This window comes from Miscanthus floridulus, chromosome 2 (genome assembly GCF_019320115.1).
Source record: "Miscanthus floridulus cultivar M001 chromosome 2, ASM1932011v1, whole genome shotgun sequence".
NCBI lineage: Eukaryota > Viridiplantae > Streptophyta > Magnoliopsida > Poales > Poaceae > Miscanthus > Miscanthus floridulus.
The window spans coordinates 81,260,202-81,332,290 of NC_089581.1; the positions used below are offsets into that span (position 1 = coordinate 81,260,202).

General features: G+C 43.1%; 1 pseudogene; it reads right to left on the reverse strand.

Annotated features, from left to right (window-relative positions):
• Positions 1-19,891: 19,891 nt before the first annotated feature.
• LOC136536756 (uncharacterized) lies at positions 19,892-23,667 on the reverse strand (annotated as a pseudogene).
• Positions 23,668-72,089: the final 48,422 nt, after the last annotated feature.

Consider the following 72,089-nt stretch of genomic DNA (forward strand, 5'->3'; position numbering starts at 1 on the left):
ACCAAAAATCATGATATTTAGATTTTTGAAAATCTTAAGAAAGGTAATACAACTCATGTATTGTCATAAAGTCATGATTCATAACTTAACTGATCCAATTAATTCAAACACGCATACCTATTCAGAATAGGAGCAAAGCAACACATGGCATTTGTTATTTTTATAACTCTTAAACCATCAAACCTAAACTCCTGAAATTTTTACCATACATCAACCATCACCTTATTAGCACTCTATAAAAATTTCACATTTATTTGAGCACAACAACTGCAGTTATAAAAAAAGACAAATAAGACTAGCATTCAAACCCTAACTGCACATATCCATTTTTACAGCTAAACCTTTAAACTAAAACATGTCATATTATAGATCTAGTGCATAGAGAATTTCACAAGGATTCCAAAAAGTCCTCATTTGCTATTTTACGATTTTTCTATAAATTCTTATGGATTTTCCAAATTTCAGCTAATTTCCTGCAAATAGGTCCTTATTGGCACTATTCATCTGAGTCTACAGGTTGCAGTTAGGCCCTTCCCTTTGTCGAATTCTTGCACGGGGTCCCTGACGTGAACTTGAAATAGAGGACGCCGGGGAATCGGCTGGTGGCGGTCGGAGAAGGGCCGGCGGCGGTGGGGGAATGGTGGGGAAGCACCAGGAGCCTCGCGCGCACACGTTGGGCTACCCAGCTTGGCCCGAGATGGTCTGTGGCGGTGCAACCACTACAGCAGCGGCGGCGACGGCAGCTGTCCCGATGGCCGGGTTGCTCCGGTGGTTTCTGGCTCCACGGTGGTGCGCCGGTCATAGAGGAGGAAGAGGCGGAGCTATTGGTTCACGCGGTGGGTCATGAGGGCTCGGAAGCCAGGGAACGGCGAGCTTGGCCTGCCAGCCATGGTGGACGCACTCTCAGGCGTGGAGTGGAGCGAGGTAGAGCGAGAGAGGGAGTGGGAAAGTAGCTCGGCGGGTCGCTCTGGTGCTCCACTATGCCAAGTGAGGCACGGGGCACGCGGCAGAGAGCAGGGGCGAGCTCACGCATGGCTGCCACGCTCACGGACACGCATCGCCCATAGAGGCAATTCAGCGAACAGGTGGCATGCGCCGGAGTGGAGAGGTGGGACGCTGTTTTGGGCCAGCTCGGGTCTGAATTGGTCCATGGGCCTAAAATGAAGTTTGGTCTACACCTGATGCTCTCCAACTTTGCTTAAGGGTTCAGGGTCATTAGGGTTATGGTTTAGCAGATAACTTGCTCCTAACTTTGGTTTGTCAGCGTCACGACAGTGATTAGGAAAAACTCATAATTAACCATCAACACAAAGCCAAATGGATTCCAACTTTTTGTAGACTCTTCTCCATAATATATGCTACAACTTTTATTTTGGGTCCAACTCAAGTTCTTTAACGAAATTTGGGGAACACAGAATGCCAATGTCGACATCGGTGAATTTTTGGATTCCAAACACTGTCGGGTTGATTTTAGCTTTTCTATTATACTTTGAGCCTTGTTTTGATCCATTTTGAAACCGAATCATGACTTGGTCTTTTAACAAAGTTTGTTATAATCAAACTTTTATTCAACTTTCATTTTTGGTCAAACCTCATATCTGGTTTAGAAGTCAACTTTATTTCTCGGTCAACGCAAAGCCCTTTTTGCTATAGAATCTAGGGTTTCCATTATTTTCGGATATTTTCTCCACCTTTGCTCAACACGAACCCTTCATAACTTTTGTTGTAGATTTCAATTAGAGTCATTTGGGCAAGATTTCAAGGTTTGGTTGGCGATCGAGAATTCCATTCACTTTATAAAATAATTCAAGCAAGGACATAACTTATCATTTCATGTGACTTCTTGATTCCAAACTTCACAAAACTTTTCCATGGATCAATATAGATGGATATTGATGTGAGACACATGAAAGAAGTACATTCAACATTACTCAAGCATACTTTTTGGAAAGGGCAACATGTAAGCAATGGTGCATGGTCCAAGTTTAAGTGGTGGCTCATTTTCATATGTTTGACCTAACATCTCCATCACCACTTAACATGTCATGGTTGAGCTCAAACCCATTGCTTAACTAGTGACAAACACCTAGGGTGTTACAACCCTCCCCCTTAAAGGAATCGCGTCCCGAGATTCAGGACGAAAGACTTTTGTGGAAGAGAGACATGTTACCAGTTTCCAATATCAGTGATAGCTTTAGGCTACATAGCTTCAAGCATTAGAGGGATCAAATTGGTTGAGACAACTTTCTATACTTGGTCTTTGTAGTAATTTTTTTTGTCAAAATGATTTCGTTGATTGGCTTCCATAAAGCATTGTTACATTGGGAGGAATCCAAGATAACACTGTCCTACGTACTTTGTCCTCGATGTACGAAGAGTGATTCAAGCATAGACTAAATACTTGTAACATTTACTTCCCTAGTGGATATAGCACAGAACTTATGGACTTTGCACTAGATCGTAGTCGGTTGACAGATATTCCTTGCAATGGTGCTATATTTGCTCCCAAGGTTTGAAAAGCAGTTCTCTACTAAAGTGGCTTGAGCACAACTTCTCGTAAAGGATGTGATCATAGATGGGGTAAATATCCTTTGAGGGTATGAGAAGCTAGTTAACCAATATCCAAACTGGTTGTAGCGGTGCAATCACTCAGATGTCAACTGATGGAAAGCTACATAATGTTCCATGTGTGCAGTGCTCTTTCTCTGATAACAACACTGTATTATCTGAGTCTGTTGAGTGAAGATGAATGTGATAGCTGACTCTGACTACCTAGCAATTTCGATTATCATTAGCTAAGGGAACCTTAGAATCTAAGTGGACATAGGAATCTGGGTTAAATTTGATGCAACCTCTTGGGTAAACTACATGGAAGGCACCAAATGACAAGGCAGCATTGGAAAACATTGCCAAGGACGATGGATAGCGAGGCCTAGAGTACAATAAAAGTTGCAAGTATTTCCTCAACCTAGGGAAATAGTCCACTACCATGCATTTTGACTATGATTCTCCTTCATGGTATAGTTGCTCAGTAAGTTGTGTTGACTTGCACTATATCAAAACTATCTTTGTGGAACTACTTTTGACATTGGGGCTTCATTTCTAATGTCAGTCAATCTCTCCAAATCACAATTTGAAATCTATTGTTTGACGCCTTTCAAATTGCTTCCGATTTGCAAGGGCACAAATTGACTCATAGAACACTTCGATTGCTCGAACATTGTTGATAGAAGAGGCCAAGAACAAGGTACAAATGGGTCCAAGGAGTCTTCTTTAGGGCATCTAAAGGATTATCTAGCAACAATTATTTACCGCATTACATACATTGGCATCAATTGCAAACACAACTTTCGAATGCGAAGGATGATCGCAGTCACAAAGAAATTACAGATTTTGTACTCTTCGGTTTTATGTTCATATTTCACAAACTATTGCTCCATTGTGCATGAATTTTGGTACAAATATAGATCCATGAGTCCCCTAACTGCTCACCAAAACTCAGCTCAAACAGACACTGTTTGAGTATCCAAACAATGTGGCTACCAAAACTGCTCTGTTCTGAAATGACAGCAAACCGAGCTGACAAGACATCTCTCAAATCTGATATTTTACTCAACCAATACTCAAACCAACTTAAGACTTTGAAGGGTCCTAAGCAAGGAATGAGATCACCAAGTTTGGGGTCAATCCAACTTCGTTTGAGTCACTAATCACCGGCTTGAAGATAACCGGTTTAGTGCCATAAAATCTGGACAGATTTCCACAGGTGCAGCAAGGCTTTTTGCTCCCAGTTGGGAAACCCCTTTAGTCCTGGTTTCCCAACCGGGAGCACCAATCCGGGACTAAAGGTACCCTCCTTTAGGCCCAGCTTGACGCCCAGGACTAAAGGGGGACCTTTAGTCCCGGTTGGAAACACCAATTGGGAGTAAAGGGGGCCTCCAGGCCTGGCCAGGGACCGCCATGGGGCAGGACATTGAGTCCCGGTTGGTGTTACCAACCGGGACTAAATGTCCCTCTCTTTTTTCCTTTTTCTTGTTTCTATTTTTGGTTTCTTTTTTCATTTAATGATTAGTTTTGATATTAAAATACATTTTTGAATATGCTGCTAATAGTAATATATATGTGTACTTCGCACGCGTAAGTTTTTGTTCGAACTTTGTACATAAATAACAAACGAATATACGCGTACATGCATATATATATGATGATCATATATATACACACGTTATTTTATGTACATATAATATGTGCATACATATATATATATATTACAAAGGTTTGATATATAAATTGTTTATGTCCTTAGCAATTCACTCCTCTAGATTTGGCATCCACGTTTTGTTCGGGTCATTATTGTAGAACTCGCCGTTGGGGTTGATGACCTGGTCATTTAGAAATCCTACTATAGTCTCTCAAATTGCTTTAAGTTGGTCAAGTCGTATGACTCTTTCCCTCAACCATTCAGTCTTCAATAAAAGTTAAAGGAAAAAGTATTAATATATATATATATGTATGTGTATTGCTCATGTAATTACTTATACAAATGAGAGCAATAAAGAAATTGTAAATATATGATCGAAATAATATAAAGGAAAAAGTATTTATATACGTACTTTGAGTTGCTCTTCAGGAGTTCTCTTTGAGTACGCCATGATGAACTCGCAAATATAGTATCCGCAGTAGTTGTTACCCTGCTCATGCCTTAGAACCCACTTTTATGACAAAAAAATCAATTAGGGTGAGTTGAAATCTAAGTCATATATGTACAATAAGTCATAAACAAAATAAATCTAAGTCACATATAAACAAGTCATATATATAAACAATTCATATATGTAAACAAGTCATATATGTACAATAAGTCATATACAAAATAAATCTAAGTCACATATATAAACAAGTCATATAAACAAGTCATATATATAAACAATTCATATATGTAAACAATCATATATGTCAACAAGTCATATATGTAAACAAGTCATATATGTAAACAAGTCATATAAACAAGTCATATATATAAACAATTCATATATGTAAACAAGTCATATAAATGACGAATTCGCCCTAGCGAGAACGACGAATTCGCCCTAGCGAGAATGACAATTCACTCTAGTGAGAACGACAGGGTGAATTCATCGTTCTCACTAGGGTGAATTCGTCGTTCTCGCTAGGGCAAATTCGTCATTCTCGCTAGGGCGAATCATCGTTCTTGCTAGGGTGAATCGTCGTTCTTGCTAGGGTATACAACAACGGGGCGGCGTTGCTCCGCATATACAACAACGGGGCGGCGTTGCTCCGCATATACAACAACGGGGTGACATTGCTCTGCATACAACACAACGAGGCGGCGTTGCTCCGCATACAACACAATGAGGCGGCATTGCTCCGCGTACAACACAACAAAGTGGCGTTGCTCCGCATACAACACAACGACGGTGTTGCTCCGCATACAACACAACGAGGCGTTCCTCTGCATATATCACATACAAACACATATCGACGTACGTAGGGGTCGGCGGGGATGATCGACGTACATAGCGGTCGGCAGTGATGGGCGTCCGGAGGCGGTGATGACGAGGGCAGTGTCGGTGGCTGGGTCGGGTGGCGTCGGTGGCGGCGCGAGCATCGTGGCCGGCCAGGCCAGGGTGGAGTCATCAGGGCCATGCGCGCGGCGTCAGTGGCGGCGTGGCGTCGGGCGCCAGGGGCGGTGTGGCGTCAGGGGCAGCATGGCATCGGGCGTCAGGGGCGGCGTGCATCAGGAGCGGCATCAGGGGCGGCGTGGCGTTGGGCCGGGCCGTAGTGTGGCATCGGGGCCAAGCGTCGGGGCGGTGGGGCATCGAGGCGCTGGGCCAGGGTGGTCGGGGGGCGGCGTGTCGGCGAGCGCGCTTAGTCGGGGCGTGTGACGTCAGGGCGGTGGGGCGTCGATGTGCATGCGGACGCTCGTGAGGTGCGGCATCGACAGCGGATTGGACGAGCAGTGGCGGGTCTGTTAGGGCTTGGCTCAGTAGTGGTGAGGAGGAAGAAGAGGGGCCGAGGCGGGCGTAGAGGCTATATAAGGGAGAGGACCTTTAGTCCCGGGTGCCACCACCAGCCGGGACTAAAGGCCCTTTAGTCCCGGGCCCTGTTAACGCCCGGGACTAAAGGTTGCACCTTTAGACCCGACTGGTGGTGGCGCCCGAGACTAAAGGTAACCTTTAGTCCCAGCTGGTGGTGGCGCCCAGGACTAAAGGTTTTTGGCGGGCAGCCAAACTGCAGTTTCGCTGCCCGCCAATTCATTAGGATTTTAATATATTGCTTTTTACACAAATAATAAAAGGATATTTAATTGCACAGAAAATTAAATAAAAGACATAAAAATATTTTTAAAAAATATAGATTCTATTTTGCTTTATTGCACATAGGAAAATTATGTGACCTAAAGTTTTAATTTTTTTAACAAGTTTTAAAACACAATATAGTGTTTAAATTACTATTTCGATAATGCAAAAATATAGTGTTTAATTAAATTCAGAAAAACTCTTGTGTTTTGACTGGAAATTTGTTTTCACATCATTTGAACGTGATATAATCCCACCATCAAACATAAATTTGTTTTCACATCATTTCAACGTGACATAATCCCAACATCAAACATAAATTTGTTTCCACATCATTTCAACATGACATAATTCAACATCAATCATAAATTCATAATTATTATATAATATCTCTAATACACACTATTGAACATCAATATATATCAAGCGGGCACAGTAGTGAACTTCTTCTTGACGTATGTCCCTTGGTTATGATCGCGCCATAACCATGGAGTGTCCTCATCGTTTAGCTGGATGCTAGGGTCTTTGTTCATTGTGAAGGGTGAAATTCGGTCATCCTTTTCATAATCTTCTGACATGTCTAACTTGTCTTCGATTCCGACGATGTTTCTTTTTCTTGAAAGAACTATGTGGCGCTTTGGCTCATCATTGATTGGGTGGTTGTCATTTTTCCCTCTCTTCAGTTTTGTAGACATGTCCTTGACATAGAACACCTGAGTCACATCCTTCGCAAGGACAAACGGTTTGCCTTTGTACCCAATATTGTTGAGGTCCACTATTGTCATTCCATACTAGTTGTCGACTGCTACGCCGCCTCTAGTCGTCTTTACCCACTGGCACTTGAACAAAGGTACCTTAAAATGAGATGCATAGTCTAGTTCCCATATCTCCTCTATGTGGCCATAGTATGTTTGCTTGTTCCCACTAGGGTCGGTGGCATCTATGCGGACACCACTGTTATGGTTGGTGCTCCTTTTATCTTGTGCTACTGTGTAAAATGTATTCCCATTTATCTCGTACCCTTTGTATGTGAGGATATGCCACGATGGCTGCCTAGCCAACAAATACAGCTCCTCATCAATACTCTCATCACCCTGACTATAACAGAACTGACCAATTATACGAAATTAAGTAAGAAAATCATCCGCCAGCGCAGACGATTTAGCAAACTTAAGCCCGTATAACCCGGTAGTCCGTGAAATCACTAAGGATTTCAAACCAACTTACATACCAGCCAAGATCGTAGTAAGTTTAGCGGTCACCATCACATATTACATAAAAGTTTGTATCTCAGATACATCAGAGTTTAAACATAGTTATTACAAAACGAGTTCAAATAAAAGTAGCAGAAGCCATTTGTTCAAAACCACACACACTCACACGGAGTTCAAATACAGTGCCAGCTAATGATCATCTCCAACAAAAGCATTAGACGAGACGTAAGGAATGACCATGCCCATGGTCCTAAGCATCACCCATCGCAGGATAAAGGCAATTGATACAGTAGCCTAATACATCTGCCCATCTGCAACAAGTGGGAATAAAACCCTGAGTACGAGAAGGTACTCAGCTAGACTTATCCTGACATAACCAAAAATAAGTGACACCAAGGATTATGAAGGCTTTATAGTAGGGTAGCTGACTCATTTGCAAAAAGAAGCATTTTTAGCATTTCAAGAACCTTTCCAAAAGCATTATTGTCAAGTTAATTATTATTAACCTGTCAACTAGATTTGCACCTATACTAGAGCAAACATGTGATTAAGCCAATAATGATAACCAATGATCATTAACAACTTGCATATTGTCATATTCATTATAACTGTCCAAGTGTTCCATCAACATTACTACGATGAAGTAACTCAAGTCAAGTGCTCACTATCCAGGAGCAATGGCGATTCGAATCGATTCCTAACCAGCTGGTGATTTATTCCTTATACAAACCTCACTCACTTGCTAAAGTGAGGTATTGATCACCAAGTCAACTATCCAGGTATCTCGAGTTTGCCAGGAACCACATGTACCTAGGGGCTGACCGACTGCACTTTGGTCTTATCATCTTGCCCCCGTGTCCTACCACACCTGCTCCGGCACAGTGTGCTGCGGGCAATCTACTCAGCCTGAATAATCTCCCAGCTTCACGGTCGGAAGGTACTTTATTCGGCTAGCTAAATGTAAGGCATGCATTCAACATGACTCGAGGCCCAACAACGGTCGGTCCTTATTCGACACAGACGGAAAGCACTACAGTTCAAAACTCTATAAGTCTCTGTCCGATCTCAACTTCATCTAACACTTAGTTATACCATGACTACATAGTTATCCAAGTAGATCTAGGTAACCACCTATAGCTCACAGGTGACAGAAAATCACCCGACGTCTACTGGTCTAAGTCAGCTAAGCATTAACTCGACTGCGGATAGCAGGGTAACAAGGATGTAGTATAACAAAGGTAGACAAGGTATAATGCAGCAACGGTTGCAAACAACTCCTGAACGTAATGCATCAATTAAAGTAAAGCATTGAATTAATAATTGCAAACCGGGGAGAAAATGCTCCGGGGCTTGCCTCTCTCGAAGGAGCTCAGGGCGGTGATCGGGGCACTCCAGAAGTTCGTCAACGTCCTCCTCGTCGGCTTCGGGCACTTCCTGCCGTTGCACCTCGAGATGCTCCTCGAGCTCCTCAGGTATGATGACTGGGTTCTCGGTTTGCGATCTTGTATGATGCAATGTGCGTAAGTGCTTATGCCATCGGTGCATCAGATGAGATGAATACACTTGAATGCAAGGTAGTCAACATCATGCAAGAACATATACTACAAGCACATGTCATCTACTGCATTCTCTTCTACTACTAATATGTTAAGTCAACACATCTTATTAAATGCTTCAAAGATACACCAAAGCTTCACTAATTTCTTAATCACACATAAAGCAACACTTAATTAAACCCTAATTAATAATAGGTTTGAATAGTAACATCTATTTTTATTGCTTAGAAAAATCTTAGAAAATTACCATAGCACTAGTACTACCCTAAGTAGTCTACCATCAGATTTTCATGGTATTTGAATGAGTGGATTAGCCTACACAAATATAACAAGCTATGGCATGTTTATGAACCTAAAATACTTTGTACTGTGAAAAGTGTCAAACAATAGAGGAAATATTTTTCTATGTTCTACATAGCAAATAATCACTGTACAAAAATTATCACATGCATGTTTTATACAAATTTTGCTCTCTAGCAAAAATAACAAAAATCAGCCATTAAAGGCACTTAGAACTACACCTCATAATTTTTCTATAGTACATGCATGACACATATTTTTCCTAGGAAGTACATTACATAAGAAGATTAACAAACTTGGAATCATATTTTTCTGAAGCTTATAGGTTTTTCTCCACAATTTTCAAGTTATCAGCAATATCAAGGATTAAATAAAGCTCTACAGAAAAGTATCTCAAAAATGACATGCAATATTTTTATCATGTAGATCTGGTGACAAGGAACCTAGCAAAATTTGTTTCAATAGATTTGGAGCAAATTTTAGTATACAAACATTTTCCAAATCATTTCTCTTTCCAAATAATAAAAGAAAAACTGAAAACGAAAACTTCCTATTACTACTCCGTGGAAACCAACTAGCCCATGGCTCGGCTCTGGCTCGGGGCTTCGGTCCAAGCCAGCCTAGCCCAGCTCGGCCAAGGCAAGGAGCCACGCCGGCGTCGAGACGCCACAGCGGCGCGGACTCTGCCAGCGGGCCGGCGGTCGTTGCCGGCCGGGTCAGGGCAAGCGAGCGAGCGCGCGGGGTTCGCAAGGAGGTGGCGAACCCAAGCAGGCAACTAGGAAAGGGTGGAGGAGGGGGAAGAAGATGTGTTCCACGATGGTCGAGCACGGCGGCGCCATGACTGATGGCGGCGAAGCTCACAAAATCTCTACCTTGGCTTCCAAAAGGCGTCACAGCTGTGAGCACCAGGTGTCGGAGAGCGAGGAGAGCAGGTGCGCTTGATTACGGGCAGTGGTGGAGGATGGGCGGCGAATTTCACCGGCGGGGGCTGCGGTGGCGAGAGAGCAGAGCACGTGCGGGTGGAGCAAAGAGGCAGCGTGGGAGAATGGAGTGGCGAGCGCAGCGGCTTCGGTAGATGAAGGCGGGCGCGTGGGAGTGGAGGCAGGCCGTGGCTGCCGCGCGGCGAGCATCGCCAGCGCATGGCCGCCACGTGGCGGTCGTGCCCTGGCGCAGCGCTGGGGCAGGCCGGACGTGGCGCTAGGTTGGGCCGAACGCGGGGTGCGCGAGTGGCGGGCGCTGCTGCAGGCCAGGCCGGCTTCGGCCGTGGGCCGAGAAGCGAGGTGGCGGCCCGTGAAAGGAGAAAAGCATTTTTTTCAATTTTTGATTTTCAAGGAAATTTCAAACATCAGTTTTCAAATACCCTTTTTAGCAAGAAAATGACTTCTTTTGAAAATGGCCCAAAAATAAAAGTTGTTTAAAATTTAATCCTCAACAACTTTGATTTTATGACCAAAGTCCAATTCTTGCTAGATTTTGAATTATAAAATTAAAGTCAATTTTAACTCAAAACCCTAATTTTGGAGAATTATTTTAAAAGCAAAATTTGGCAATAATTTGAATACAAACTTTGCTCCAAAAATTGTGCTAAATAATTCTAGATGATTTACAATGATAGTCAAACATGTTTTACTAACCTAGCAAGCATAATTAGGGCAAAAACAACTCTAAACAAGTGTATGCAACATTCATGTTTCACGAGCATGTTTCGTATGTTTTGAAACAGGGTTTCAGTTATTATTTACATGATTAGGCATGTATGATTAGGATGCTTGATGATGCATGATATGCATGATTTGCAGTGCCTAAATGCTGGCATAACACCAGGGTGTTACAGCCCTCCCCCCTTATAAAAATCTTGTCCCGAGATTTGGGTTACGAACCATTTATTATAAAAATCTTCATAAGCTTTTTGTAGATATTCTCCCGTTTCCCAAGTTGCATCTCCCTCATCATGATGATTCCACTGTATCTTGTATGTTTTCACCACACTATTCTGAGTAGCACGTTCTTTAGTGTCTAACACGCGGACCGGATGCTCACGATACACCAAGTCTGATTTGAGTTGGATGCCTCGAGGTTCTATTCTTTCCTTCAGGAACATGCAAACACTTCTTGAGATGTGATACATGAAAAACTGGGAAGACGATACTCATTGTCTTAGGTAACTCTAACTTATAAGCTACTAGACCTCTTTTTTCCAAGATCTTGTATGGTCCTACGAATCTAGCGGCAAGTTTTCTTCGGACTCCAAACCTTTTCTTCTTCATTGGCGTGACCTTCAGATAAACATAGTCACCAATTTCAAACACTAAGGGGTCTTCCTTCTTCTGTCTGCATAACTTTTCTGACACGATTGGGCCGCCTTCATATTTTGCTGAATAATATGAACTTTCTTCTCAGCTTCTTCTACAAAGTCAATGCCATAATACCTTCTATCTCCTGGCTCGACCCAATTTAATGGTGTTCTACATTTTCTGCCATACAAAGCTTCGAATGGAGCCATTTTGATGCTTTCTTGATAACTATTATTGTAAGAAAACCCAGCTAATGGTAACCATGACTCCCATGATCCCTTAGAAGACAATACGTAGGCTCTTAACATATCCTCCAAAATAGCATTCACTCGTTCAGTCTGACCATCTGTCTGAGGATGATAAGCGGTAGTAAATCAAACTAGTTCCTAAGCCTTTGTGTAAATGTTCCCAAAAGTGAGCCATGAACTGTGACCCTCTATCAGATACTATAGTCTTTGGTATACCATGCAACCTTACAATTTCTGCGATATACTTCTTGGCATATTGAGGTGGTTGATATTCTGTCTTGACAGGCAAGAAATGAGCGGTCTTAGTAAGACGGTCCACAATCACCCAAATCGAATCATATCCTTTTTGAGTAGTGGGCAAACCCGAAATAAAATCCATACTTATATCATCCCACTTCCAACTAGGGACTGACAAGGGTTGCAACAAACCGACAGGTTTCATATGAATGGCTTTCACTCTACAACATGTGTCACATCTGGCAACATATGCTGTAATTTCTTTCTTCATTTTGGTCCACCAATAACGAGGTCTTAGTTCTTGATACATCTTACTACTTCTCGGATGGATAGATAGCTTAGAAAGGTGAGCTTCATCCATGAGTTTATTCCTAAGCTCTCGATCCTTGGGATCCACAAGACGGTCGTCAAACCACAACACGCCCTGTTCATCCACTTTAAAGTGCTGAGACGGCTTTTCTTTTATTTTCTCTTTGATGTGGAATATTCCCTTGTCAGTTTTCTGGCCTTCTATTATCGTACTCTCCAAAGAGCAACTAATCTAAATACTATGTAACACAGCAGGATGCATCAGATCGAACCCATCTTCAAGTAATGGCTGCGCATTCAAGTAATGTGACTTTCTGCTCAAAGCATCTGCCACTACATTGGCCTTTCCAGGATGATATTGCACATTCAAGTTGTAATCCTTGATCAATTCCAACCATCTTCGCTGTCTCATGTTTAGCTCTGGTTGGGTAAAGATATACTTGAGACTCTTGTGATCTGTGAAAATGTTACACACATTACCAAGTAGATAATGTCTCCAAATTTTCAAGGCATGCACAACTGCAGCAAGTTCAAGATCATGTGTTGGATAGTTGACCTCGTGCTTTCTCAATTGACATGAGGCATAAGTAATGACTCTCCTTTCTTGCATAAGAACACAGCCCAATCCAGTTTTTGATGTGTCGCAAAACACATCAAATGGTTTCTTGATATCTGGTTGTGCTAGAACAGGAGCAGTGGTCATCATTTTCCACAAAGTGTGGAAAGCTGCTTCACACTCCTCTGTCCACACAAACTTGTGATCCTTCTGTAGCAGACTTGTCATCGGTTTGGCAATCTTCGAGAAGTCTGGTATAAAGCGACGGTAGTAACCGGCTAGTCCTAAGAAACTTTTAATCTCAGGAACTATGGTCGGTGCCTTCCAATCCATAACCTCTTGCACCTTACTTGGATCGACTGAAACTCCATTTTCTGACAGAATGTGACCAAGGAAAGGAACTTTCTTCAGCCAGAATTCGCATTTGCTAAACTTAGCATACAGTTGATGATCTCTAAGTCTGGTAAAGACAATTCTCAGATGCTCTTCATGATCCTTCTCGTTCTTCGGAGTACACCAGAATGTCATCGATGAACACCACCACTGAACTTATCCAATTCTGGCATGAAAACTGTATTCATCAAAAACATAAAGTATGCAGGAGCATTTGTCAAGCCAAAGGACATGACAAGATACTCATACAACCCGTATCTGGTGGAAAAAGCAGTTTTTAGTATATCTTGTGGCCTAATCTTGATCTGATGATAACCGGATCTCAAATCTATTTTTGAGAACACCTTAGCCTTGGCCAACTGGTCAAACAGAACATCAATATGAGGCAAGGGATACTTATTCTTGATGGTTATAGCGTTAAGTGGCCTGTAATCTACGCACATTCTCAACGTGACCTCTTTCTTCTTCTTCACAAACAAGGCGGGACATCCCCATTCAGACTTGCTTGGCCGGATAAACCCCTTTTTCGATAAATCTTCTAGTTGCTTCTTCAGCTCAGCTAATTCATCTAGGAGGCATCCGATAGGGTCTCCTTGAAATCAGAGCTATTCTGGGGATTAACTCAATTCCAAACTCAATATCCCTATCCGGTGGAAGACCAGGTAGCTCATCTGGGAATACATCTAGAAATTCACACACTATCAGAATCTGATGAATAGGAATGACTGTCGTAGCACATGTCACACTTATAAGGTCTGTTCTCTGAGGCAATGGTACTTGGAAAGTACCCTCACCCAGGGGATCCTTAAGGGTAAGTACTCGACTTCCAAGTATCTATGACTGCTCCCCAATCCTTCATCCAATTCATACCTTATAATGACATCCAAAACTAGTCTAGGCATAACTATCAAGTTCACTCGAAACTTCCTAGCTACCTAATTCAAGGGTTGCCCCTCGAACCATCCGATTGGTCAAAACATCAGCCCCTACTGAACTTATACGGTAACCATAACCCAATTCTGTGCATATTTGTTCATGTTTCTGTGCAAATGCTTGACTCATAAAAGAATGCGATGATCCAGAATCAAATAGAACAACTACAGGGTTTTCATTGACAGGAAACTTACCAGCGGTTACGGGCTCTCCCTCAGGAATTTCATCCACAGTCGTACTATGCACCCTAGCATTATAAGTCGGTTGCTTCTTCTTGGGTGGATAAGGACAAAACCTTGAGAAGTGGTCGGGTTGGTCACAATTGTAGCAGGGTCCCCTCACTGTCCCAACAGATCCCATAGCTCCCTTGGAACTGCCTTGTATCGCAGTTGCGGCTGCCTTGTTAGACTGTACTGCCATCTTGTAAGGCTTATGGGGTCCACAAAAATTCTGACTTCTCTGCTGACGTGGCCTGAACCTAGCGCCAGGTGCAGATGGATGATAGGGAGGACAACCTCCCATAGGTGCTCTTGCTTGGGACGGACCACCTTCAAGGGCTCTCTTGCGAGTCTTGGCTGCAGTGCTGGCGTTGTTGTTTTTTTCCTACTTCAGACAATCGCTGAAGAAGTCATTGAATCTGACGCGGTTGTTGGTACCCACATGCTTCATCATTTTTGGATTGAGTCCCCTCTTGAATCTAGGCTATTCTCTTAGCATCAGGTGTCAACCATGTCAGGGAGCATAACGACACAAGTTGTTGAAGGCATGCAAATATTGCGTCACTGGTCTTAGTGCCCTGATTCAACGCCAAGAACTCTCCCAACTTCATCTCGGTCAGCCCAGGTGCAATATAAACTCCACGGAAGGCCTCAGCGAACTCTCTCCATGAAATCTGAGCATTTGGAGGGAAGGTGGTGCGATGGTGCTTCCACCACATTCCCGCTGGTCCTTGCAACTGATGTGCAACATACTCTGTTTTCAATACCTCAGTCATCCTCAACACACAGAATTTATCTTCCATAGTGTTGATCCATTCCTCAGCATCGAGTGGCTCTGTCGCTTCCTTGAATATTGGCGGTCTAGTGTCCATAAACTCTTTGAAGCTGCTATATTAGTTCACTCCAATGCCACCACCCTGATTGTTACTGTGCTAAACGTTGTTGGCGATGGTACGCAGAAAATCCTCCATGTTCTTCTGGGATTGTTCCATGTTGCGCTGACTCCCGAGCAACTGTGCGAGGAACATCTCGGGGGTAAACGGGGGAGGAGGTGGCAAATGTGGTTCATGGGGAGGCTCATTGTTGTTGCCGTGGTTTCCACCACCACCACCGGTCCCCGCACCGTTAGCACCGGTCTCAGCGGCCTCATATGTGGTACGGCGAGTGTTTGTCATCTGCATATTTCAGCAACAAGTAATGATTGAGTGAAGCTATAATAATTGTGAGTGAAGGAAAAATTATGCCGTACTAAATTTACTGGAGAGAATAAATTCATACAATAAAATAGAGGCACAACAATCGCATCCCAATTAAAACAACATCACTTAATCAAATTACTTCAACAGCAAACATCAGCGTCCATACAACCAAATTGCCAGCATACATACACTGGACTTTTATGCGTTCAGATATCGCATTCTTAATCAAGTTCCAACCACATGCCAAGTCTCATAAGTTCGAAGCAAAATACATTAGGTTACATGCCAACAAAAGAAAGGTCATCGCGACTAGGACCTAGATACTAGCGCAAGGCCACTAGTCCTACTCCTCGGGGCCATCAGTCGGGATCGAAGACGTCACCATCGCCCCTAGGTGAAACTATAGGATTGTCCTCATTGTCAGTCGTCGATGTCCATGCCAGCTGGCGCCTAGAGGAGCATATGGGCCAACCCCATTGTAGAGCGCAGTGAAACTCCTCGTGTAGGTTGCCGTTGTACTCCTCTAGCTCATCGACCCTCTGTAGCAGAAGGTCCCTCTCGTCCTAGGCTTCATTCCTTTCCTTGAACCAACTGTCCAATCATGCGGTCTACATTGTTGTTGGCTTGAGTCAACAGTATGCACCCGCTGCATAGCTCTATCACCTCTCTCAACCGCCTGGTTCCGCTGTAAGTTCATATTCAGCCAACTGCTCCTGCAAACTAGCTATCGCATGTGCCTGTCTCTTCTTCTACTTTCTCCCCTTGAGCTTATCCTGACCATGTAAGCCAGTCAAAGTCCAGTAGGTACTCTCGAGGCCCTCATACGCTCTGATGGCGGCGAACATAGCACTCATAGCATGATTGTTGCTAGCCTATCCCTCAGCTGGACCTCTGACCAAGGCACTTCCCTGAGGCTGAACCCAAATGGCATCACGAGGATCATCCCTAGGAAAAGTGCCAGCTAGAGCTACTGCAAGCTCACTGGGAAATCTGCTCATGACATCCTTGATGACACGGAAGGCTGCTCCCTCTGCACCCTCAGTAGGAGTGCGACCCTCAAACTCCAAGTGCCAACCATCCCAATTTGGAGCATCACCAAGAGCAGGAACCGTGATCTCTACCACTGCAAGTCCATCCTCTACTAACTGGCTCTCATTCCAAGAGTACACCGGCTCTTGACCCTCTGGGTACCCCACATCATGGAGCACTCTCCAAAGCAAGGTCGGCATGCCAAACTCGCTCAAGAAGGTGTCCGTGGTGTGGTGCTCCCTTAGGGCCAACAGACGTCGAGGTGCTCTTCCTCCGGTGGACTTACGGGCGGTCTGCTTCATGCGGGCCATCTGTAGCAAAAGTTCTTTTATTACCCCATGGAAACACATTTTTGATGATACAACTTTTATCAAAATGAGATAATCAATTTATAAGGGGAGGAATGCATGACATGAATGAAATGCACAAGTAATATGATGTATGTACGTGCCGTACGTTCTCACAAACTTATGAAATAAATAATTTCTAGCGATGAATTCGGTGGCATACCACGATCTCTCAAATACGTAGCTAATACGTTCTACACGATAGCGTTATTATGTACCTGCAGAAGATTCATTTCAGCCCAATTCCCAATGAATGCATAAAAGCAGTAAATTTTATCTACACGCTCTACACGAATCCCTAGATACGTGTACAACGGTAGTAACTACCCGAACCATCGTCCTATTGACGGCATTGCCTCAACAGATGGAATACCCACACATGAGATGCCTTTGTAAAACATGCGTAGAACATGTAATTACTCCAGCATCATATAAGCATTCACCCTAGATCGGCGGTGTATCCGATCATGCTCTCACAACTCACACTTACTGAGGCATAGAGGCAATTGATCCATACACTACCACTCAAACAAGTGGCACTCATATAATAGCACGCCGTATGAGCGATGAAAGAGAAATATGATGCAAGAACCCCAAGTCAGTACTTAATTAAGCCACCTAGAGTCCTTAACTAGGCATAAAGGATATGACCACTGGCACACTTTTTAGTTTGAAAATCACGTTCTTCAAATGCCTTTTTGTTTTAAATACACTTGTGAACAGTAACATGTTAAACCATGCTCTGATGCCAGCTGTAACAGAACCGACCAATTATACGAAATTAAGTAAGAAAATCATCCGCCAGCGTAGACGATTTAGCAAACTTAAGCCCGTATAACCCGGTAGTCTGTGAAATCACAAAGGATTTCAAACCAACTTACATACCAGCCAAGATCGTAATAAGTTTAGCGGTCACCATCACATATTACATAAAAGTTTGCATCTTAGATACATCAGAGTTTAAACATAGTTATTACAAAACGAGTTCAAATAGAAGTAGCGGAAGCCATTTGTTTCAAAACTACACACACTCACACTGGAGTTCAAATATAGTACCAGCTAATGATCATCTCCAACAAAAGCATCAGACGAGATGTAAGGAATGACCATGCCCATGGTCCTAAGCATCACCCATCGCAGGATAAAGGCAAGTTGATACAGTAGCCGTAATACATCTGCCCATCTGCAACAAGTGGGAATAAAACCCTGAGTATGAGAAGGTACTCAGCTAGACTTACCCGACTATAACCAAAAATAAGTGACACCAAGGATTATGAAGGCTTTATAGTAGGGTAGCTGACTCATTTGCAAAAAGAAGCATTTTTAGCATTTGCAAGAACCTTTCCAAAAGCATTATTGTCAAGTTAATTATTATTAACCTGTCGACTAGATTTGCACCTATACTAGAGCAAACATGTGATTAAGCCAATAATGATAACCAATGATCATTAACAACTTCCATATTGTCATATTCATTATAACTGTCCAAGTGTTCCATCAAATACTACTGATGAAGTAACTTAAGTCAAGTGCTCACTATCCAGGAGCGATGGCGATTCGAATCGAATTCCTAACCAGCTGGTGATTTATTCCTTACACAAACCTCACTCACCCGCTAAAGTGAGGTATTGATCACCGAGTCAACTATCCAGGTATCTTGAGTTTGCTAGGAACCACATGTACCCAGGGGGCCGACCGACTGCACTTTGGTCTTATCATCTCGCCCCCGTGTCCTACCACACCTGCTCCGGCATAGTGCGCTGTGGGCAATTTACTCGGCCCGAATAATCTCCCAGCTTCGTGGTCGGAAAGTACTTTATCCGGCCAGCTAAATGTAAGGCATGCGTTCAACATGACTCGAGGCCCAACAACGGTTGGTCCTTAATCAACACAGACGGAAAGCACTACAGTTCAAAACTCTGTAAGTCTCCGTTCGGTCTCAACTTCATTTAACACTTAGTTATACCATGACTACATAGTTATCCAAGCAGATCCAGGTAACCACCTATAGCTCGCAGGTGACAAGAAATCACCTGACTTCTACCGGTCTAAGCCAGCTAAGCATTAACTCGACTGTGGATACCAGGGTAACAAGGATGTAGTATAACAAAGGTAGACAAGGTATAATGCAGCAACTGTTGCAAACAACTCCTGAACATAATGCATCAATTAAAGTAAAGAATTGAATTAATAATTGCAAACCAGGGAGGAAATGCTCCGGGGCTTGCCTCTCTCGAAGGAGCTCGGGCGGTGATCAGAGCACTCCGGAAGTTCCTCAATGTCCTCCTCGTCGGCTTCGGGCACTTCCTGTGGCTACACCTCGAGATGCTCCTCAGGTATGACGACTAGGTTCTCGGTTTGTGATCCTGTATGATGCAATGTGCGTAAGTGCTTATGCCATCGGTGCATCGGATGAGATGAATACAATGGATATGCTTGAATGCAAGGTAGTCCACATCATGCAAGAACATATACTATAAGCACATGTCATCTACTGCATTCTCTTCTACTACTAATATGTTAAGTCAACACATCTTATTAAATGCTTCAAAGATACACCAAAGCTTCACTAATTTCTTAATCACATATAAAGCAACACTTAATTAAACCCTAATTAATAATAGGTTTGAATAGTAACATCTATTTTTATTGCTTAGAAAAATCTTAGAAAATTACCATAGCATAGTACAACCCTAAGTAGGCTACCATCAGATTTTCATGGTATTTGAATGAGTGGATTAGCCTACACAAAAATAACAAGCTATGACATGTTTATGAACCTGAAAATACTTTGTACTATGAAAAGTGTCAAACAATAGAGGAAATATTTTTCCTATGTTCTACACAGCAAATAATCACTGTACAAAAATTATCACATGCATGTTTTATACAAATTTTGCTCTCTAGCAAAAATAACAAAAATCAGCCATTAAAGGCACTTGAACTACACCTCATAATTTTTCTACAGTACATGCATGACACATATTTTTCCTAGGAAGTACATTACATAAGAAGATTAACAAACTTGGAATCATATTTTTCTGAAGCCTATAGGTTTTTTTTCCACAATTTTCAAGTTATCAGCAATATCAAGGATTAAATAAAGCTCTATAGAAAAGTATCTCAAAAATGACATGCAATATTTTTATCATGTAGATCTGGTGACAAGGAACCTAGCAAAATTTGTTTCAATAGATTTGGAGCAAATTTGAGTATACAAACATTTTCCAAATCATTTCTCTTTCCAAATAATAAAAAGAAAAGCTAAAAACAAAAACTTCCTATTACTACTAGGCTGGCCCGTGGAAACCAACTGGCCCACGGCCACACTCGGCCTGCTCAGACCGAGTGAAGGGGAGTGCGGTGGCCTGGCTCGGGGCTTTGGCCCAAGCCAACCTGGCCCAGCTCGGCCGAGGCAAGGAGCCACGCCGGCGTCGAGACGCCACGGCGGCGCGGACTCTGCCAGCGGGCCAGCGGTCGTTGCCGACCGGGTCAAGGCAAGCGGGTGAGCGCGCAGGGTTCGCAAGGAGGTGGCGAACCTGAGCAGGCAACTAGGAAGGGTGGAGGAGGGGGAAGAAGACATGTTCCACGATGGTCGAGCACGGCGGCGCCATGACTGACGGTGACGAAGCTCGCAAAATGCTCTACCTTGGCTCAAAAGGCATCACAGCCGTGAGCACCAGGTGCCAGAGAGCGAGGCGGAGCCAGGTGTGCTTGATTGTGGGCAGTGGTGGAGGATGGGTGGCAAATTTCATTGGCGGGGGCTGCGGTGGCGCTTGGTGGCGAGAGAGCAGAGCGCGTGCGGGCAGAGCAAAGAGGCAGCGCAGGGAGAATGGAGTGGTGAGCGCAGCGGCTTCGGTAGATGAAGGCGGGCTGCGTGGGAGCAGGAGGCAGGCCATGGCTACCGCGCGGCGAGCGTCGCCGGCTGCATGGCCGCCACAGCGGCGGTCACGCCCTGGCGTGGTCGGGACGCGACACTCGGGAACGGTCGTGGCGCAGCGTTGGGGCAGGCCAGACGCGGCGCTGGGCTAGGCCGAATGCAGGGCACATGAGTGGTGGGCACTGCTACAGGCCAGGCCAGCTTCGGCCGTGGGCCGAGAAGCGAGGCGGCGGCCCGTGAAAGGAGAAAAGCATTTTTTCAATTTTTGATTTTCAAGGAAATTTCAAACATCAGTTTTCAAATACCCTTTTTAGCAAGAAATGACTTCTTTTGAAAATGGCCCAAAGATAAAAGTTGTTTAAAATTTAATCCTCTACATCTTTGATTTTATGACCAAAGTCCAATTCTTGCTAGATTTTGAATTATAAAATTAAAGTTAATTTTAACTCAAAACCCTAATTTTGGAGAATTATTTTTAAAGCAAAATTTGGCAATAATTTGAATACAAACTTTGCTCCAAAAATTGTGCTAAATAATTGTAGATAATTTACAATGATAGCCAAACATGTTTTACTAACTTAGCAAGCATAATTAGGGCAAAAACAACTCTAAACAAGTGTATGCAACATTCATGTTTCACGAGCATGTTTCATATGTTTCGAAACAGGGTTTCAGTTATTATTTACATGATTAGGCATGTATGATTAGGATGCTTGATGATGCATGATATGCATGATTTGCAGTGCCTAAATGCTGGCATAACACCAGGGTGTTACACTGACATTCTTTTCGCAACCAGTCACTGAAAGTTTCCATTTGCTGACGCATAATCCATGCTTTAGACTTCCCTGAGAACTCAGATCGGAGGAGGTTCTTGTGTGTCTCGATATACAGATCTACCAAGAAGGAGTTCTGTAGAACTGTGTAGTGTGCTTTATTGAAATAATCATCACCCTTACCAATATATGTTTTCTTCCCTAGTGTCCCCTTTCCACTTAGTCTCCCCTCGTGTCACGATTCAGGAACACCAATCAGGTTAATATAGGGAATGAAGTCAACATAGAACTCAATGACCTCCTCTGTTCCATAGCCCTTGGCAATGCTTCCTTTTGGCCGAGCATAGTTGTGAACATATTTCTTCAGGATTCCCATAAACCACTCAAAGGGAAACATGTTGTGTAGGAACACAGGACCGAGAATAGTAATCTCCTTGACCAGATGAACTAGGAGGTGTGTCATGATATCAAAGAAGGAAGGAGGGAACACCAACTCAAAGCTGACAAGACATTGAACCACATCATTCTATAGTTACACTAGATCCGTTGGATCGATTGCCTTATGAGAAATTGCATTGAGGAATGCACATAGCTTCACGATGGCTAGATGTACATTTGGTGGTAGAATTCCTCTTAATGCAACTAGAAGCAATTGAGTCATGAGCACATGGCAGTCATGGGACTTTAAGTGTCCAAATTTCTTCTCTAGCACATTTATTATACCGTTTATATTCGAGGAGAATCTAGATGGAACCTTAATGCTATCGAGGCATTCAAACAAGCTGTCCTTCTCTTCTTTGCTAAGAGTGTAGCTGGCAGGACTTAAGTACTGGTGTCCATCATCTGTCTTCTCTGGATGTAGGTTGTCTCATTCTTTCAAACACCGCAGGTCCTGTCATGCTTCAATTGTGTCCTTAGGCTTCCCATACACGCCCATGAAGCCTAGCAGGTTCACACAAAGATTCTTCGTCAGGTGCATCACGTCGATCATGCTGTGGACCTCTAGGACTTGCCAATAGGGTAGCTCCCAAAATATGGACTTCTTCTTCCACATGGGTGCATGACCGTTGGTGTCCTTCGAAACAGGTTGGCTGCTAGGTCCCTTTCCAAATATTACTTTCACATCATTGACCATATCGAGGACGTCCTCACCAGTTTGGTTGCGAGGCTTGGTCTGGTGGTCTGCCTTACCTTTAAAATGCTTGCCTTTCTTTCTTATGGGGTGATTTGCAGGAAGAAATTGTCGATGCCCAAGGTACACGACCTTGTGACACTTTTTCAAGAATATACCTTTCATGTCACTGAAACAGTACGTGCATGCATTGTATCCCTTGTTTGATTGTCCTGAAAGATTACTTAGAGCTGACCAATCATTGATTGTTATGAACAACAATGCTCGCAGGTCAAAGTGCTCCTGCTTGTGCTCATCGCACACGCGTACACCTAGCTTGTTCCACAAAAGTAGAAGTTCTTCAACTAGTGGCCTCAAGTACACATCGATGTCGTTGCCAGGTTGCTTTGGGCCTTGGATGAGCACCGGCATCATAATAAACTTACGCTTCATGCATAACCAGGGAGGAAGGTTGTATATACATAGAGTAATAGGCCAAGTGCTGTGACTACTGCTCTGCTCCCCAAAAGGATTCATACCATTCGTACTTAAAGTAAACCTTAAGTTTCTTGCGTCACTTGCAAACTCGGAGAATTCTCTATCGATTGCTCTCCACTAGGACCCATCAGCAGGGTGTCTCAACATATTGTCTACCTTACAGTCTTCTTTGTGCCATCACAACAACTTTGCATGGTCTCTGTTTCTAAAAAGACGTTTCAAGTGTGGTATTATAGGAGCATACCACATAACCTTGGCAGGGATTTTCTTCTTGGGACGTTCGCCCTCAACATCACCAGGGTCATCTCGCCTGATCTTATACCGCGACGCGTGACATACAAGGCATGCATCCAACTTCTCGTACTCCATGCCATGGTAGATGATGCAGTCATTAGGACATGCATGTATCTTCTAGATTTCTAATCCTAAAGGGCAGACTATCTGTTTTGCTTCATACGTAGTGCTAGGCAATTCGTTATCCTTCGGATGCCTCTTCTTTTGGATTTTTAGTAACTCCGCGAATCCCTTATCAGATACACCATTCTTTGCCTTCCATTGCAGCAATTCCAATGTGGTACCTAACTTTTTCTGCCCCACATCACAAGTTGGGTATAGCAATTTCTTGTGATCCTCTAGCATGCGGTCGAACTTGATCTTCTCCTTTTCACTTTCACATTCTCTTTGTGCGTCATGAATGGCCTGACCAAGATCATCAGTGGGCTCCTCCTCTACCCCTACCTCTTCTTCAGCGGGCTTCTCCTCTGCCCCCACCTCTTCTTCAGTGGGCTTCTCCTTTGCCCCCACCTCTTCTTTAGCTTCTCCCATTGCAGTATCATTGAAGGCACCATATTCAGCAAAAATGTCATCATTGCCCCATTGTTCTTCTTCACCTTCTTCCATTACAACTCCGGTTTCTCCATGCTTCGTCCAACAAATATAGTTTGGCATGAAACCCAACTTGAACAAGTGTGAATGAAGAGTCTTTGAGTTAGCATATTCCATCATATTCTTACATACGGCACATGGGCAGCACATGAAACCATCGTGTTTGTTTGCCTCGGCCGCACGTAACAAAGAATGCACGCCGTCCATGAACTCTTGAGAGCGACGATCAGCATTGTACATCCAATGCCGACTCATCTGCATTACATGACATAAATACCGTATTAAAACCTAGAACATAATTAGTTAATTATACAACATGCATACCACCACAAAAGCTATAAATTTAAGAAAGCCTCACTACAATATAGACAATCCCAACTACCACTAAAAACACTAAAGCTAAAATGCACTTCAGCAGCACAAGGATTTCGCGACCAATCCCAACTAAAACAGATAGATCCCCCGTTTGTTCAACATCTTTGGGCTTCTTCGGCTGGATCACTGCCTCATTAGCCGCCATATCTGCCTGTTGTGCAAGATATTTTTGCACTGAGTTCAACATACTCTTCCTCTCAGTAGAAGCCTGAACATCCAGTGCCATCCCACTAAAATTAAAATAGAAAATTAGAACTTTAATCACAACCATCATGAAAATAGGTATAAACTAACCATAGTCATTAAATACGATAAAATAACTCACATTGCGATCCGGACACTTGTAGAAAATGCGACCCTTGTTGGGACCCTCCTTCTTCACTCGGTACTCCATCACAATCTTCATCTCATCACAACACTTGCCGCATGCAATGAGTGGGAGGCCTGGCCTAAGTCGCTTTGGAAACCCATGAGAGGCCGAGGACCCGAAAGCAGTTGCCAGCTACTCTCTATACTCATTTTTTAATACACTATAAATTTCTCATTTTATAAACAAATAAAATTAAAAAAACTCTAAAATTTCTCTATATCTCTAAACAATGAAGTGCTGCTATGCATGCTACAAATGAACGGTGAATACTAGTTTTTAATAGCTACTTTAACCTTCCTTCATGTAAATATGCAAGCTTGAAGTGATTTTGAGCTCAAATTGCTTACAAATGAAAAAAAAACCACAATAAAGAACCATATATATATAGTGAACAAAATGAGATAAGACAATGGTGAAATATGAGAGTATGAAGTTGGTAACCTTTAGAACCGAAGAATCGATGGAGGAATCAAAGAAATCGATGGAGGAATCGAAGAATGGATGGAGAAAGAGCAAGAACACTGCTTAAATTTGAACTGAAGCTCTTGGGCAGGCTCGGGGAGGAAGAAGACGGTCAGTAGGATTTATAGGGGGGACCTTTAGTCTCGATTGGTGGATCCAACCGGGACTAAAGGTCACTTTCCAGTCCCGGGCCACGCCACTAGCCGGGACAAGAGCTTTACTCCTGGTTGGAGCCACCAACTGGGAGTAAAAGTCGACCTTTAGTCCCGGTTGGTGGCTCCAACTGGGACTAAAGGTCCCCTGCCACAATGGCCTGGCGCAGGAGCCGTTGGGCAGGGACCTTTAGTCCCGGTTGGAGCCACCAACCAGGACTAAAGGTCTCTCTAGTCCTAGGCGCAATATTTCCTGGGACTACAGCCTGGTTTGGCTCTTGGATCAAAGGTCTGTTCTCTACTAGTGTTCATGTTCTCCCTTTTCTTTGCTTCACACGTTGAGGTGTGTGTTTTGCACTCTCTAACCTTTCTCATAGCAGCAACAACCTTTCCCTAGCTGAGGATGGAGGCTAGAGTTTTCCTCACATGCTTCTCTGGTAACACTTCAACCATCGTTCTAGACACCAACTTGACTATGCACAAGCATTGGACTTGTGGGCTATTTTCACAGGGCACAAAGCATTATTCCACATGTAGGGCATTCCTACATAGACAAGGAACCATTTCTGAATATTCTCTGGCACTTGGTCCAATAGAACCTTGAACAAATCCGTTTGTGGTTCCTAGGGGCACAATGATGCTGATCGAAACTAGGCACATGCTTTCTCTAGTTCTTCACTTAGCTGATACAACATCTTGCATTGCTGAACGTCCTTGCTGTTTCTTTGCTTAACATCGTTCTGTGAGACATAGTCTTCATAGCTACCAATAAGTCACTACCTAGCTAGAGATTAACCTTACTATGGGTAACTAATCAGTTGTCTCTCAACACTCAAAGTTCCAAATTCTTACTCTTAACCACAACAATAATTGCAATCGAGGCACAAACAGACGGTCGCCATCGAGGTCTGCAGATAAGGAGTCACACTAGAGATGGTTGATTTCAACTGTATGACCATCATGCACCTACAGATCAAGAACTTGAACGGGAGGTTCATGAGCACCCGGTGACCTGTTACACCACATGATATCGCCATCCATTATCATTAGATTGATAAGTTGTCCAACATTAAGTGTTGGGTACCTTTCTGATCCAACATGGATGACATAAGTTGCTCATCAGACGATCGATGTCATTACAGGGACAGTTAGGTAGAGTCGCTTGTTTACCACCTCTTGCAGTCTGTTAATGTTTATGCTGGTGATCTGTTCTTCAAAGGTTATCTTCTAGACGACATCAGGAGGAAGCTCTACTACATATGGTCCTAATAGATTGATCTTCTGATAAGATATGGGGAGATAACCAAGAAAGGATCACAAGAAAATATCACATCGGTTGTCATTTCATAATGGATCATGACTAGCAACCCTGTTACCAACGCGTGCCGAGCAGCACAACCTTATGTGCACGCCCATAGGAGGCTCTCGGTTTCATCGCGGCACCATAGAATATTAATCATAACACCATTATTGAACTAACAACCAGAGTAAAAATTCTAGTGGCACCAATTAGATTGTAAGAACAAGCATTGTGCAAAAGAGGGATAGCAAACAAGGATAGTCACAAGGTTAGGAATCAACAAGGAGGTGATCTGAAGATCAAAACATAGCGCAAGAGAACATAGCTTAATTGCCAAAGACAACTGAGCAGGGGACTTCTTGCTTAATTTCCATATACGTCTCGTGTCCACCAAAGTGATTACCAGATAAAGATTAACTTAAGATTTGGTCTTGTCGAGCAGCAACATGAGATCAAGACTGATAAACATTCAGAGACTTGAAAGAGTTGGAGACAAAATACACTGAGATTTGAGGGACAAAGCCAATGCACTGACTAGGGATTGAGTTGATAAGGCAATGACATGATCTATGAGGGAAAGGTTCCAAAGCCAGGATAGATAGCGATTAGCGTTGCACCAGATCATCTGTAAAAGAAGGAGCAATGAGATCTAACAAGGATTTTTTAGCAGGGTCCTCCTACACAGGAGCGGGACATCCATGACACATGCAAGCATTCAAGGGAACTAAGCTTGGGCCTACGGTTCAAGCAAGGCATAGATACACAAACGTTCAAGGGCTAGTGACCACGTCTACAGGCTCAGGCTCCCAAGAGAGAACCTAATTGGAGACGACAACCGTGCGATTACGTAACTTGAGCGTTGTTCTAGGATAAAGCTATTTGACACTCATATGCTTACCGAGGACAAACGAGGTGACAACTATGGCACTAATTAGATAACAAGCATACATACCACATCATAGTTTCAAGCAAGCATTTGAGAGATTCAATCAAATTACCTTAAGCACAAATACTAAGCACAAGGCTCACACACATAACAAGCATTTACCAGACAAGATTTAACTATAAGCTTGGCCCAAAACCAAAGCAAGCTAAAGCATCCACTTAGTATATGCACAGAAAACTAAACAGTAATACAGTAGGCACATGTTTCAAGCATAACTGAAGTTGTAGGCATCAAACAAAGATGATCCTAGACTTTAGGTAAAGCTTATTAAGTTGTCTATAACTTTCTTATTAACATATTAAGATGATCCTACAGCTAACAAGACCAAACAAGACAAAGAAGACATCTCTGCCCAGATTTGGACAGATTCTGTCATTCCATTTTGCAAGCTCATAACTGGAGATTTTGATCACCAAAAGCAGTGCTATTAGACATTTTGGAAAGCTTAGAAAAATTACTATACTTCTTCTACTAATTCCAAGAAATAATTCTATATGCACACAGGTAAAACAAACCAAATATTCAGATCTGTTCAGAACATAAGCAAAACGTGACAACAAACTTCTAAAATTCATAACTCCTAAACCATAAGGCCTGGGGTCATGAAATTTTAGGACAAGCAAGATACGAAAGTTATCTACGACTTTGGTATTCTCCATAACTATAGAAAACACCGTTATGACCACGAAAACATCACTACTACAGAAACTGTTCTAGCAGCCAACGTCCCACAAGCAAAACAAAACTTGCCTTTGTTCTACTTAACAAGAGAGCACACAAACATGTTATTCTAGCAGCTCTAAACATTGTTACCTTAGACCAAGCAATAAATTAATTTTAGTCATAAGAATCACAAGTACTTAAGTGAGGCCTAAAGCATTTGCAAAAGATTGTAAGAGCAACATACCCACCACTTGGCTAAACTAGAGGACATTTATAGGTTTAAGCATGTAACCACAATTATTTCTAGCAAGGCTAAGCACACACTTTTCTCAAGCACTTCTTATTCAAGCAACATGGAACAAGGCATTCTTGTTTAACTCCACACAAGGAAGATAGTGCAACACATCGATCACAAGTTACTTAGTACTAGAACAAAGGGAGGGAAGCATATTTATGCACAAGCACAATCATGATGCATGCTCGTCCTATTTGTCCTCACGAAATTGCCAGCCTAAGGTGGCAATCGCGTTCTATGTCAGTGGCATAACACGTACTCTCTCGATATATAGCTAGTCGTCAGCTACATTCAATCTACGCATTCGTGGTTAGCATACCTGCAGGACAAATTCATTGCAGCCCATCCCTACAAGAAATAAATAAGCACACAATGAAAGCAGTAAACTAAGATACTCTCCATATATACATCCCCAGATGTATATACTTCGGTATCCATAGCTACCCAACAGATATACCCACAATTAAGTACCTTTATATATACATCGGTGTAACATGTAAATATTCCAGTAACCACGACTAACTCTCCCCTAGACTGACAGTTGGATGGTCATGCTCTCACAACTCCCACTTACCTGGGTGTAGAGGCAATTGATCCATACATTACCATTCAAGTGAATGGCATCCCATACAATAGCACGCCGTATGGACGACGAAAGTAAAACCCTCATGTTAGTACTTAGATAGCCACCTAATAGTCCTTAACTGGGCATAAAGGAGGATGTCGCTAGCATAGTTTTGCAAATAAGTTTTGACAAATTTGCCTGTAGCTAAAGTTTTAGTTAAAATCGGCTTTTTAAAACAAAAACTTGGCTTTTAAAATGACATACATGATAAAATTATGCTTAATCTTGCTCTGATGTCAGCTATAACAGAACCGCCCAATTTATACAAGATCAAGTACTGGCTGTCCCCGCTAACCCATTGACACGCACATACTTTCACTTATATAAACCCGGTAGTCCACCAAGTGTCCCGAAAGACCTCGGTAAATCAACATCACAACCTAAGATCGCATGATTAAGCAAATACACATCACATACGCAGAGTTGCAGCAAAAATAATATTACAAATGGGTTCACAAATAATAGTACAAGTTTGGGTTTCAAAACTGATTATTGAAAACAACATAGCTTTCAAATGATTACATTAATATAAGTGCTAAATACATTGCTAGCATAAGTGACATCATCAGACAAAAGCATATAGATGAGAAGTAACTATAGAATCACCGAGCCCATCGGTGGTTAGCCACCATCTTCAACAGGCCGAGAACTTCACCTGCAACAAGGTGGGATAAACCCTGAGTACTTGAATGTACTCAGCCAGACTTACCCATCAGAAACCAAAACAAATGACACCAAGGATTATGCAAGGCTTTATCGGTGGATCTAGCTGGACAACCTTTTTGCATAAACGCTTGAGTAACCATTAGCATTATTCACCTGTACTAGCAGTGACTTTTAGCCATTACCTACCATCTATATTAGCACCTGTACTAATCAATTACTTGATTAAGTTGCAAAAAATAATAACCATATCAGGTATTTCATGGCTCATCATTATCTTCATCATCCTTTAACCATATCTTTAAATTTAGTGAATCTACATTGCCGCTGCTCAGTCAAGTTCTCACTATCCAGGAGAGACGGCGATTTGAATCGATTCCTATCCAGCTGGAGGGGTATTCCTAATAAAAACCTTGCTTAAACAAGTCACCTTTGGTACAATTTAGGAGTCGCGAGTCCGATCAGTGCCGCAAAATCAGAGAACCACTCTACCATGAGTGCTCGGTGACTTAACCCGCCCTTGGGCTTACGCCAATGGCTCTCCGCACATCCTTACTTCCATCCAGATTGCGAACCCCTGCTCACGTCCTCGGCCTAAATTGAGTTACTAGGCTTTGCGGTCGGAACGAGTTATCCGGCCAGCTAAATGTTAGGTTGCCTTCAACATGACATAAGGATGTATAGTGTATCGGTCCTTAAACGACACAGACGGGGATAGATTCACACCCAAGACCTACATGCCTTGTTGCTGCACTACCAGTCATCCCGTCCAGGTCTCTTTTTATTATTAACACATGGTTCTTTTTCATGATAGCAAATATAGCCAACCGTGACCAGAGCTCATCCTACATCTGCAGGTGACAGGAAATCACCCGACTTCTACCAGGTCTAAGCATAGCTAAGCATCATTCGATCCTACACTTAATTAGGATTCACAGGATTTTATCTGGACAAGATAAGGATATAATGCAACAATTGGTTCCAACCAATTCCTATACTTAATGCATCATCAACAATAAAAGATACTCAAGATATTTATAAAAACATGGGAGGCTTAGAATGCTCCGGGGCTTGCCTAGGATCCGACACAAGTTAGTTCAGTTAGCTTGCACCGTCTTGGTGACATCTCCGGTCCTAGCACTTGCTTAGTCCTTCCATCTTCGGGATAGATCCACCAAACCTAATCTTCGAGTTCGGCTCCACATCACATCCTTCACGTGGTTCATCTAGCGTACCTAAATGAGATGCAAGATGCATGTGTATGAATGTGATGAATGGTAATACAATTTGCATCATATAAGCATTCAAGACAAACACAAGATTATGCACGACATAGAGACCAATAGATATTTAACTAACATCACACACTAACTATAGAGAGCAAGCACATCAAGCATGACACAAGTTTAACAAGGTCACAAGTATCATAACTTGACCATCAACAAGGGCATAAGCCACACTTAGCAACACATGGAGTAAACAACCACAACTAGCATATGTCTATTTCTGGACTGGAAACAACAGCTTCATGTTTGGATCATAACTAGAGTTATACAAACCCAATAGCCATGAAACAAGACATTCTGGAAATCTTATGAAATTTTCTACAATTCATATTTAAACCTCTCAGCATGATTCCAAAGTTAACAAGGTCAAACTAGCACATTTATCAAATCTAGTCCAGAAATTCCAGAGAGCTACAATTTCTGAAGACCAACTTAGAACAGTCATAACTCACAAACTATTTGGCCACATGCCATGAAAATTTAACCCAAGCTATTTAGGTGAGTTATCTACAACTTTATTATTATCATCTTAAGATGATTGTTCATATAACAAGGTCAATTAATCCAATGAATGCATCTCTGTCTAAAACATGGATAGAAAATGACATGCCACTTTAAACAGCTATAACTGAAGTTATACATGTCCAATAAATGTGGTTCTGGACTTTTTAGAAATATTAACAAATTATAAACAACTTTGGTAGAAACACCTAAAGCTAATTCTAGCATTAAGAAGGCCCCACAGTGCTAACAAAGAAACCCTGTCTGGGTTTGGGCAGAAACAGCCACAGACATTTAAGCAACTATAACTCAAGATCTACTTATCCAAAAATCATGATATTTAGCTTTTTGAAAATCTTAAGAAAAGTACTACAACTCATGTATTGTCATCAAGTCATGATTCATAACTTAACTGATCCAATTAATTCAAACACGCAGACCTATTCAGAATAGGAGCAAAGCAACACATGACATTTGTTATTTTTATAACTCTTAAACCATCAAACCTAAACTCCTGAAATGTTTACCATACATCAACCATCACCTTATTAGCACTCCATAAAAATTTCACATTTATTTGAGCACAACAACTGCAGTTATGAAAAAAGACAAGTAAGACTAGCATTCAAACCCTAACTGCACAAATCCATTTTTACAGCTAATACTTAAAACTAAAACATGCCATATTATAGATCTAGTGCATAGAGAATTTCACAAGGATTCCAAAAAGTCCTCATTTGCTATTTTACAATTTTTCTTTGAATTCTTATGGATTTTCCAAATTTCAGCTAATTTCCTGCAAATAGGTCCTTATCGGCACTATTCATCTGAGTCTACAGGTTGCAGTTAGGCCCATTCCCTTTGTCGAATTCTTGCACGGGGTCCCTGACATGAACTTGAAACAGAGGACGCCGGGGAATCGGCCGATGGCGGCCGGAGAAGTGCCAGCGGCGGGGGGGGGGGGAATGGTGAGGAAGCACCAGGAGCCTCGCGCGCACACGCTGGGCTACCCAACTCGGCCCGAGATGGTCTGTGGCGGTGCGACCACTGCAGCAGCGGCGGCGACGGCAGTTGTCCCGACGGCCAGGCTGCACTGGTGGTTTTCGGCTCCGTGGTGGTGTGCCGATCGTAGAGGAGGAAGAGGCAGAGCTGTTGGTTCACGTGGTGGGTCATGATGGGGCTCGAAAGCCAGGGAACGGCGGCGACGGCGAGCTCGGCCCGCCGGCCATGGCGGACGCACTCTCAGGCGCGGAGCAGAGCGAGGTAGAGCAAGGAGGAGCGAGAGAGGGAGTGGGAAAGTAGCTCGGCGGGTCACTCTAGTGCTCCACTACGCTGAGTGAGGCGTGGGGCACGCGGCAGAGAGCAGGGGCGAGCTCACGCATGGCTGCCACGCTCACGGACACGCGTCGCCCATAGAGGCAATTCAGCGAACAGGTGGTGTGTGCCGGAGTGGGGAAGGTGGGATGCCATTTTGGGCCGGCTCAGGTCTGAATTGGTCCATGGTCCTAAAATGAAGTTTGGTCTACACCTGATGCTCTCCAACTTTGCTTAAGGGTTCAGGGTCATTAGGGTTATGGTTTAGCAGATAACTTGCTCCTAACTTTGGTTTGTCAGCAGTGACGACTGGTGATTAGGAAAAACTCAGAATTAACCATCAACACGAAGCCAAATGGGTTCCAACTTTTTGCAGACTCTTCTCCATAATATATGCTACAACTTTTATTTTGGGTCCAACTCAAGTTGTTTAACAAAATTTGGGGAACACGGAATGCCAATGTCGACATCGGTGAATTTCCAGATTCCAAACACTGTCGGGTTGATTTTAGCTTTTCTATTATACTTTGAGCCTTGTTTTGATCCATTTTGAAACCGAATCATGACTTGGTCTTTTAATAAAGTTTGTTATAATCAAACTTTTATTCAACTTTCATTTTGGTCAAACCTCATATCTAGGTTCAGAAGTCAACTTTATTTCTCGGTCAACGCAAAGCCCTTTTTGCTATAGAATCTAGGGTTTCCATTATTTTCGGATATTTTCTCCACCTTTGCTCAACATGAACCCTTCATAACTTTTGTTGTAGAGTTCAATTAGAGTCATTTGGGCAAGGTTTCAAGGTTTGGTTGACGATCAAGAATTCCATTCACTTTATAAAATAATTCAAGCAAGGACATAACTTGTCATTTCATGTGACTTCTTGATTCCAAACTTCACGAAACTTTTCCATGGATCAATATAGATGGATATTGATGTGAGACACATGAAAGAAGTACATCCAACATTACTCAAGCATACTTTTTGGAAAGGGCAACATGTAAGCAATGGTGCATGGTCCAAGTTTAAGTGGTGGCTCATTTTCATATGTTTGACCTAACATCTCCATCACCACTTAACATGTCATGGCTGAGCTCAAACCCATTGCTTAACTAGTGACAAACACCTAGGGTGTTACAATGACCATATAAAGGCCAATTACCTACCAACTATCCTTCAAGGGTCCACCCGAACTTGGCTGATGAATCCGCCCGAGTGCATAGTCCAATCCTAGGACCGTCTACACCAGCTATTCGAAGCCAATTTTCATGCAACCTATAGTCACCCTGGTCAAGAGGACGATCTATTTGCATGCGTTCAGAAGCCCAATGAGCATCTTTGGGACTTTATCCCCACATTCAGTGAGATTCGTAACACAATCCCTGACATGAGTGGATGTAAGGATAAGCAAACTATGGAGAAGCTTGCTACCGAGAACCCAAAGACGGTTGCTGAACTCTACAAGATCCATGATGCAACAGCGAAGGCGATTGACGCCCAACCACGGTTGCACAGATAGTCCAACTTAGAGGACAAGAAGCGCAAGACCGGTGAAGCTGAAGTCCTTGCCACTGCAAAGGGAAAGGCTCCACCTTGACGCCAAGCTAATAAACCTGATGACCTTCTTGTATATTGCCCTGTTCACCATTCTACCAAGCACAGCTTTGTGGAGTGCTCGGTCTATAAGAAGCAAAAGTAGGAGGAGGAATAGGCATGAAAGCCCGAGGGTCTAGTTAGGCAAGAGCCTCCCAGACGATGAGTTGACCCCCACAACAATGACAATCTGATCATCTTGGGGGAGAATGAGATCGCAATAATTTACGCCAGCTTCCAAGACCAAGCTAAAGCAGTTTGAGCGCCAGGTGAACAGCACCCTACCCTCAGACAAAAGGCTCAAGTGGTCAGAGGTACCGATCCAATTCGATATCTAGGATCACCCTTTAAATCTTTATGATGGTCCATTGCTTCTTCTGATCATCAAACCCTACATCAGGAATTACAAGGTCGGTCAAACCTTAATTGACAGTAGTAGCTGCCTCAATCGACTCTTTGCAAATGCATATGACAATTTGGGACTGCCCAGAAAGCATCTCCTCCTAGTCAAAGAACCCTTCTATAGGATAATGCCGGGCATGTCAGCATATCCTCTTGGGAGAATCGATCTACAAGTTACCCTTCGAGAAGGCGAGAACACTAGGTCCGAATTCCTCACGTTCGAGGTAGAAAACTTCAAACCAGCATATAACTGCATCCTAGGTTGGCCATTCTTGAAGAATTCATGGCAGTCGCACACTTTGCTTACTCAATACTTAAAGTATCTGGTCCTCATGGCTCGATGACTATATATGGTGATCGTAAGGGTACTGTCGCTTGTGATACAAAGACCCTTGACATGATCAGGTAGTATAAGCAGGTTCCCACACACCCAACCAAACCACCAGCCAAACAGCAAAAGACCACTGTGGTGGCGACTTTGACTCTGGTCACCCTGAAGACAAAGGAGGCGCCTAAAGACCCCGAGTGCTCTAGGGAAGCAAAAGCCCGACTTAGGGCCCCGGCACCACTTGTTCAACAGCCAACGGTCACCGCCAAGTGAAACCCATGAGGACGATGATGAATTGGCAAAAGTTCTCGACTCAACTCCTCAAATGAAGGAGGTCGTGGATGGCGCCTCAACAAACAAGGCCTCAATGGATCCCCAAGATCCAGCTAAGACCACCAATATCGGGTCAAACCTAGATCCCAAATAGGAACTCAAGCTCATTACTTTTCTCCAAGCAAATAAGGATGTGCTCTCTTGTGAGCCGTCTGATATGCCTAGGATCCCCAAAGAAGTGATTGAGCACAAACTTGGTCTACCAGCTGGCGCATGACTAGTTAGACAAAAGCAATGATGCTACACACCGGAAAAGTGAGCTGCCATACGTGATGAAATTAGCCAACCTTTGAAGGCAGGTTTCGTATGAGAGGTCCCTTTCCTGGAGTGGCTAGCAAATCCCGTCATGGTGAAGAAGCCTAATAGCACATGATGGATGTGCGTGCACTACACCGATTTGAATAAAGCATGCCCAAAGGATGAATATTCCCTTCCGAGGATAGATCAAATTGTAAATTCAACCTCCAAATGCGAATTGCTATGTTTTCTAGATACCTACTAGGGGTATCACCAAATTAGCATGTGCATAGATGATGAGGAAAAACTACATTTGTAACTCCTTTCGATGTGTATTGTTATATTAAGATGCCTTTTGGCCTAAAGAATGCTAGGTTCTACGTATCAGAAGTGTGTTCATATTGTTCTTGAAGGACAAATTGGCCGTAATGTCGAAGCATACATTGATGATATCGTTGTTAAAAGCAAATCAAAAGGTGATCTAATCGACGACTTAAAGGAAACTTTTGACAACCTACGTAAGAACAAGATGATGCTCAATCCCGATAAATGCACGTTTGGCGTTTCTTCAGGTAAGCTACTCGGGTACTTGGTGTCACAACGCGACATCGAAGCTAACCCTAAAAAGGTATAGGCTATCGAGCATATATTGTCTCCACGCAACCATAAGGAAGTCTAGAAACTAGCTGGCATGATGGAAGCCCTAAGTCAATTCATATCCAAGTCAGTCGAATGAGGTATGCTGTTTTATATATTGCTACATAAACATGATGGTTTTTAATGGAGCGAACAGACTGAGGAAGCATTTTAGGAATTCAAGCAATACCTGAAGCAATTATCGATCCTTGTACCTCTAAAAGATGGCGAAGTCATGCTCTTATACGTAGCCACAACCCCCAAAGTTGTCAGCGCGGTCTTGGTGGTCGAGAGTCAGATGAAAAAATCCACCAAGCAACACCCGGTCAATTTTGTAAGTGAAGTTCTCCATGACTCCTAATCCAAGTACCCTAACATTCATTAATTATTATATGCCATACTAATGTCTTCTCGCAAACTTAAGCACTATTTCTTAAGTCACAAGATTAAGGTGGTTTCTTCTTATCCGCTCGGCACCATTGTCCACAATGGAGATGCCATCGGTAGAATCGCCTAGTGGTCTGTAGAGCTAGGACAATACGACATACAATTTGTACCTCAAACTGTGATCAAATCATAGGGTCTTGCTAATTTCATTGTAGAATGGACAAACCCCAAACCTGAAGAGGCAGCATAGAACCTCGAGCATTGGCTCATGTTTTATGATGGTGCAAAATGTAAAAATGGTGCGGGGGTGAGAGTTGTACTGGTATCACAATAGGGAGACACCATGAGGTATGATATTCAAATTGATTTTAGTAACAATATTGCTGAGTATGAAGACCTGTTAACTGGTTTGCGAATTACCATATCCTTGGGGATCCAGAGGCTACTTGTGAAAGGGGATTCAGAAGTAGTTGCCCAACAAACATGCAAATGATACCGAGCAACAAACAAGAACATGGCATTATACATACAAGCATATCAACGATTAGAATCTAAATTTGATGGGCTTGAAGTTCAGTTCATCCCATGAAAATATAACACCAATGCTGACTCTTTAGCCAGTCGGGTAGCTTCATGACAGCACCTACCGAGAGACATCTTGGTCGAAGTGCTCCAAAAACCCTCTATCCCAATCTCAAAGTTGAGTCTAAACCCCATGCTTGATCCATCAAGCGATGAGGCAATACTCAGCGAATTCCTTAGGAAGTCTACATTGGGCAATATGGCTTGTGATGCCGCTCTAGTTGGAAACAGTGAGAACTGGATGGATCCAATCTAGGCGTACCTCACAAACCAGGCTACCTTGGTCAATGGAGTAGACATGGAATGAACTAGCTATTAAGCCATGCTTTATACAATGGTAGATGGTATCCTCTACAAATAGGGCCATAATGGGGTTCTTCTCAAATGCATCACACAGGCCAAGGGCATTAGTTTGCTCCATGACATCCATAGAGGAATCTATGGGTCCCATATTTCTCATCAGGATTTGGTCGGAAAAGCTTTTTGACAAGGGTTTTACTAGCCAACAGCTCTTCAAGACGCTGCCGACCTGGTCAGGACTTGCGAATCATGCCAGTTTTTCACAAAGCAAATGCACAAGCTGGCTCAAGCATTAAACACCATTCCACTATCATGGCCATTTGCCACATGGGGTATTGATATATGAGGTCCTTTTCCAAAGGCCCAAGGAGGATACAAGTTCCTGATCGTTGCCATCGACACCATCACTAAGTGGGTCGAAGCAGAGCCGGTCGGGCATATCACCAAGGTAAACATAGTCAAGTTCTTGCATGGCATCGCAATGCATTTTGGCGCACCTAACCGACTGATATTGGATAATGGTACACAATTTATTAGCAAGAAGTTTGAAAATTTCTGTGTTGCTGTTGACACCGTTTTTTGCATGTGTCAAAATGATCAGAGTGGGCTAATCGGCAGGAGGAAAGTTACTGTATACGCTGACAGCCGATGAAAATCAGCTTGTAAAGATGGTTGCCGATGAATGGTGGTGATCGATGGAAAGGTTGATTTAGACTCGGGCGTTGCCGATAAGGTTGGAGATGTTATTGTCGATGCCGATGAAGGAAGGCTTGAAGACTACTGCCGATGAAACAGGAAGTATACCGATGGAAAGGAGGTCGGTGAGATTTCCATCGTAATTGAGGCGGATAGGGAAATAGATATGAGTTGATTTCCTTTTCTATATTTGTTAGAGTATGATTCATGTAAGAGTCACGTGTTTCCTTAGATATGGACTTGGTGTCCTAGTTGTGTTTGGTTATGTCTCTTTAGATCAGGGTATAAATATAGAGTGAGGGGCAATGTAATAAAAAAGCAATCAATATCAAGACCAATTTTTACTCCTATTTGCATCTACTTACTTTTTGGTGACTTCGTCAATTTGCATATTTTTCCTTTTTACGAGTTCTCATTGATTCGGCGAGTTGCATAGCTTCAGTGCGACCTTCAGCGATTCTCGAGTTCCACGTGAGTACCTCTTGGCCATGATTTCCGGGCATATCGCTGTTGTCAGGACCAAAGTGCTCGTATCTTCATCCTTGTCGATTAACAGGTCAAATCGACTAACACGCTTTGGATATCGATTCGGGTATTAGCCCTTTGTGTTTGCAGATCCACTTTTGCATCAACACATCTTTTGGCACGCCTGGTGGGACCAATCAATCCGATCAATATGTTCAATTCCGAGATCGATTCAGGGAACATTATCGCGGTATCAGAAGAAGATCTTAAGGAAGAGTAGAGGCATGCTATGGAAAAGGCTATAGAAGAATATAGGTAGCTTTGTCTGAAATCGTTTAGCCTAAACAAGAGTGGACAAGTCATCCAGAAGCAAGATTTGCCGTTACCTCGGCAGGTTACCTTTGACTCCAATCTTGGTAAACTTCAAGAGATGATTAATTCTACAGTAAATCATGCTTTGATTAATCATTCCAATGTGCTGTCCAATACTGTTCATAATGCTATGGTTCGAACTCTCAAAGAAGGACAAGCGTCACCGCATTACGTTGGGCCTGCCTATCACCAACCAGAGCAGGCATCTGTCAATACTCCATCGGCTCCCTCGGCCGTTTTAGGTACAGAAGTTACTTCTCCTCCAGTATTAGCAGGATTACCTAATATTCAATCTACACCGATACGATCAGATCCAGTACTACTAGGAGGACGAGTTCAGCTTAATACAGATCTATCGGCATTAGCTATGTCAGGCCCTGTGTCTCAGAATAGCTAGATTCCTGCTAATTGGTGGGGATATGGTATGCCTCCGGAGTTATCTGCTTTTAATCCTGGGTTACCTCAAGTGTTTGATGTAGTAGGAAAAACTCCTATACCACCGGCTATTTCACCGATGGCTCAAGTGCCTCAATATGCCACAGCAACTACTGTGCAACCAACTCCAGGAGGTTTCTAGATGCCTTTGGTTCAAACACCCAATTCAAGTCCATTGGCAAGCTTACTGCCGATGCAGCAGAAAGCCCCTGTTATGAGTTAAACTGGGGTTCAGTTCATGCCTCAAGCTGGTTATAATTATCCAACAATGTCAGCAAATTACCAGCCATCGGTAAGTTTTGTACCGACAAGTTCTAATAATGGTTGGTTAGGACAGTTACCTGTTCAACATATAGTTCAGCAAAATCAGCAGGTTGCAGGGATTCAACAAGGTCATGTGCAAGCTGGTTTCCAGAATCAAGCATTGGTAGCTCAGCCGATGAATCCTTTCCAACAGGTTAATGGACCACAAGTAACGGCAAATATGCCGATTGCTGGAGATCGTGGGCCACAAAGATATGTGGAGGGATATCAGCAGGTACCTCCCGTAGAAATTCAGCCAGTTCATCAGCAGGAGGCTGATGCTTTTTGGGCCGATAAGATAGCAGAAATTATGAAGGATCAGTTTGGGATAAAGCCCAAGGTCAATACTTATTCTTATTGGACTCCATACCCTCCTGCATATGATTTAATTCCTCTCCCAAATCGGTACAAGGTACCAGATTTCACTAAATTCTCTGGGCAAGATGATACATCAATAATGGAACACGTCAATCGCTTCATTATTCAATGTGGAGAGGCAGCTAGCAGAGATGAATTAAGAGTTCGATTATTTTCATCATCTTTGTCTGGATCGGCATTTACATGGTTCATTTCATTACCACCAAATTCTATTATTACTTGGGTTGACCTAGAAAAACAATTTCATAAGTATTTCTTTGCTGGAATCCATGAAAAGAAGCTTACCGATTTAGTAAAATTGAGACAGCGTAATGATGAATCGGTAGAAAGCTTTGTGCAAAGGCTACGAGATGTAAAAAATAAGTGCTACAGTCTGGTGCTGGATGATCGGCAGCTTGCTGATTTGGCTTTCCAAGGGTTATTGCCACATCTTAAAGACAGATATGCTTCTCAGGAGTTTGAAAGGCTCAGTCATCTTGTGCAAAGGATCTCTGATCAAGATACTAGGGTTTTTGAACCTAAAAAGAATTGGAGTAAAAAAGTATCATTTGTTGAAGAAGTAGGAGATTCTGATTCTGATGAAGAGCCAGTTATTGGTTTAGCTGAGTGGGTTAAGAATAAAAAGCTGATATCTTGTCCCTTTGGTCAGAAAGAACCAGAAAAGTTTACCTTTGATATCACCAAGGCCGACAAGATATTCGATCTTCTGCTTCAAGAGGGCCAAATTAAGCTGTCACCTAATCATATGATCCCATCAGCAGAAGAATTGAAGAAGATCTTGTACTGCAAATGGCACAATGCAACTTCACACAGTATAAATGAGTGCAAGGTGTTCAGGCAACAGTTACAATTGGCTATTGAATCTGGGAGAATTAAGTTTGGTACTTCCAAGGACCAGAAGCCGATGAAAATTGATCAACACCCTTTTCCAGCAAATATGTTGGAGGCCAAAGGGAAGACCAAGGTATTGACGTCAGAGGCTGCTGAGAAAAACGCATCAGTGGATCCCTAACATCGGATAACTACTGATGATGCAAAAAGTAAGGGTTTGCTAGGAGAAAGCAGTAGTTCCAAAAACCCTCCTCGACCTGGCATTGTGATTACCCATCGAAGGCAGCAGGAGGATTGGCATCAGTGTAAGGACCGATATCGACAACAGCAAGAAGAGAGACGTCGGGAAGAATGGTATCGGCATAAAAATCATTGGAGGTGCCCGTTTTTCATCCATTGTTCGGAAGAAGGTATTAAATTGCCAACTGTTGAAAATTGCCCTGAGTGCAATGGTTATTATGGGGTCAATCGGTCAGAAAGGAGGTTGCAACCTAGCAATTAGGGTTTATTTATCAATGAGCCGATCAGAGGCAGAGCATCAGTGCATGATCGGCTGGGGGGCAGACTTAGTGTACATGAAAGGCTTGGTAAACGCGCTAGATATTTTCCAAGGAATCAAGAGGAGCTTGAGGAGATGGCAAACGCAAGAGTTCCCGATGAAGAAATATTCTACAGGGACCCTAATATACACCATGTAGAATCAACTGGGACCTGTTATCAGCCGGTTTGGAAGACCAAGTTTCCTCGATGGTGCCCGCAGGGTCTGACAAAGACACAGAAAAGAAGGATGCAATGTGAGCATCAGGAGGATTTATACCGAGAGGAAAATTCCTCCAATGAGAGGTCCGGTCATCAGTAGTGGCAAGTAAAACACAAAATAAGGGTCCATCGGTGGATGTTAATATGGTATTCATGTTGCCGATGGAGTTTTTGGCACTATCTGATAATGAGGAAGAAGTTGTTCTCTCTGATCAAGTAGCTCAGTTGACACTAGATCCAATGATGGCTGTTTTTGAGAAACCTACTAATGACGAGAGATAGCATCTTAAGGCTTTGTTTGTGAAAGGCAGAGTTGATGGGCAGCCTGTATCTAAGATACTTATCGACGGAGGGGCTGCGATTAATATTATGCCTTATGTGATGTATCGGAAACTTGGTAAGGGAGATCAAGACTTGACCAAAACCGATATGATGCTGAAGGATTTTGAAGGCAATGTGTCACCGGCTAAAGGGGCAGTATGTGTTGAATTGACCATCGGCAGCAAAACCTTACCGACGACGTTCTTTGTTATTAATGGCAAGGGTGCATATAATCTGCTTCTAGGGAGGGATTGGATTCATACTAATTGTTGTGTTCCTTCTACAATGCATCAATGCCTCGTATAGTGGATCAGGGATAAGATTGAGGTTGTTCCTGGTGATTCTTCTTATATCATCGCATCAGCAGAATCAGATACTTATGAGTGAACTAAATGCATATTAGGAGAAGTTTGGGAAAAAGAATTCCTTAGAGTGGCTGATTATGAAATTCCACCGATCCAAGCAGTCGGTTCTGAAGAAGAGTTTTAATGGATAGGTTTGCCGATGATGGAAAATTAGGTCAAGGGTTCACATTGGCAGATGATTTAGTAGAAGTAGATATTGGTGATGGCGATAGGACAAGACCTACTTTTATTAGTGCTAAGTTAGATTCCAAGTGTAAGCAGCAAATAACTGATTTGTTAAAAGAGTATAAAGATTGTTTTGCTTGGGATTATACTGAGATGCCTGGATTAGACCGATCGATAGTTGAACATCGGTTACCTATCAAATCTGGATTTCGGCCATATCAGCAGCCAGCGCGCCGATGCAACCCTAATATACTTCCTGACATTAAAGCCGAAATAACTAAATTAATTGAGGCAAAGTTTATTCGGCAGTGTCGATATGCAGAATGGATCTCTAATGTGGTTCCTGTTTATAAGAAAAATGGAAAACTTTGTATTTGTATTGATTTCAGGAATCTTAACAAAGCCACATCGATGGATGGCTATCCAATGCCGATTGCTGATTTGTTGATTGATGCTGCAGCCAGACATCAAATTATCAGCTTCATGGATGGTAATGCAGGTTACAATCAAATATTCATGGCTGAAGAAGATATTCCCAAGACTACTTTCAGATGTCTAGGTCATGTAGGGTTGTTTGAGTGGGTAGTCATGATGTTTGGTTTGAAAAATGCCGGCGCTACTTATCAAAGAGCTATGAACTTTATTTTTCATGAATACATTGGCACATTAGTGGAGATCTACATTTATGATGTAGTGATTAAGTCTGGAGATATCACAAAACATCTAGCCGATTTACGAAAGATACTAGAGTGCACAAGGAAGCATGGATTGAAGATGAATCCTAATAAATGTGCATTTGGTGTATCGGTAGGTCAATTTTTGGGTTTTATGGTGCATCAGCGGGGCATCGAAATCAGTAGGAAGTCTATTGATGCAATTAACAAGGTGGTTGCTCCTGCCAATAAAACTAAATTGCAATCTTTGATCGGTAAGATTAATTTCATTAGAAGATTCATATCTAATCTGTCGGGAAGGATCAAGGCTTTTAGTCCATTACTTAAATTGAAGGCCGATCATGAATTTGTATAGGGAGCTGAGCAGCAGTTAGCCCTAGATGAAATTAAGAAATATTTAACAAATCCTCCAGTGCTAGTTCCACCTCAACACGGGAAACCTTTCAGATTGTATTTGTCAACTGATGATACCGTTATCGGTTTAGCTCTTATTCAAGAATTTGAAGGGAAAGAACGTGTTATTTATTATTTGAGCAGAAGATTAGTGGATGCTGAGATAAGGTATTCGGCCATCGAAAAATTTTGTCTGTGTTTATACTTTTCTTGTGTCAAATTAAGACATTATTTGTTATCTGCCAAATGTACGGTCATATGCAAAGACGACGTAGTCAAGTGTATGCTGTCGATGCCGATATTAAGTGGTAGAATCGGTAAGTGGATTTTAGCATTATTAGAATTTGAACTACGTTACGAATTGATTAAGGCAGTTAAGGGGCAGGTTATGGCTAATCTTGTCACTCAGCATTGTAATACAGTGGACTCTCTGGAGGTTGCTCCTTGGACACTTTTATTCGATGGGTCCACATGTGGTGAAGGAGCAGGTATCGGCATTGTGTTGATTTCACCTCAAGGAAGGAAATATGAGTTTTCATTGCCGATTGTTGCTACATCAACAAACAATCAGGCTGAATACCAAGCCTTGATGAAAGGGTTAGAATTGCTGAAGGAGATACGTGCCGATGCTGTTGAAATCTTTGGTGATTCTATGCTAGTTATAAATCAATTGGCTGGGATTTATGAATGCCGAAGTGAAGTTTTAATTTTGTATTATGAAAGATGTTTGCAATTGTTGAAAGGGTTTAGAGATTTTTGTCTTGAACATATTTCTCGACTGCATAATGAAGAGGCTAATCGACTAGCTCAGCACGCTTCAGGGTATCAGCCTATTCAGGAAGTGCTAACATCGGTGGTCGATACCGATGACTGGAGAAAGGAGATTGTCGATTATTTAAAGGATCCATATAAAAAGGTTGAAAGACGTATAAGGTTCCAAGCTACCAAGAGTGTGTGGAGCGCATCAATTGGCTTTCAAGATGAAGTGGATGATCAGAAGGAATGGATACTATTGGCCGACTATTCTTGAAGATTGTTTTAAGTATTTTAAAGGATGTCAGGGGTGTCAAAAGTTTGGTAATGTTCAAAGAGCGCCTGCATCGGCTATGAACCCTATAATTAAACCTTGGCCGTTCTGGGGATGGGCTATCGATCTCATCGGTTAGATTTATCTGCCATCGAGCAAAGGACATAAATTTATTCTGGTTGCTACCGATTATTTCACAAAATGGGTTGAGGCAATTCCTTTAAAAAAGGTGACATCGGCTAATATGATCGATTTTGTGAAAGAGCATATTGTTTACCGATTTGGTATTCCTCAAACTATCACTACCAATCAGGGTACTATGTTTATATCAGGAGAATTTGATGAGTTTGCTGTAGGTATGGGAATTAAAGTTTTAAATTCTTCTCCATATTATGCTCAAGCTAATGGTCAGGCTGAGGCTTCTAACAAAGGGATCATCAAACTCATTAAGCGCAAAATTAAAGAAAATCCTAAGAGGTGGCATACAGTATTAAATGAAGCCTTGTGGTCATATCGGATGTCATGTCATGGTGCAACCAAAGTGATGCCTTATCAGTTAGTATATGGACACGACGCAGTATTACCTTGGGAAATTAAAATTGGCTCTAGGCGAATACGTTCTCAAAATCAGCTGACAGCCGATGATTATGATACTCTTATGAAGGATGAGTTGGAAGATGTGGCGGGTCATCGGTTAAGGGCTTTAGTTAGCATCGAAGAAAATAAGAAAAGAGTAGCCATATGGTATGACAAGAAGGTGAAGGTAAAGGAGTTTACCGATGGAGATCTGGTCTGGAAATTGATTTTACCGATTGGGACTAAAAGTTCAAAGTTTGGAAAGTGGTCTCCTAATTGGGAAGGTCCATATCGGATAAATCAGTCTGTTCTTGGTAACGCATATATTCTAGAAACCCTCGAAGGGGTCGTGTTTCCCAGAGCATTAAATGGAAAATATTTAAAGAAATATTACCCTAGTATTTGGATGGATGCATAAAAGTATAAGTGCCGATAACAGTCCTATCGGCTAGAATTATACAAGGATGTCAATGTCTCATAAAGTGCCGATGCAATAGACAAGATTTACAAGTTTAATAGGGATTGGATAGCCAATATCGCACGCAGGCGAATCTGGTCGGCTTCCTTCATTTCTTTGATGTCTTCATCGGCAGCACCCTCCACAGGCTTGAGTTTTTTCTTCATGGCCAAGGCTTTGCGAGCCTGGATGTCTCTTTCTTGCTGAAGGGCCTTGATGGCATTGGGTAGTTGGCTTTCTTCTTGTTGAGCATGAGTTAAGGCTGCCTCGACTTCTTTCAATTCAGCCAATAGAGCCATCTTCTTTGCCGATAAATCTAAGATTTTCTGCTTAAGTTTAGCGCCCGAAGTCTGCAAGTTGCCGATGCCCTTGTGCTTCTCATCGGCAATTTGTTTCAGTTGTAGCATCTCTTCTTTGAGTTGAGACTGAGCTACTCTATCGGCAATGCGTTGAGCAGCCCATTAGTATTGCAGTTGGCGGCTTTCTAAATGGGCTGCTGGGAAGAGTACTTCTTCAACATCGGTAGGGACCTGGCCACGGATTGTTTTGAAAATTGCCTTTGCAGGGTCTGAATCATCTACCAGTTGGGCGGTATCCTGCTGTAACAAGTTCAGGAGAGCTTCCAACTTGGACTTAATTTCTGCCGATATTGTTCCCAGTGCAAGGGAAGAACTTGTTTCCTCTCCATCATCGTCAGAAACGTCAATGGCAAAGGAAAATAGGCTGTTTGGGGAGTCTTATTCCTGAGGAAAAGAAAAAGAGGTCAGTTAAGGATATGTATGAATATTATAAATCGACTAGGTCAATCGGCTTACCTGTTTCAAGGCAATTTCCTATACTTGGCTGGAGGAAGCAACCTGGAGTATGCCGTGTGGAGGATCGGCTGAGCTTGCCGATGGGATATCCTCTGTGGCCTCATCGGTGGTTGGCTCTTGGGGTATGATGACCGATGGTATGTCTTGTACAGGAGGATTAACTGCTTGCTCAGTTGCATCGACTGATTCTGGCCAAATTGCAGACATTGGGGCAGGGATCGGCATGGACTTCTATCGTTTTGGCTGTGCCTCGGCATCTGTTAAGGCTTTGCGCTTTGCTTGAGCCTCAGCAACGGTTGGCTGGGGGGCATCGGCACTTGTTGGTTGTGGGGCTTGGACATCTGGTACGCTTGCCGATGTACCCATTTGTTGCTGCAAAACAAGTGTAAGGTATGATATTTAACAGATAAAATGTAAAATCAAAGGAATACCTCTGAAGGTTTGTTAGAAGTAGTGGTGCTAAATATCGGAGGAATTACCGATGATGATCCAGCTGCGGCTCTTACACCCTGATGATTAATGTTAATACAGTTTGTGATCGGCATGAGTAGAAATAAACAGGGTTGTTACCTTGAATGCCTTGATCAGGGTTGTAGCAGTAGCCAATGGAGTGGCCCTAGCTGTAGCCAATTTGGACTTGGAGGTGATGGTTTTGGCATGGGTCTTCTGGTGAGTCAAAGCAGCTAAGGTGGGGGCGTTGTAGCCGATCGGTGATATCGGGGAAACAGGCTGAAGATTGAAGGGTTTTCCACTTTTGCTCATAGATGGTGCTAGGTTGTTAACCTGTCATGAGAAAGTTAGTTACCGATATATGAAAGGAAAAAGTAGAAGGGAGTTAAAAGAAACTTACTGCGTCATCGGGAATGGCGTATTTAGGGTCGATCATGTGCCGATATGTGTGAGCAGATGTTGCAAATAGTTGTTCCCTCCACTCTCGCCACCATTGCTTATATGATTCGGTGATGAAAGATACTGGCGTCCAGACGGATATATCGACATCTATAGTATCGGCATCGGGGGAGAGTCGCACTACCCTGCTCCAATCTGTTCCGTAGGTGATTGTTTCTCTCGGTTTGATCACATCGACAAAACAAAGTTTGATTGGCAGTTGCCCAAAAGCCAATTGACAGGATACTGCTGATGGGTTGTAAAATTCATACATGATGTTGGTGTTTTTCCCGCTATCGAATGTGTTTACTGGAATTGCCCTGGGAGTAATGATGGCCATCATGAGTTCATTATCCTGATTCAGAGTGTCATCGGCAAAGTTGAAAAGAAGGGGGAATTTGTTTTCTTCGTCAATATAAGGTACCCATGCCCTATGATCACGAGAAAGACCATTGTAGAAGCTTTGGAAGAATCTGCTGATCTGGTCTTCATTGGCCTCTATTCCAGGAAGGACAATTATGGCTTCACCAAAATTGAGGGGTGAGCATGTTGCCGATTCCTCATCCCCAAGCACGTGGTCTTCAGTAATTTCTCGTGGGAATTGTTGGGCAAAGAAGTCCCATTGCAAACGTTTGTGCATATGGGCATTCAGCCACATGTTGATAAACCACCATGGGCCTCCTAAGTTGCCGATGGGTTCGCCAAGCAAAAGTTTCTGAGACACTTGATGAAGAAGATGATAAGTGGAGCTCAGAAGGTATCGGCCAAGAGGGAACCTTACACCATTGGCCAAGAGTTCAGCTACGGGGAGGAAGGCGTTGGTTGGTCCTACTGATTGACCATAGAAGATAAATTTTTCTAACCACATATTTAAGAATGTGGCATGTTCCCTCTGGTTAACTGTCCCAGTCTTCTGGCATTCTTGAATGTATCCCGTCCAACCACCAATGTTGCGGGTATTCACCCTATATTCAGATTTTCTGCCATAGATGGAGCCTTCATCGGTAGTTGAAATATCCAAGCCAGTGAGCATGTAGACATCGACAAGTGTGGGAGTAGATGGGCCATGTCCAAACATAAAAGTGTTTGTTGTGTCTGACCAGAAGTAAGCAGCTGCAATCATCATTGACTCGTTCTTTTGCATATCGGCAATAGATAGCCTAATGCATTGGTCTAGCTTCCATTCTGCCCAGTGTACTTGCATCGACCTATTAACCCTCAAGTACCAATCTTTCCACCCTTTGGTGGTTTTGGGCCAAGATCGGAATGTATCTTTCCATAAATTCAGAGAGAAATTTTGGGCTCTAAAGGGGATTCTATTAACCTCTGCATTAATCAGATCAGTTGGATCTGGGTTGCCCATTGGTCCTAGGCATTGGACATGTGGCTGATCGGTTGGAATAACTAATTTGTTGCGCAGTTCCTAAGTTTAGAGGATCTAAAGAACAAAAGAAAAGAAAAAATTACCAACTGTATGAACTCACAAAGACCAGAGGAATCGAGGTAAAAGGTAACGGAAGTGGAACAAACCATAGGGACGTCAAAGTTGATTGCCATTATCTTGAGGTAGATGGGGGCACGAGCCGGAGACTCGAGGTTGACGCTGGAGAAAAGTTCTTGTTGGTTGAGGTCGCGCAGTTGTTCATCGGAGTCGCCGCCAGAAAGAGAGAATGTCAAAGATTGGAGTCTGAGGGTAGAAGACGAGCGTTCCAGAGAAATCTATTTATAAGCCGCTTGGAGTAGGGGTATTTTGGACTTATCTCTATACCGCGCGCATGTAGGTCGAGGTGGTTCAGATGGATATGGTAACTATTTGCACGATAATCAAGGGATTGTACAGATGATTTGATGGCAAGTAATCATGACTTGGAAGAGATATCGGTACAAGATATTTTAATTCTGAAAGTGGCGGCATTATTATGTTAGGATCTTGCCGATGGATTATTGTTTCGGTATCTTAACCATAATCAAGGCAAGAGTGGTTGGCAATTGTGCGATATTTACTGAGGTGCGTGAATCAGGATTAGATTTGATTAGATTTGATAACAGATCAAGTTTTGGCTTGAAGGATGAGTTACGGTAATTGGGCGAAGGCAAACGTTATCTGGAGTAAATTTCAGAGCATTAATGGTTTTATACTCCGAAATTGGGGGGCATGTGTTGACACCATTTTTTGCACGTGTCAAAATGATCAGAGTGGGCTAATCGGCAGGAGGAAAGTTACTGTATACGCTGACAGCCGATGAAAATCAGCTTGTAAAGATGGTTGCCGATGAATGGTGGTGATCGATGGAAAGGTTGATTTAGACTCGGGCGTTGCCGATAAGGTTGGAGATGTTATTGTCGATGCCGATGAAGGAAGGCTTGAAGACTACTGCCGATGAAACAGGAAGTATGCCGATGGAAAGGAGGTCGGTGAGATTTCCATCGTAATTGAGGCGGACAGGGAAATAGATAGGAGTTGATTTCCTTTTCTATATTTGTTAGAGTATGATTCATGTAAGAGTCACATGTTTCCTTAGATATGGACTTGGTGTCCTAGTTGTGTTTGGTTATGTCTCTTTAGATCAGGGTATAAATATAGAGTGAGGGGCAATGTAATAAAAAAGCAATCAATATCAAGACCAATTTTTACTCCTATTTGCATCTACTTACTTTTTGGCGACTTCGTCAATTTGCATATTTTTCCTTTTTACGAGTTCTCATTGATTCGGCGAGTTGCATAGCTTCAGTGCGACCTTCAGTGATTCTTGAGTTCCGCGTGAGTACCTCTTGGCCGTGACTTCTGGGCATATCGCTGTTGTTAGGACCAAAGTGCTCGTATCTTCATCCTTGTCGACTAACAGGTCAAATCGACTGGCACGCTTTGGATATCGATTCGGGTATTAGCCCTTTGTGTTTGCAGATCCACTTTTGCATCAACAGTTGCCTATGGAATAAAGCATCCTTGATATTTAGTGAACCATCCTATGACTAACAAAAATGTCAAAAGTGCAAATGGTATAATACTGCAAGGGATTAAAACCTGAATTTTTTACAGGCTCAAGGCCTATGACAAAAAGTGGGCACAAGAAGGCCTAACAGTTTTACGGCCAATGCGCATGACATCTAGCCGCGCTATGGGTGAAACCCCATTTTTCCTCATGTTCGGTGCCAAGGTAGTACTTCCTCTAGACATGTGACTTAAATCACCACAAGTATTGATGCTTTCCGAAGAAGAAGAGCCTAAGCATCGTAACCTCCACCTTATGCTACTCGAAGAAGAGCGCGATAGAGCCGCTTACCGAGTACAGCAATATTAGTAATCCCTTCAGAAATATCACAATCAGCATGTGCGTAGCCGAGCTCTGAGCATCGGGGATTTAGTACTCAAAAAGGACCAGCGTACAAATGACAAAACAAAGCTATCTTCTCCTTGGCAGGGACCATATATTGTTGAAATAACCTGCCCGAGGGCTTATAGATTGGCTGAAATTGATAGTGACACGCTCCCAAACACATGGAATATGGATCAACTATGGTGTTTTTTATGCTTAAGATAAGTTCTAATCCAATTCTGTGTTATTCGGTTAATTTGTTCTTCAAAACACATACGGTTTCATATCCTTCCCCTTGTAATTTATATGCTTAGGGGCTGGAGCCTGCCGGTAGTGTCGCGTGAGCCCTTTCAGAAAGGCTTAGGGACTACCTTGTTTATATTAATGACTGTTATTCAAGAAGCTACCTGATCTTTATCTAGAGGTTTGTTCAAATGTTCACATAAAGAGCAGGGGATTTTTTTAGAAATTCACTACTACAGAAATGCTTTTTAGGGGCGGCTCGTAACCCTTTGTAGGGGCGGTTTGGCCAGCCGCCCCAACCCAACCGCCTCTACAATTTGTAGGGGCAGTTCCTAGGCCGCCCCTACAAATAGATTTATAGGGGCGGCTGTAGTACCAGCCGCCTCTATAATACCTGTTTGTAGGGGCGGTTCAATCTAGAACCGCCCCTACAGTACATTTTCCATCAAAAAAATCAAATTTACAATTCAAATTCGACCAGAAGACTGTTTGTTTCTGTGTATTCCATCTAGCGTTCGCGTTGCCGAACGCCCTATGACCAATGTTCCGAACCGCGTTCACGTTGCCGAACGCCCCGTGACCAGCGTTCCGAACCCCTTAGACTACAAGCACAAGAGTATTATATAAACTACAATTACAAGTCCAATTTACAAGAATATATACAATCTATCATTAAATATACAAATTCCATAAACATTGTTATCAATGTCCTAGAGCTAGCCTTTTAGTCTAACAAAGGTGTTGGTACTGAGGATTTCTACCTAAGTCAGACTCTCGGTCATGGTAGGCGCCTTTGACGTGTACAATCTGGTCCAATATGAAGTTGCAAAGGTCGCCAACGAACTCTAAGAGTTGGTCATCCTTGTATGGGTCTCTTTTCATTCCTTTCTCTTCTTTCCACTACAAGAGAACAAGTTTCGGTTTAGTATTTCATACCATGTACAAAGTTTTTATACTATGGGTGAAGAGGTTCAAACTTACCCTTAAGGGGTGTCTCTTGTAGGCACCGGTGTTACTCATCATAGAACATATATAGTATCCACAATGTACACTCTTAGGCTTCTGCTTGGGGCACTGTGTGTTTTGCATATGAAAATGTTAAGTAATGCTTTTGATAGCCATGTAATGGAGTACTAAAGAAGTAAGTTACACTTACCGCACATAGTGTTTTTATAGCCAGCTTTTCCTTCCTTGCTGGATCATGCCTTTCTCGATGATTAGTGACATAGAAACTAAATGCCCTGTTCAAATTATTTTAGCAAATACAACTTGTTAGTATCCAAAAGTGAACGTTACAAGTATGTATACAAACATATAAGCTAATGAGGATTGTCGATATGTATACGTCTTGAGAATCAATATGAAGTATTTGTATGTCACCGGGTTCCTATCTATTGAATCAAAGACCCATGCCATGCTCCTCCCGACATCGATGGCTATACAAATCTAGTGGTTGCTATATGGATTTAATCATAGAACTAGATAAGCTCTTTTGCATCGAATAAAATATATCGAACAAAGCTTTAAGTATAGAGTTGAACTTACTCGAAGTTGTATGGTAGCCATATAGTAGAGTGTTGTTAGAGAGTTTTGAAAGCCAGGGCAATGTATGCCACAACCTTAAGGGACTCTTCCCTTAGTTTCACCATACGGATGTGCTCTTTCTCCCGAAGTGTCTTTGCAGCAGCTAGCTCTTTGGCATCTAGTTTATACTATTTAGGGTAATTAAAATTTGTTTGGGCTATAGCTTGAGAGTCTATATACCCGGCTTTTACACTTGGCATTTGTTTGACAATGTGCACTTGCATTCTACAAATCACAGCGTGGGTTAGTTACAACAAAATTCAAAGATTACATTCATATCATATCATGAGGACAAGGACTTACAAGCACCACGTGCGAATTAGATTCATCTCCATTGCTCCCAGGTGAAAGCATGTCTACATGTCATTGAAGTCAAAGACAATTTTCCTGGCTGGGCTTCCAAATGTGCCGGTGGGGAAGCATGCTTGTATGAGGTCTATGCTCATTGGGAGAACACGCAAGTACTAATCATGGAACCTTGTCATTCCAAGTGGTAGGCATTGGATGTCTCAGTTTGGTAGGAAGGGCTTGCCTCTTTCATATGTTTTTGGGCAATACTTTGACCATTTGATGGCATCAACATTTGGATACTGCTTTGCAATTTGGTGGAGTTTGCTAGTGATGGCCTCCTCAGAACCTCATGATGGGACTTTTTTAACTTGGTTCTCAGGCTTAACTGGTCATGGGAATACCACTTGGACACCGATGAAACATCTTTCATCAGAACATAAACTGGCCTTATGGTGATTGGATGCTTCTGTCAAAGTTCCCATTCAGGCACATCCTCATCTTCTTGTGCATCACCTTCTTCAGGAGGCACTCGTTGTTCATGTATCGGCTGTGCTTGTTGAGAAGACTATGGCATCTCATCATGCACTTTCTCGGTACGAGCTAGAGAAGGTTGTGGCATCTCATCAGGCACATGCTCGCTAGGAGGCGGGGAAGAATGTGGCATCTTAGGAATGTGGTGGTCACGAGATGGTGAAAATATCTCCCCGACCTCAACAACTCGCTCCAAATTTAGGAGAGGGGGAGGCGGCGAAGAAGCAGTCAATATAATGTCTTGTTTGTGCTAGAGGATGAACTACCCCATAATGTCTCCGAGTAACACTAGCCCCTCGGGAGTTACATAGTCTATCCTCCACTACATGAACTTGGCCTTCATGGTATGCACCTTGACCCTAGTGTAGTCCAACAGTATCTTATTATTATGGTGTAAGCCATCAGGAGGATGTGCCACACCCATTGCCACCTCCATCATAGTGTTCTACTGGCCGCTGAGAAACACCAAGGTGCAACTAGTTGGTTCCCATATGCGATTGATGGGGGTTGTGGCTGTAGTGGAACCTTGGCTGCTAGGAACTTTTAGAGGGCTGCCAACTAAGGCTAGTTCTCCTGGTGGTGTCACTAATATCCGTGGCTCCATAGACAGTCCTTACTCCTCTAGCGCCTTCTCAACTAGAGCCTTCACTTGGATCTCAAGATTAGTCTCCCGGTCTCTGCCATCTTTCTTGTACATGTGTTTGTCCTCTTCAAATCCTTGCTTCTAGGTCATCCTTTTCCCTAGCCCCCTGGTGTAGCCTGTGTGCTCCTTGTTTCCCAAGCCAAGGCTAAGCTCGTCCCTCTCTCTAGAAGGATTGAATGAGCCCTTCTCCTTGTCTTCAGCATATTTCAGTATCCTTGATACTGCCTCTTGGGTCTCTGACTTATCAAACTTAAGATTACCGTCAGATGATTCTGTACTCCTTGCATATATCCAATTCCTTGAGCGTACCTTCAAATTTGTCACATCGATATTCCTAGCAGCTATGGCCTCTTCGTCCATCTTCCTAATCTACTCTTCCTTGGCATAGTAGCCATCGAGGCCTAGATGATGGTGGTGTTTGTTCCTCTTCGCCAGCTCGGTGTTATGGGCACTGAGCTCCAATGCCTCCGGTGATGTCTTTTAAGCCAAAAGCTCCTCCCATTGACTAGGAGTTATTTTGCTGAAGTCGTTGAAGGGAGTTAACCCCTTTTGGATATACTTCGTGTTGAGCTCTGACCTCCAACGTCGAAATGACTCTCCCATCATCCTAAAAGCATTTTTTACCAATTTGTGCTTACCCTCCGGAAATCTAAAATTGAGCTTCAGCTGCCTATCCCATAGTTCATTCTTTTTGTTCTCTGGTACCTCTTTCTAGTTAGGGATTGCTGGGTTCAATTTATCTCTTACTGGAGCCTCGATCGCATTATGGAATCGTCCTCTTAATTCCTTCAGCTCAAGGATCTCCCCTGTTGGCCCGACCTCCGTTATCACATACATGCCTTATCTAGATATAGATTTCCTTTTTTTATCCCCTCGTTTCCTCTTAGGCTTGGTAGTCGTGGTTGTGTCAGGTTGTGGAGCAGAGGCATCATGATCTGTCTCTGTGAATGTTGCCTTTGCTCTCCTTTCCTCTACTCCATCTTGTCCAGCGAGATGTCATGGACGTCGATGTCATCTTTTTTGAGTTTTAGGACGGACCTGTATATACAACAAGTCAAAGTGTTAGCAGAGGTAACACAGACAAAGTTTTAGCAAAATTTACAAGCTAAGGCTTTTTCCCTACCACCTCGTTTGGGTCAAAATCCTTGTCCAAATCTTCCTCCGTTGGACTCCTTCTGGCTTCACATGGGAAAGGATCATTAGGACTTACATATCCCTCTTTTGAGTCCTCCTCATCATCATCATCAACTTCTTCGCCTTCAGCAGCCTCTCCTGCTCTTCCTTCTGCTCCCCCTTCCTCCTCGTCACACTGCTCCTGAGTAAGCATCACTTTTAGATCCTTTTCTACCTTGTTATCGAACTGCTCCTGAGTAAGCTAATCCTCTAGTGCTTGCTCCTCATAGGTTGGCTGCTCATCATGCTTGGGGCATCGGGCTGCACTGTCTGGTGTCCGAGACATTATTTCGCGCTTTGTTCTAATAGATGCAAGAAAGTGTGCTTTAGGTACGTGAGAAGGTATAAGAAATAAAAAAGGTCTATAAACCAAAGTAGTCCTATAAAACAATAATATATCAAAAAAATGAGAAGTAGCAGTAGTAGAGGCCTTAGAAACATGTCAATCATCATCTGATCTTGAACTTGGAGCATCAAGGCATCATAACAGAGAAGAGATGAGAAGGTAATGTAGGGGTGGCTACTAATGATGCCAAGTTCCTCACAAGTTCTTGATCATCAGCTCATATTCAATTTCATCATCGGCAAAACAAAGGAGAGGAGAGGAGTGGGGAGATTTGGCAAAAAAGAAGCAATAGCTGCTTAACAAACATAGAGAGGAAAAGGTGAAAAAAAAGCAGCTGCTGCTTCCCAAACATAGAGGATAGAAAAGGTGGCAAAAATAGAGGAGAGGGGAGATTTTGCAAAAAAAAAAGCAGGTGTTGCTTCCCAAAAAAAAGCAATAGCTGCCATACTGACTTTGCTCGATCACACACGAACATCATATGCTTAATATCTTCCAAACCTGATTGGCAGATTGGACAATCAGAAGTAGTAGACAGCAGTAGTAGGGAAGTAGTAGAAGTAGTTGATAGAAGTACAAGTAGTTGATAGAAGACAGAAGTAGAAGTAGTAAACAGTAGTAGTAGGAAAGTAGTAGAAGTAGCAAAAAAAACTTATGGTAGAAGATAGAAGTAGAAGTAGTAAACAATAGTAGGGAAGTAGTAGAAGTAGCAAAAAAAAGCTTATAGTAGAAGTAGTAGGAGGAGTACAGGGTATAGTACAGAGTAGCTACACAACAAAGCAAGCAAAAGAGGAGAGAGGAGGTGAGAGTTTGCAAAAAAAAAGGCAGTTGTTGGTTGCAAAAAATAGAGCAGCTACTGCCAAACATAGAAGTAGTAGAAGTAGTAGACAGAAGACCAGAAGTAGTAGTAGGGAAATAGTAGACAGAAGTAGAAGTAGTAGACAGTAGTAGTAGGGAAGTAGTAGAAGTAGTAGAAGTAGCAAGAAAAGCTTATAGTAGAAGTAGTAGGAGTACATAGTATAGTACAGAGTAGCTGCACAGCAAAGCAAGCAAAAGAGGAGAGAGGAGGTGAGAGTTTGCCAAAAAAAAGGCAGTTGCTGGTTGCCAAAAAAATAGAGTAGCTGCTGCCAAACATAGAAGTAGTAGAAGTAGTAGATAGAAGACCAGAAGTAGTAGTAGGGAAGACAGAAGTAGAAGTAGTAGATAGTAGAAGTAACGAAGTAGGCAGGAACTGCACACGCACTGCGGCTCTAGCACTGGTCTACAAATGCCAAGAACAAGACAGCGAAAATGAGTTCAACTCACAACTGGAGATACCAAATTAAATGACAAGAAGAAAATTAAAACTACAAAGATTAATCAATGATTGATTGCTTTAGTAGTTCACGGATGCTAGCACTAAGCGATAGACCAATCAAAAACAAGTAAGAATGAGCTGCTGCACTTGGCTCCAAAAATCACTAGTCAAATCCGACGAACATAGAAAGGAAGAGGCGAGCGGCTCTGCATGGCTATCGGCTCTGTCTGGGAGCAGAGGGATCTGGTGCCGTGCTCGACTGCTGGGCTCTAGCTCGGTGAGCAGCCCACCAAGGGCGAGCACTCTGCTGTGCCGGTTTGCTGAGGCCCGAAACACAGGAGACCGACGAAGCAAATAGGAGGAAGAGAACGGAGACACAGGAGGAAGAGAACGGAGACTAAAAAATCAGAGAGAGGTTGCTATTGCATCGAAGGAAACAGATGGAGGTGATGTGCTATTGCTGTTGGAGGAAGAGAGGGAAGGAATGGATGGGGCCAGAATACTGTGCTCCATGGTGGCAAGCCACGTTGGCCCATTTGGACTATATATATAGATGAGACCTAAATTAAGATTATGGGCCTAGTTTAAGGGCGGCCCTTGCACTTCACTCTATCAAGTCAAACCTCACCAAATGCAGTAAGCGGTGATTGCAACTTTGGAAAAGAAAAAACTCACAAACATGGAACAACAGTCAGCACATAAGATTAAAGTAATTGAATTATATTGCTAACAATAGTCTCTTGCATTAGTAGCAAGTAACAGCATACAAGCTTTCTGTATCAACAAATTAAGCAATATTTATCCAAGTTTTCTATTCACCAAATGTATACATTTTCTAGAATTCACAATGCATAAATATGGAAGCTAAAATCAACTTAAAAAGGAATTTCATTTGTCTCCGGTTTAATATCATAACATCTCCATTTAGCAAATTTAGTGACCCAGGCATATAACATTTATACAAGTAGCTGGTAAGTTAAGACAGAGTATGGAGGCAATTTGTTGGTAAGTTAAGACAGAGTATGTCAGTAGCAGCACAGCAATTCCATACACCCTTGTACCATACTGTTAGCTTGACATCATACAAGTAGCTGGTGCTTAATTATACATTTATACTACACAGTGTTCAAATTTTTGTATGACAAATTTAGTGTCCCATGCATATAACATACATTGTGATGTACTATATATGATATAAACTTGTATAGACAGCACAATGATGTGTCACAGTGTCACAATGCTACATTAAATGAAACCATTTCCATGAAGCAATTGCTTTCAGCAACCCAAAATTATATGATAGCAGGCTTTGGACCCGATAATGTAACAGTAGGCAATTTATGTGCACAATGAAAGTGGTAGCATCAAGCAACAGAGCAAGAAGATAACCGGACCGAATATATAAGTGCATTTGTAACCAAAGTACAACTCCGCAACGATATATAACCAATCAGGAAGATATGTTTTCAATGGAACAGATCCAAATGGAAAGACCTATTTTTCACAAACACAAGAGGTTAGACTATATGTCTTTCTATCTGACATGGCATTACAATAGCAGCAAGAAAGCACCAGAACAACACAAAATTTAGTAGAACAATGATATTTCACTCATGTGCATGTACAAAAGTGCCACTAGTAGTAGTAAGATGTTATACATGTGAACATCTGGTAGAAGCAAACATGTAATGTGCCTAATTGATTTACTAGCAACTCAGTAGCAAGCAGTATGAAGGAACATGTAATGTGTATCTTTAGCTTCAATTCGATGACCTAAATTCCTAAAATACGAAAAATGGCACTAAAATTCTATGTATTCCTCCTAAAGCACCTAAACAACCATTTGCATAATCTAAAGAATGTGATGGCTCATAGCACAACAGATGCAGATAAAAAACTTAGGTGTTTCACTCGCCCATGCTATTGAAGAATCAATGAGCCTTTATGCTAGAGAACACTGAGACCGCAAACAACTATAGCAGGGAAGGTGAGGGGAATGAATGAATACCGGACGCCGAAGAGCACGGGCAGCCGGGCCTCTCGCTGTTAGAGGTGTGGACGCTAGGGAAGGAGTGCGGACACCGGAGAGCTCGGGCACCATGGCCGCTCGCCGTGGGAGGGAGCACGGACGTCGATGCACCTGGGCCACGGGAAGGCGGGGAGCAGGCCCGCGGCACCTCAAGGTTGCAAACCCTACCGCCGCTGGCCGAGGGATCTAAAACCCTAGCCGCCATGGAGATGGGGCACGCCGGTGCGGAGAGGGGGCGTGGGCGTCGAGAGAGGTCTAGGAGGCGGTGGCGGCGGGGCGCGGGGGAAAAAGTGGGTAGCCTAACGGCGTCGGGAGGAAGAAGAGAGCGCCCAACCCATTCTCACCCGTGCACCCTTGTATTTATACTTAGGACGATTTCTAGGGGTGGTTCCTGATGCAGCCGCCCCTACAAATGCATTTATAGGGGCGGTTCCTGATCCAGCCGTCCCTACAAATGCATTTGTAGGGGCGGTTCCCGATCGAGCCGCCCCTACAAATATTTTCTATTTTATTAAATTATTAATTTTGTATTTTTTATATCACAAAAACATAAAGTAATATAAAAACAATTGTATATATGCACCAATATAATATTTTGTATTATTCTATATATGCAGAAATATATATAAAAACAATTGTAGTCAAAACAATATAGAAAACAAAAAAAAACAAAAATTAAAAATTTGAATTTTAAAACTTCGACTATAATTTTATGACATTAAATGAAATAAAATGAAAATGTTGTAAACATAAAAGTTGTATAACTCATCAATATGTACAACTTTTATTTTGGTCATCTTGTCATGTGACTTTGTTTGAATGATTTCAAAATTTGAAATTCAAACAATTTCAACTTGAATCAATATTTTGAAAGAATAAATGATTTCAGATGAAAAACTCATGAATACCAAAGTTGTAGAACTCATCAATATGTAGAACTTTTATTTTGATCATATTTTCATTTGACCAAATTTGAACAGTTGAAATTTTAAATTTAAATAAATAGCAACTTCAAACAAGATTTTGAAACCTTAAATGATTTCAACAATAAAAGTCGTGAACATAAAAGTTGTTGAACTCATTACTATCTACAACTTTTATTTTGGTCACTTCTTCATGTGACAAAGTAGTAGTAAACATTGTTTACAAATTCACATATGACTCATAGTTTCATGAACTATACAAGAAACATGTTGATTTGTGAACAATGTTTACTATCACTTTGTCAGATGAAGAAATGATCAAAATAAAAGTTGTAGATCTTGATGTGTTATACAACTTTGGTATTCATCACTTTTTCAGCTGAAATCATTTAATGGTTGAAAATCTTGTTCGAACTTGTCATTTTTTTAAATTTGAAAATTTGAAGTGCTCAAACTTTGTCAAATGAAAAGAATGACCAAATCAACACACTAACTTGATAGGGCATGATTTAAGAAAATTTTAGGAAAAATCATCACATTTGGAGTTAGTATGAGGGAGAAAGATTAGTTACAAATTTTCCCTAGAGATTAAAAAGAAAAATCACAACTATTCATGATGATCAATGAATGAACAAGTGTGATTTCTCTTTTTAATCTGTGACTGAAACTTGTAACTAGTTTTTCTCCCTCATACTAACTCCAAATGTGATGGTTTTTTTCCTAAAATTTTCTAAAATCATGCTCTATCATTTTAGTCTAGTCATCTATCTTTGTCACTAATTTTGAACAATTCAAATTTTGAATTTCAGAAAATGACTAGCTTTAAACCTGATTTTCAACCACTAAATGATTTTAGCTGTAAAGGTGATGAATATAAAAGTTGTATAACTCATCAAGATCTCCTACTTTTATTTTGGTCATTTCTTCATTTCATAAAGTGTTAAGTAATTTCATAAAGTTTTAGTAGTAATAGAGTGGATGTTGAAATAGATTCATCTGGATGTTGCAAAGGGTAGTCTCACACACATGCATAAATGTAGTCTCACACACATACAAAAATATGTAGTCTTACACACATACATAAATATATAGTCTCACACGCATGCATAAATGAAGTCTTACAAACATACACTTACACAAATACTCCACATTTCAACAACTAGCTAGCCCGCTGTAACGACTTTCTCCTTGATACCTTTTCATTCCCATGGCAATATGTCTTTAGGGTAGGTTCTTTTCCACAACACTGATCTTCTTAGGAAAGTCTATGAATAGCGGCATCTCATCGTAGTTATTGTAAGCTTCAACATCGTCCACGCCATTAACTCCAATAATGTGTTGTTTCCCAGAGGCAACCACGTGCTTTATCTTCTTCTTCGAGGGGAGGTTACTTTGTGGGTCAGACATATAGAAAACTTGTGCGACACATGAAGCGAGCACCCAAGGGCCATCTTGTTAGCCTAGACTCTTGAGGTCTAGGACTCATAATCCAATCTTGTTCAGTTGGTGTTGTTTGATCTAGCGGTATCGAAACAGAGCCACCGTTATATCCCTTCCATAGTCAAGTTCTCATATCTCTTCAATGATGCCAAAGTATTGGATCTTTTGCCCCAATCCATCGAGAGCCTCTATTCGAACGCCGCTGTTTTGGTTTACATATTTACTATCCTTTGTGTGGGTATAGTACATATACCCATTGATGTCATAAGCATTCCAAGATGTCACTTGTCTCGATGGCCCCTCCGCCAACCTACTAATGGTAATAGAGTCTATGGTTTCTCTAGGCTATATGTTTTGGTCCTTCAACCATGTAGTTAGTCGTTGCTTGTGTTGTTTCATGACCCAATCATCCGAACGACCATTTCTCTCCACCATAATGATAGCCAAGTGTTCATCAATGTATGGTTGCATCAGTTGTGTACTCTACAAGACACTGTAATGCGCCCGACTCACCTCTTTGTAATCATGGTCGATGAACACTTTTCTACCATTGGTGCCATTCCCAGCCAGCCTACCCTTGTGACAAGAATTGGGTTTACCAATCCCTTTCTGTACTTTTAGATACTCTTGACAGCACTCAACGACTTCTTCAGTACTATAACCCTCTATCATGGAGCCCTCTGGATATGCTCGATTATGCACTGTATCGACTTAGAACCGACATGAACCGCTCGTAGGACCACATTTCATGCAAGTAGCAAGGGCCCAGCACCTGTATTTGATGAACCATGTGAATCATGAGATGTGGCATTATATCAAAAAAAGCAGGAGGTAAACACATCTCTAGTTGGTTTTGTGTCTCCACCACAAATTCATGTAGGTCACTCAGCTCTTGCTTGCAAATCATCTTCTATGAGATCTTTGAAAAGAAGTAGCACATGCAGGGTGATGGCTATTTTTAAGAACTCTGGCTTTATAGCCCTGATTGCAATAGGTAGAAACACTTTTAGCATCACATGACAATCGTGAGCCTTGTAGTGTGTTATTAACAAGTCCTTCATCGACACTAGCTTCTTCACATTTGCTGAAAACCCAGTCAGGGCTTTGACCCCCCTCAGGAAATTGCATATAGCTCTCTTCTTGTCTGGTGTTAGGTTGAAGCACGCCGTGGGCAGAGTGTATTTTCCATTAGCCTCAGGTACTGAGTGAAGCTGTGGCATCATGTTTAGCTGCACCATGTCTTTTCATGCTTTCAGACCATCCTTTGACTTGCCTATGTCCATCAAGGTAGCAATGAGACTCTCAAAGACATTCTTCTGCACGTGCATAGCTTCAATGGCATGGGGGACCTCCAAGTCTGGCCAATAAGGCAGATACTGAAAGAAGATCGATTGTTTCTTGAAAGGTAAGCCTTCGACTGGAGGTGTGCTTCTATCTCTATTTGTCCCATCCGAATTTTTCTTTCCATAGACGACGCATATGTTTTTCACCATTCTGTACACGTGTTCTCCGTTATGATGTCTCTGGAGGGGGTTCAATCTCTGGGGTGTTGTCATAAAATCTAAAGAATAATTTGCTACGGTACTTGTGACTTGTCTTTAAGAAACGTCGGTTCCTTAGGTAAACTATCTTCTTGGATGCATCCAGGTACACCCATGTAGTACCATCCAAGCAAACCAAGCATCCCGTCTTCCCTTTCATCTGTCCAGACAAAGCAAACAGTGTGGGGTAATCATCGGTAGTAACAAATATTATTTCTCTACATATGAAGTCCTCCTTTTGGAACGCATCATACATTGGCTCCCCATGCCTCCATAGCCTCTCCATTTCTTGCATCAAAGGCTCGAGGAACACGTCTATATCAATGCCTGGTTATTTAGGGGCAGAAATAAGAATAGTGAGGAGAAGGTACTTTCTTTTCTGACACAACCACGTTGGGATGTTGTACATGGTCAAGATCACTGGCCAAGTGCTGTGGTCGCTCATCCTCTCATTGAAGGGATTCATTCCATCCGTGCTCAAGCCAAAACGTACATTCCTTGGGTCATCGCTGAATTATTTGTGCTTCTCATCGAACCTTTGCCACTAACTACAATTAGCTAGGTGTGCAATCTTATCATCATCCACCTTGCGCTCATCATCCCACCATGTCATGAGTGCGGCTTTTTTAGGGTTTAGGAAGATACGTCTCAAGCGGTCGATCACTAGCAGGTACCACATTACCAAGGTAGGAATTCTTCTCTGCTTTGCATCGTTGCCTAATGGAGTGTCCTCTAGGGGCTGAGATTCTTATACCACCTTGTTTGTACCCTTCTTATTCCTCTTTTTCCCCATACCGGCTTCGTCCCCACCATAAAGGTCATTGTTTTTGTACCGGCTGGCCCCACACCGGGAACATTTATCCAGTGACTTGAACGTTTTACCATGAAAAGGTATACAGTGGTTGAGACATGTATGGATTTTTTCAACCCCCATTGTCAATAGACTTATGACCTTCTTCACTTGGTATGTGTTGGAGGAAACTGAGTTTGGTTGTGGCAGCACCCATGATAGGAGATGCAATAGATCATTAAAACTACAGTCTGACCAGCCATACTTAGCCTTTAGGATGAGTAGCTCAAGCACAAAACGTAGCAATATCCAATGTGTCGGATAGCCCTTTCAACACATATACAGTCTCCTTCGATGCTTTTGTCACCCTTTCCAAATTTTCTAGATCTTTCAGGCTATTTAGTAAAATCTCTAGTCCAGGGGCTCGAATTATGTCCTTCAAATCATCTTCATCCCCGACACGTGCTCCACCATCATTATTGACACCACCTTCGTCGTTACCATCCCAACCACCAACATCACCACCTTGTTCATTGTCAAACTCGAAATCCATTCGTACATCAAGCTCTGCTGAATATTGGGACAGGGATTCTATGGTTTCGTCGTCGTGTTCCTCCTCATCCTCATCGTTAACAATAACCGTTTTACCATGATGAATCCACACTATGTAGTCATCAACAAATCCTTACATAATCAAATGTGATCTGATGATACTCATATCTGTCCATGCCATACGGTTCTTGCAATCTTTACAGGGACAAATAATTGTATTCTTATCCTCTTTCAATGCCGTTGCATGCTTCTTTACGGCTTCAATAAATTTATCCACCTCTTCACGAAAACCTGCCTTGAACCTTAACGAAAACCTGTACTCCATCTTTTACAACAACAACAAAACAAACATTAAAGGACTACTTATTCAGATATATATAAAGATAAATCAAATTAATAATTACTTGAGAATAATTATATACACTTCAGATATATATGAATATAAATCTAATATAATTACATGAAGCATACAAACACAACATGGTAGAGGAAAATTAATTAATGGCCCATTTATCCATAAATAATTAAAATACATATTTGTTGATTACAATAAACAATTTCAAAGACAACAATTAGCAACAATTATATTTTACCCAATATCTTTCATACAAACCCTAGTCCAATTTCATCAAACATAAATTTACAAAAACAAAATTAATAAAAAAACCAAACCCTAGATCTAGATCCACATGCACATGAAACATCCATCAAACTAACTAATTGTTCACTAAATTCAAGAAACATGGACCAAATAAGGGTATGATCTTGTTCTCCTCCCTAATTTACTCTAGTACATTCAAAACTTGGGTCTAATTTACTTCATAAGTAGCTCAAGCACCATAGAAGAGAGAGAAAAACAAAACTCTAATTACTCACTAATCAACCATTAAAACTTCAAAAAAAGTGTGGAATAACATTTTCTTACCTTCTACAACCTCTCCACCAAAGGATTTGAGATCAAAACCTTCCCCCCTTAGTAGAGTAATTTTTGGGAGGAGCCCAAGACCTCCCCACCATTCTTTCATGGGTTGGAGTGAGTGACCCGAGGAGAAAGAAGGTGTTGCAGTTTGCTTTATATGTAGGTTATTTGTAGGGGCGGCCGGTGATTGAGCCGCCCCTACAAATCAGAGATATTTATACGAGGGCATTTGTAGGGGCGGCTGAATCACCAGCCACCCCTACAAATAGCAATGCCGAGGCAGCTGGTGATTGAGCCGCCCCTACAAATTTGACCCATTTGTAGAGGCAGCTCGTATCACCAGCCGCCCCTGCTATTTCATTTATAGAGGCGGCTGTTGTCTGGGCTCCCGAACACGTCACTGTAGGGGCGGCTCCATCACCTGCCGCCCCTACAAAAAATTTATCCTGTTGCTACAAACCGTTTTTTACATAGTGTTTTAACTACTAGTCTTTATTCTCCGCCTGAATATCAATTCACATGGAGAGTCGGGCGCTACCATACACATATTCACTAGTCAAAAAAATTTGGATCATGCAAAGCTAAAATGCCCAAACACACGTAATCGTTGGGGAATACAGTATGGAAGACCACCGAGTCTCAGCTGCTCCAAACCCACGATCTACGTGAAAGCAGAAAATAGCAACACGAAAAGGAAAAACACGGATGAAATAAATTAGACCTGTCAAACGACACGAGGTGCAAGTTAAAATTATCCGAGAAGCTTCCGGTGGTTTTAGAAGGCGGCTCTCAGATAATTACACACCTAACAGAGTGTTCCTGGTCGGATCATGTATACCTTTTGGTTAACAAACGAGGATCTGTTAAGAGCCCGACCAGCTCGGGACAGCCGGACCAACTCGTTGAATGACCAAATCTCCGAAACATAAATCATAATGGGCCTATTGTTACGCAAACAATGTGTAAATGTTAAAATGCAACAATGGACCGATGAAAAGCTTGTTTTCATTAATAACTTCGCTAAAACATGGATTTACTAAAGGATACCCTAAAACCCTAACTAACTACTCTTAGACCGATCACTAAGTCAGGCCCGAATGAATCCCAATCAGCAAGGAAGATGAGCTCCTTGCAGAACAGGGACAGTGTGGCCCGATCAAGGTGATCGTCACCAAGCTCAGGCGATTGGTGGAGGACTGGGAGGCATGACGGTCAGCTCCGGCAGTCCATCGTTCTCCATGGTACCCTTCTCCTCCTCACCACCTAGAGCAGCCTCCTTCTTTGCCTCGCCAGCATCGGGCTCCCCAATGTCTTCATCGTCACTGAATAGGTCTACCAGGGCCCCGTCGCCAGGGATTCGGATGGCTTCCCGGTTCAGCTCAACGAAGAGCTTCCGAGCCAGTTCCCAGTCACCGCTCGTATAAGGTACGACGGCGACCCGAGGAACAGACGGGCCGGGGTCCAAAGGACCGGTGTTGGCAGCTACGGCGGCGGAGTCTATCAAACCCTCTGATTCATCATCAAAGAGTTCAACCACTTCCGGTGGCGGCGCAATGGGCCCTGACACCTCCAGGGCCCTAGCGGCAACCTCCTCAGTGCTCACTGAGGCCTCCGCCTCCTCCTCCTTCTCGATCAGGGCCATCCCCGAAGCGTCGGGACTGAAGGCAAAGTTGGTGTAGCACAGCAGGTGACGCCAGGGTTGGGGACGACGGCGCCGAGGGAGACGGTGGAGGTGAAGCTCCAGCAAACTGCCCGGGCGAATCCCGAGCAGCAGCGAGGGATCTTATAGTGGCGAGCGAGGCTTTTCGACCTCATGATTACGAATGTGGAGACGCTAACTGGATCTAAACCTAGCACTCAAATGTTGCTTATAAAGTTAAGGCCGGGGTGACTGGGAGAGCAAGCCAATCGTCACCCACAAATCAAAGCGACGCATTAATCTCAACCCACGCGCAATCTCAGAAGTCGAGCCGGCGCGGCCACTCGAGTGCCTGACGCCGCCGCCTGACTCGAATAGAGACCGCGTTGACAAGACAAGACGCTAGAGTATGGCTTATTTTATTCAACAACTCATCACCCAACTACACGACTCTGTAACTTCTACCTGACCAGCCTTTTTACTACGGGAACAAGTCGGACCTTTTCACTAAAGTCCTGATTCTGAACAACATTAGAGGCCCCGAGTACAGGAAGGTTACCAAGTCTTGATTGGCAGACAAGCTTGGGGGCTATTGACAATGCCATACTCCTAGGATTCCCGACTACCGGATATGCAGGCTACCGAATCCGTGCTGATCGAAGAGTACCCGAAGGTTCACCACTCGATCAATCGGGGAAGGATCTCTGAAGATTACGCCAAGACTCCGACTATGACACGACCATATAACTTGTAGGGCAAGTAGGCCTCGGATATAAATAGCTAGCGATCCCCTTGCTGTAATCATCAAAACTCTCATAGGCATAGCCATCTTGTAATCGTCATATTGCTATTCGACGAGATCATAATACAAACAAGTAGCAATTGGACATAAAGTTTTTATTCGCTTTCCGGGGGCCCGAACCGGTATAAATTCTCTGTCCCGACAGTGGTTGTTCTTTGCTCCAAGCGAATTCCTCCATGAACTGAATATCTGCCGATAAAAAAACACCGACACTATTGACCCAACAACGAAGCCACTAGGTTGAGTTTCCCAAAAATATCAAGGACAATATTTGGGATAAGGTTATAGAAAAGTTCACTTCCGGATCGTGACGTGGAAATAGTCAAGAAACACGTACTATATGGCCACTTCTTTCAAGATTTTTAAACGGTGCATTGAATAAGTATTACGCCTAGCATGAGACACAGACAGATTGACTTGAGTACACGAACCAGCAGCGGTAGTGAGAGGTATTCAAGGAATACATGCTCTGGAGGGAGGCACAGGAAACGAGCCTAAGGAGTAAGGCCAACTTTGAGAAGAGCCGACGTCCTCGTAGCCTCTCATAGGATCATCCCTGTGGGTACACGGTCATAAATGGTATAAGCGGTTGAGGGGCAAGACCCCTTGCGCCCCCAACACCCCACATCACCCTCACGCGGCGACTCAGACGGCCAGGTAAAACCAAGCTGCTGCCTCCCTCTTCTTCCCTTCTCCAGCTGCGCTGCCGCCGGCAAGGTCGTGCAGTTTGCAGGGATGGCGGCAGCGGAGCTCTTCCTCGCGTTGGAGGCATCGGTGGCGTCAAGGGGCGCCCCCTGCGTAAGCCGCATGGGGCTCCGCAGGGCTGCCGGCAACAGCCACGATCTAGGCAGGCACAAGGCGACGGTGGTGGAGCTTCTCCTCTCTCCTTCTCTTGCCTCCTTCCTCCATGCCCTTGACAGCGGCGGCAGCGCTGGCCGAGGCCGCTCCAGGCCCGAGCGGCCGGATACTGGGCTCTAGTGGCCAGACCAACGCCCCCAGACGGGGACGGTGCCCTCGGCGGTTGTGGGGGAATAGACCCCCTATACCCGCATGGGTATACATGGGCCGCACCACCGGAGGTGGCCCAGTCCGCAAGATGAAGCGTGCGGAGCACGCTATATTGTAATTGTACCAAATTGGATACTTTACTTCTAACCTTGTCCCTTCGGAGTATATAAGGAGGGGCAAGGGTCCCCCTAGAGGACAGATCATCTAGATTATACAGATCATAACAGATCTCACCTCAATCAATACAGAATAATGAGACACAGGACGTAGGTATTACGCCAACACGGCGGCCGAACCTGTATAAATCTTGTGTCTTGTGCCTATGTAATTATCTGGTTCCTGACTACACGCACCGTCTACCGATAATCTACCACCACGGGCACCCCCCTCGGTGGACTGCCGACCATATTTCGTCAACAGTGGCGCGCCAGGTAGGGGGTGTGCGTGCTGATCCCTGGCGAACCAGATGGAAATTTCTTTACCGACATCATCCGTGGCGACCTGGCTTCCGGCGGCGGCAGTTTCTTCAACAACGTAGATGCGTTCTTGCTACGAGTTCAGGGTCGAGCGCTACTGTATCGGCGTCAGGGGTCGTTGATACTCTATGCCAAACGAGAAGATGGAAGTATCTACGTGGTCGTGCAAGCTATCGTCACGGTGGCTTCAAAAAGTTAAGTCATATTCTTTGTTTTCAATGAAATATCCTTTGGTTCTTTATCTTCGAGTCGACTTGTAAATATTATTGAAAATAATCTCATAGCACGTCACGACCTTTTGCATCGTCTCGTGGCAGCGCTCATTGCTTGTCGCCGCAGCCATCATCAACAGCTCGCTATGGCCCTCGGTTTCCAGCGGCAGCTCGTAAGGAACGCGGGATCAAGCAATGGCTCGATACTCGCGGCCAGATCGACTCGGCGGCAGGATGCAAAGGAACCATCTCGATGCCCTCCCAAGATTCAGCTGTAACACGACATGCCAGGTCCATCTACAGTAACATGCAAGGCTGAATTTGCATGTACGGGCGTATGCACACATACAGCGTATGCATGTACGAAGGATGCAAGCCCACACGCGCAGCTGCTTGATGACAAGCTAAGTCATATTTCTTTTTTCTGATTAAGCATTCTATTGCATGTATGCTTCTTCATCTGCCTTCATGATTTTCCACAGCTTCCACGCCGACACGACGTCTTGGTGCATCTCATCCTAAACTCGCGGCAGCATATACATGATATCGACGCCGCTATGATTCCACGCACACATGTCAAGCTAGCCACCCGAGCCACCAAGCGAGCCGCTAAGTGAGCTACCCGAATCTCCTAAGGCCGATCACTAACATAAGGACGGCGTCGTCCAGACTACTTACTCCGACCACCGAACTGATCGAGCTCCGACCACGTCTCGAGCGGCTCTGCCGAGCTCCGACCACATCGACCACGTCTTCCGCAACGACACAGCTTCGTTGCGACAACGACTTGCCGTGTACCCATCCGACCTCTTCTTGTTGAGTTCGACCACGACTTGCAGGAGCGCATACATACATCGGATTCATGAGCAGGAGCGCATATACAGGAAGATTCTATTTTATTTTTTATTTACCCATGCGGTGCTATCATCATGCATTATTAGTTACTCAGATTGAATCTAATCGGAATATCTTTTTCCTTTTATTCTCTGACATGCATGAGTCAAGCACGCCCAAGATCAACAGAGTTCTCCAACTATCTACGTGGCTAGGACACCGCCGACATCACCTTTGTCTCCGACCTCTAGCGCCAACTCCGATTCCGATAGGCATGCGAGCCATTCAACAAGCCGTTCGAGCGGTCAAGCGAGTCACGCCGAGCTGTCGGCAAGCCGCGCCGAGCCGTCTGGTCAGCCGCGTCGAGGCATCAAGCGAGCCACGCCGAGCTGTCTAGCAAGCCACGCCGAGCTGTCGGCAAGCCGCGTCGAGCCGCTGAGCGAGCCACGGCTGAAAGGATCAAGATGCCCAAGAGGGGGGGTGAATTGGGCTAATTCTAAATTCTCTTGCAATAATCAAATCCTACGGATAACCCAATTAACCCCTTGTGCCTAGAAAAGTGTTTATATCAAACTAATGCACAACAACCTTGCAACCTAAGTTCCAAAATTACTCTAGCAAGCAAATCTATGGATGTAAAACAAGTATTGAATTGCTCAAGGTAAATGCTCAAAGTAAGTGCTCAAAGTAAATAGAGAGAGAAAGGAACGCGGCGATGTTTTGCCGAGGTATCGGAGAGTCGCCACTCCCCACTAGTCCTCGTTGGAGCACCCGCGCAAGGGTGTAGCTCCCCCTTGATCCGCGCAAGGATCAAGTGCTCTCTACGGGTTGATTCTTCGACACTCCGTCGCGGCGAATCACCCAAAGCCGCTCACAACTTGAGTTGGGTCAACCACAAGCTCCACCGGGTGAACACCAAACTCCCGATCACCACCAAGCCGTCTAGGTGATGGCGATCACCAAGAGTAACAAGCACGAACTCTCACTTGACCACGCGAAGCCTAATGAGAAGATGGATGCACACTTTGCTACTCTTGATTTGCTAGTGAGGCTACTCTCTTGGATTCTCAAATCACAAACACCTCACTAGGACCTTGCTCTTCTTGGCACTCACAAACGTGTTTCTCAGCTGTTGGAATGAGCAAAAGTTACTCCACTCACGAGTGGAGCCTCTATTTATAAGGCAGCCTGAAAAACGAACCGTTATGAGCTTCTGCAAGATGACCGGACGCTCCGATCGTTTTGACTGGACGCTCCGGTCAGTTCAACCCGCGAACAGTTTTCAAATGATGACCGAACGCGGTCAGGGTCCGGTCAGTACCAATCGGACGCGTCCGGTCGCTCTTGGATGCTTACTGTAAACGACCGGACGCTAGATACTCAGGGTCCGGTCACCACTGACCGGACGCGTCCGGTCACTCTTTCCCAAGTCTGGACCCTTACTGGAGTCGACCGGACGCTAGCCCTCAGCGTCCGGTCACACGACCTTCCAGCATCCGGTCACTCCAGACTTGTTCTTCACGGTCAAATG